The sequence below is a fragment of the Excalfactoria chinensis genome, chromosome 2 (genome assembly GCF_039878825.1).
Source record: "Excalfactoria chinensis isolate bCotChi1 chromosome 2, bCotChi1.hap2, whole genome shotgun sequence".
In the NCBI taxonomy this organism is placed as follows: Eukaryota; Metazoa; Chordata; class Aves; order Galliformes; family Phasianidae; genus Excalfactoria; species Excalfactoria chinensis.
The window spans coordinates 50564520-50635903 of NC_092826.1; the positions used below are offsets into that span (position 1 = coordinate 50564520).

General features: G+C 40.8%; 3 protein-coding genes across 5 annotated transcripts; 2 read left to right on the forward strand and 1 right to left on the reverse strand.

Annotated features, from left to right (window-relative positions):
* Positions 1-7201: 7201 nt before the first annotated feature.
* FAM210A (family with sequence similarity 210 member A) lies at positions 7202-22510 on the reverse strand. 2 transcript variants are annotated; one of them, XM_072327764.1, is made up of 5 exons: positions 22387-22510; positions 14063-14176; positions 12700-13163; positions 10444-10555; positions 7202-9199 (listed from the first exon to the last, which is right to left on the reverse strand). In XM_072327764.1, exons 3-5 carry the CDS (start codon positions 13137-13139, stop codon positions 8867-8869), a joined length of 885 nt encoding a protein of 294 aa, XP_072183865.1. In that variant the 5' UTR covers positions 13140-13163; positions 14063-14176; positions 22387-22510; the 3' UTR covers positions 7202-8866. The 2 variants fall into 2 exon arrangements, with proteins under 2 accessions (XP_072183865.1, XP_072183864.1); XM_072327763.1 differs by having other exon boundaries at positions 22238-22410.
* Positions 22484-41970, forward strand: RNMT (RNA guanine-7 methyltransferase). Its single transcript, XM_072327762.1, has 11 exons — positions 22484-22599; positions 23539-23818; positions 25269-25401; positions 26462-26584; positions 27660-27775; positions 28927-29108; positions 29691-29855; positions 30822-30939; positions 33048-33149; positions 34205-34238; positions 36108-41970. Exons 2-11 carry the CDS (start codon positions 23582-23584, stop codon positions 36143-36145), a joined length of 1248 nt encoding a protein of 415 aa, XP_072183863.1. The 5' UTR covers positions 22484-22599; positions 23539-23581; the 3' UTR covers positions 36146-41970.
* Positions 41971-58026: 16056 nt separating this feature from the next.
* MC5R (melanocortin 5 receptor) lies at positions 58027-62469 on the forward strand. Of its 2 annotated transcripts, none has more exons than XM_072328603.1 (2): positions 58027-58227; positions 59063-62469. In XM_072328603.1, exons 1-2 carry the CDS (start codon positions 58139-58141, stop codon positions 60120-60122), a joined length of 1149 nt encoding a protein of 382 aa, XP_072184704.1. In that variant the 5' UTR covers positions 58027-58138; the 3' UTR covers positions 60123-62469. The 2 variants fall into 2 exon arrangements, with proteins under 2 accessions (XP_072184704.1, XP_072184705.1); XM_072328604.1 differs by having other exon boundaries at positions 58117-58235.
* Positions 62470-71384: the final 8915 nt, after the last annotated feature.

Consider the following 71384-nt stretch of genomic DNA (forward strand, 5'->3'; position numbering starts at 1 on the left):
CATGAAGCTGAAGAAACTGATTGTAAAGGAAACATACAGGGTATGGTTCATGCAGGGGAAAAGCACGTATCCTTGGTAATAGAAGGTAAATCCCAACTGTCCACAGGTGGTTCCTCTCGCTTTGCTATTGGAAAGCTTAACAACACAAGAAGCGAGCAGTTAATTTCTATTTATGTTGAAGTATGAAGTGATGCTTCACGTAGCACTATTATTAACGTAATCCTTGTCTTGTGCTTTATACCCGTATCTGTGCTCACAGATCCTTCGTGGGGAGTGATGATTTGAGGGAGGTGGTGCTGCACACCGGGGCCTCTCTGGCAGTGTGTGTGGAGAAGAGGCTGCTGAAGGGGCCGCACACCCCCAGCCCACTTCTGACACCCTCCTCCAGGAGCAGCCCTCGGGCTGCCTTCGGACAGGAGCCCTTTCTGCTGTTCTCTTCAAACAGCTCCCTTCTTTAAGTGCTGCAGCACCTTTTGTTGCCTCCCCTTGACAGTGTAGCAATTCTCTTTTCCTATAACCGCCCAGAGTTAGCATCTCCCCCTCTACAGCATCTTAATTCTTCCTTGGTGCTTAGAAAGTAGCTGAGGCCTCGGTGCTTAGAAGCGCTCCAGACCTCTGAGCGTCTGCTCCTCCTCTGCTGTCTGAACCCCGAACTCCCTGGAAACTGCTTTTCTGAGACTGCTTTGATCTTTTACTTAAGCTGGTTTTAATTGTATTTATATTTGTTTTATAATATGCCATTCTGTTTGATTGTGTTTTAATATCTTTGCCAATGGTTGCAGCTCAGAACTCGGCTATAAATGGGATGTCTCATCTCAGTAGGGTTACTTTTCCTGTTTAAAGATTAATACAGTGGCTGCTGCAGTCCTGTGAAACCTTTCGGTCTGGCTTCCAGGCTCCCCACAGTATTGCCTCTCATTACAAACACCCTGCTTGTACCACTCCAAACCTTTTTCTTCCCCAGGACCGCTCTATAATGAGGCTTGGTCGCTTAGACAAAAATTAATTAGGCTTCTCTCATTATCACTGTTTTGATCGGTCGTGCTTTAAATGAGTTCTAATTAAAATGCACATTTTAAAAACCTCACTGCTGAATCCTGTTCTCATCGCTCGCTTCTGCTGCAGCGATGCCCGGCTTTTGTTCCACGTGCATTGTGCCACTTCTACACAACTCCAGCTCCGGGTAAGAATAAAAACTTGGAGGATTTCTTTCTTTTTTGGCTTGTTTTCTACATGTTTTTTTCCAGACCGAGTGTGAAATGATTACTCCTGAGAGCAGAGGTTAGAGCTGAACTAGCCCATTCTTTTCCACGTGGTCAAAGCGATGAGTTACGTTTCTCAGTACCCCATACAGTTCACAACATTAATTACTCCCAGGATATTCCTCAGCGTTTGAGAAATCACCTGCTGTACGTAGTGCTGGTTAACTGCCTGCTTCTGCTTACCTTGGGTGCTACAGATCACCCTTAGATATTAATTAAGTTGGAAGGATTCTGGGATGCGCAGCAGTGCTGGACACACATTGAGCTGAAGGCAACTTGCTGGATGCTGGCGGATTTACGGACTGCAAGTGGAGCTGGCCATGCTGAATGCTCACTGTCCTTTGTAACACATGCAGAGCAGCAGATCCTTATTGCAAAATACTCTGTACTCAGTAATGGCTTCTGCTACAGAGCGCTTTGCACAGAGATGCATCGAGGACACAGCAGCACTCAGTGCTGAGCCACCTCCCCACCTCCACCCTCCTGCAGTCAGGCACTGTCTCCCTGCGCCTTCCATCTGTGTGCTTCTGCCTTGTACAGAGCTATCATCTCTCTGGGTTTCACTGGTAGTTTCAGGGTTTTTAAAAAGCCATCGGAATGCAGCCACCCCTCGCCTGGAGAGAGAAGGCAATTTTTCTACGGAGGCCAAAATGTCACCCTTGAGCCCAAGAAGCTCTCTTCAATGCCAATGCCAGATCGCTCCAGATTAATTTAACATTTGCAGACATTACAGTGATTGACAGTGGAGTTGAGTGGAAAATTCCAATTTAATCCCACTCTGTGTGCCACAGACATGGCTCAGACAGCTTGACCTACATTTAACCCTAGACAGCAAGAAACTCTCAGAGGAGGAAAAAAAAAACAACAACTAGTTTTGTCCTCAAAGCCCTGGGAATGTTACAGCTTATCGCATGTCCCCGTGCACTCGCATACACGTGTAATTATATTACCAGCCTCTGAGTCTTTCATATGCTGAGCCAAGCTTGCCCTAGTTGGCTTTACTTGGTGAAGAAGCCATATGAGCCAAATCAAAGGCATTAACATGTTTGCATACCCTTTCAGCAGGGTTTATGGCAACAGCTCAATGTATAGGAGCTGTTTATTTTCTTATAACTGGGTTAGGATTGTAATGAAGCGCTTTCCAGTTTGCTTCCAGCTGCAAACTTGACGGCTCTCCAAAAAAGCCGATCAGCTGGTATCTTTCTCTCTGGAGAAACCTGACAGGTGGGGCTCAGCTGGCCGCTGCAGAACCGCTCTTCTGGCCACTTTGTCCCCCTTTGGCTTTGCAGTCCAGCTGTGTGTGTTTCAGAGGGTCAGTGGTGCAGCATCGGATGCTGCAGCTTCTCAGTGAGAGGTGCACTGGTGCATGTTGAAAGCCGTATGGCTGAGTGATCGCATCAGCCGCTCCGAGCAAGCCCTCTCACCTTTTCAAGTTATACTGTATGTTCTACCACTACTATGCTTGTAGATAAGAAAACATGCACACAGCTCTAGCCCCATGCTAGGGGAAATGGACACTTTCATCCCAATTAAAATCATACTCCATCGGGAAAATGGTACTGAGAACACTAAAACCACCATCTGACCATAACACTGATGAAGTAAAGTCTAGGCTAAAACTCTTCTCATGGCAATTGCCACACAGCTTGTAAGTTACTCCGGACTGGGAAGTGGGAGACTGTGGGAACATTTCTTTTCCCATATAGAATCACAGAATCACCAAGGTTGGAAAAGACCTAAAAGATCATCCAGTCCAACTGTTCACCTGTTACCAATAGCTCCCACTAACTTCAACATAACATCCAATCATTCTTTGAACATCCCCAGGGTCAGTGACTCCACCACCTCCCTGGGCAGTCCATCCCACTGCCTGACCACCCTGTCTGAGAAGTAATATTTCCTAATGTCCAGCCTGAATCTCCCCTGCTGCAGCTGATAGGTCTGCTCTTTATGAAAATGAAAAGATTCAGGTCTTCACCTTTAGGAATGGATGCTGGCACAACCACCATTGCCCCCAGTTACACAAGGTAGGCCACTTGGTTGGTCAAAGCAGCATATTTCATACAATCATGTAATCATTAAGGTTGGAAAAGACCTGTAATATCATCTAGTCAACCACCCACTTTCCACCAATACTGTCCACTAACCGTGTGCCACACATTCCTTGAACACCTCCAGAGACGGCGACTTCACCACCTCCCTGGGCAGCCTGTGCCAGTACTTCACCTTGCCTTCTAAGCAGAAACTCTTCCTAGTATCCAACATGAACCTTCCCCTCCTTCATTTCTTTATGAAACTTTATGCAGTTGTATTTAGTTTGCTTTTATCTTGTTGTTGTTGTTTTTTTTCCTTCCTCTTTCTTTTACTACCAAACAAGACTGCGTATCCTCCCCTTTGTTCCCTCCTCCGTCGTTGTCCAATCAATTGCTTAAACTCAAATCCAAACTTAATGCTACATGTTGCCCTGTGGCCTTATGAAATCAAGATGCATTCTTTCTACTTAGAAGATCATCTTCATCAAAATAGCCAGATAATTGCCAGGGGATAATTACAGCTCTCTAATTATTATTGTTGCTGACGGTAAGTGATGAATAAGGACAAATGCAGCTCAGTGCTCCAAGCTGACACCCAAAGGGAACACAATCAGAAATGTGTTTTGACGAGGATGGTCACATGAGGACAGAAGTGACCCTGGAGATGATGTGGCAAGTGCCCTGCTGGGCTGCAGTGAACTGCTAGGGCACAAGGGCTTTCTCTGCTGCCACTGCGTGCCCCTCCAGCAGCTCCAGCCCTGCCCTCCAAGGCAAGGGAGGGAAAATCTCTTATTTTCTCTAATGGCTACAGCCCCGCTGGGTCCTGGGTGTTCTGGTTGATGGCAAGGTGGATGAGTCAGCAGTGCGCTCTGGCAGCCCCACGGTTGCATCAGGCCCAGCACTGCCACCGGGGAAGTCGGAGGGATTCATAGGATCACAGAATCACCAAGGTTGGAAAAGACCTCCAAGATCATGCAGTCCAAGCATCCATCATCCACCAATACTTCCCAGTAAAACATGTCTCTCAGTACCACATCTAAATGTGCATGGAGCTGTCAGGGGAGGGGCAGCTGGGGGTTGGGGACAGGTGCTGCACCAGAAGGTGGTGGGCGTGGAATGGGCTGCATAAGGCTGTGGGTATGGCTCCAAGCTGTAGCATTTGGATGCTAGGTTTGAGTTTTGAGTGGTCTGTATGGAGCCAAGGGCTGGACTTGATGATCCTTGCAGGTCCTTTTCAACTCAGGATATCTTAGGATTTTAGGATTCTCAGGCCATTGGAGAGTTTCTCAGTGGCTGTGGCACCGGTGCTTCCCCATCTAGTCCATATGCTGTGGTTGAAGGGTATGGATCCACTTATTTATAGTCAGGACAACCAGAAGGATCCATGAGAAGCCAGAAGGTACCTGTGAGGACTGTGTGGTGAATTCTCCTCGGGTCTGACTCACAGCTCAGCCCAGGATTGGGATATGGGTTTGCTTGATCCATGCCAGTGGGAAATCCCATCCCAAGTGGTGTGTGGGTATCAGCTCCTCTTCAAGCTCCAGCCTCTGTCTGGGCTCTGACTTTTTCTCTCACCCCATCTGGGGCTGCAAATTTTACTGCAGCCCAATCTCAGACCGCTTCTTTAGCTTAATTCCCTCCTTGGGTCATAACTTTGCAGCAAGCTCTATTTTCAGCTGTCATGTCAGCCCATGTCATGGGCTACAGCTGTGACTCCCATTTCGGGCTGCAACTCTGGCGCAGCTGTGGGTCATGATTTAGGCTCCTGGTCTGCTTGGCTTTCACTTCAGTGCTGTCTTAGTTTCAGGTTCAGCCCTGTCTTGTATTATGATTTGGCTTCAGCTCCATCTGGGGCTGTAAATTCAATACTGGTGCTACCTTGGGCCACTACTTTTGCTTCAGTCAGCTATCAGGCCATCAGGTTTACCCCAGTCCCTGCTAATGGCTAATGTAGCTTTAGCTCCTGTTTTAGCAGTGACTTTGGCTCTTCCTCTGTATTGGATTGTGACATTGGCTTCACCCTCTGTAGCGACTCTCATGTCTATTTTGGCCCTTGCTTGGTCTTCCTTGACTTCTGCCCTAGTGTCATGGATTGTGGCTTCAGGACCTGCCCCACTCTGGTCTTGTTTGACTAATTTGGCTCCAGTCCTCTATTCAGCTGTGACTTCACCTTCTAGCACTGCTTGGGGCACAGCTTGAACCCCTCCTGTTTTTGGCTCTGTCCCATCTGGGCTGTTACAGTGCCTCCAGTCCCATCTTAGGCAGCTGCTTCACTTATAGCCTGCTATTGGGCTGCAACTTCTGCCTGGGAGGCTGCTGCATCTCTGGCCCATATTTTGGCTGCTTCTTCCCATCCAGCCCCATACCTGGCTATGGCTTTGGCTCTGCACCCATCTCAACCTGCATCTTTATCTCTGGTCTGATATTGGGCTGCAAATTTTGCTCCAGCCCCCTTGGTCCATGACTGCAGCTTTTTCTCTAGCTTGATATCAGTCTGTGACTTCAGTTCTGACCTTTTCTTGGGTAAGGAATTAAACTCTATTTTCGCTTCTGACTATTACTTTGATACCACCTACTTCCTGAGCCATGATTTTAGTTCTGGCCTCTGCTTGGACCTCTACTTTGTCACTGACCTAGAACCAGATTGTGATTTAAGCACTAGCTATCTCGGTGCAAGACTTAGATCTGACCCCATCTCTGTCTGTAACTTCAGCCCCATCCCCAGTTGTATGTCATGATTTAAGCTCCAGCCACCATCTTGGACCTCCGTCTCTCAGGTCTAATCTGACATGGGGTTGCTACTTTAGCAACCAGCTCGCTGTGCAACTTTGGCTAGGCCTGATAGCAACTTGTGACTTTGGCCCCACATCTACAGCTTCATTTCCAGCTTTGACTTTGGCCCTGACCCAGTAGGGGGGGCTGTGGCTTCAGCTTGCTGTTCCATCTTTGGACTTTGGCTTTAGCCTTGGCTTTGGCTCTGGTCCGTGCTTGGCTCACATCTTCAGGTCTGACACCATCTTGAGCTATGACTTCCCTGAATCCCACACAGGCTGCTGATTCTGCTCAGGTGCATTTGGGATATGAGTTCACCCATACCTCTTGCTCAGGCTATTTCAGTTCTGGAAACACCTCAGGCTACGACTATGGCTTGAACTTGCCTTGAGCCCTTACTTGGGCATTGCCTTCAGTCCTACCAAGGGCCACTAGTTCTGCTCTGGCTGCTTTTTGGGCTGCCACTCTGGCTCTGGCACCAACCTGGGATCTAACTCTGGCTCCCACCTCATCCAAGGCTTTAACTTCAGATCCATGTCTTCCTTGTTTGTTGCTTTGGATGCTGCTTGAGAGATACATTCATTTCCAACTCTTTCTCCAGCAGCCACTCAAAACCATCACATTCTGCTGTATACGAGGGGGAAAGAAGGCAGAAATTGAGTAAGTCACTAAAGCAGCAGTTTCTCTGCTGCCTGTATGGCAGCAAATGCCTTCACCCTGGTCCCATCAGATCTCTGATGGCTCTGGAAAGAGGCAAGGACAACACCTCTCCCTTCCAGGGGATGAGTCACAAAACCCTTCTCTTTCCCAACCCATAGCACCTGTATCTCTTTCTTCTGTGCTACCAAACGCACCTTCTGAGGCTGCTTCATGCTGAGGAACATTGCCATTACGTGTTCCAACTGTGGACAGCATAGTGACCCTGTGCAGCTCCTGCCCAGTGCAGGAAAGTTGAATCACAAGAGCCACACGTAGCTGTCCCAGCCTCTAGCCCCAGAACACGCCATGCAAAGTGCAACACTGCCTTTTTTGTTTCCCTGGTTTTCAGTTTTTACAGGTTAGGTCGGAAAAACGTGTTCAAGGAGAGTAAGGAAAAGCACACTAATAAAAGAGGAAGAGGAAAAGTATCTCAAATCCAATTCTGAAGTAGCGCTCACCTCTCAAGAGCTTGCAGTTAGAGAGAATTACTTTTTAATAGTATTTGTCAGAATTGTGGCACTTCACATCTTCAGGACACTGAATATACAATGATTATTCCTCACAACAGCCCTGTGAGGTAGGCGTTAGATTGCAGTTACTACTTCGACACATGGACAGAGGCAGAGAAGTAAGCAATCAGTCCTGCACAATTGAGTTAATGAAGTTCAATGGACTCAAACACAGACCGGTTCTTAGTGACTTCACTGAAAAAGTAGAAGAGTGGGGCAGAAGTGATGCTTTATCAGTTATTTTGTCTTATCTTAGTTGGTTATAATGCTTAGGGTCCAACTCTGCTGCTTTACTTATCCATCTCCCTGCAAAAAAAAAAAAGAACAAACAAACCCACAAAAAACCCAACACCTTTGTTAAGCAAAATACGCATGCAGAGATTTACTAGGAAGTGAGGTCTGGTACAGAAATAGTAAATAAAGCCCACTCAACTCAGCCTAAAATTGGAGTAGAACTAAGAGAGAAGCTTGCCAGTCTAGTCAAACACAGCAGTTTCAACTTCAAACCTTTCAGCATTTCAGGTACAAGCAAGTATTTGCTCCACGTAAGAAAACCCAGAGTGAAATTCTGCTAGACTGTGATCACTGTCTCCGGAAAGCTAAACTGTTCTACAGACATCCAAGGGACTCTTGGATAGGAAGAGAAACTTTGGGATTTAACTCTAACTTGACAAGTACTTAAAAAGTTCCATTAGTATACCTACTATATGAGTAAACCTCTCTTCTGGATTTTTGTTGTTGTTGTTATAGGGTTACCATGAAGTAACAGAACAGTTTTGTAAACTTCAACGTAATAAAAGATCCTAGCTTTTAATATACAATTATTGATTCATTTTAATAACTTTCTACTAAAAATCAACTTCAGAAAAAGACAGCATAGTTGACAGCATGGCTGTTGTGATTAACTCATCTTCCTATAGTTTGAAGGTGAGATTTCTGAAAAGATGCACTTTCCAAGAAAGGTTTGTATCAGTCCCAACCTATAAACTGTCACAGATCAGCTCAAATCCACGTAGCTATTATGAATTCATTCACACTGAGGAACTGATCCGTTCTTTGCTTCATGTGCAGTACCAGTGACAACGGTCTGTCTCCAAGTCAAGAGATGATCACGATTAAAAAGGTCTGAGTCCACATACCTGGAAATACAAAGTAAGTTTTCTTCCCCAGCAGAGACATCTTCATTCTCACTTATCGGAAGATTCAGTCTGATGGAATAATGGCTGTGCACTAAGATGGAGGAGTAAAGTAGTGGCTTTAACATGAACTCTTCATTTTGACCAAAAAAAGGGGGGGGAGGGGAAAGGGTGTAGAAGTAACTGTTAACACTGTTACCACTGGAGATGAATTTCTCATCTGAAACTTATTTTTGCTTCTGTTCACTGAAATGTTGTCACAATTTATCTCTCCCAGGAAACTTCAGCCTTCAAGAATTAGACGTAATTTTATATCCACAGTGAAACTGTAGTCTGCAGACAAAAAACCAAAACAACAACAAAAAACCCAAGAAAGCTCAGAAGTGCACTTTGTATCTCCTGCCTCAAAAAAGGTTAAAGTGCTAAGTTAGGGATCTCCAAAAATTAAGCATCTCTTAGTCCTTTATTTTTTTAAACGAAACTTTATCTTTGGTTTCTTGTATCTTCTCCGTGATTTTATCCTTTGTTTCCCCCATTTTCTCCGTGATTTTATCCTTTGTTTCCCCCATTTTCTCCGTGATTTTATCCTTTGTTTCCCCCATTTTCTCCGTGATTTTATCCTTTGTTTCCTCCATTTTCTCTGTGATTTTATCCTTTGTTTCCTCCATTCTATCTTGTAGATACTCCTTTACTGGTGGTGGTGTGGACATGTAGCCGTGCTTGCGCAGATATTTAACAGTGATGGATGTTCCTCCCAGAGTCACGGTGTATCTGGCAGGAGTTGCAATCTTAAAGAAATAAAACAGGCCAGTATTATCAAGCAGAATGTATTTTTAATATTAACAACGTGCACTGGCCAGTGACAGGTACTAAAAGAATCTTCTGTTTGTTAAGAAATAAAACTGTTTGCAGTACATGCTGCAGAAATGCATGCTTCCTACTTAAGCATCCTTTTGACAAACCAGCACAGGCATCAGAGCTGTGTGTTAAGAAACCTCCCTGTGCAGTTTGTAGAAAGAGGATTAACTCTCCTCAGAACGTGGATTGGAACAGGGAGCACACGAGCACTGAGCTATGTAAACAAAGAAGAAATACTAACACAAAGGTATACTTTGAATTCTAAAGTCCACAAGAGCATAGGTATCTAACTTAAGTCTAAAATTAGGACCTACTTATAGAAAGCCAAAGCTAAGAGAGACTTAGTCAGCTAACCCAACATACAATGACCAGGTTTGTTATCCTAGAAAGTTTAAACAAACTTGTTCTTTCAGAACTTCAAAGATTGATGCATCACCTTCCCTTTGCAATTTATTCTAGTGCTTTCATGTCTGCCAAATCTCACATCTATAATAAAACCTTCGTATTTAACTGCGCTTCTTTATCGATCTCTTTCAGGCACAGGAGCATTTGGCAGAGTAGTGCTTTCACATTTAGTTGGGGGGGTGGGGCGGGGTGCCTTAAAAGAACAGAGAAGCAGCACATCACGTCTGGAAAGGAAACTGATGAGTGGCATTCGAAGCAAATACGTGACTTCATTTTTGCACTGTCTGACATATTTCTGGCTCCCTAAACACAGACTTAACACATACAACAATTAAACAAGACCTAAATCTAAGTTATTAATTCAAGTGGACTGTGGAAGCACTTGACAGCAATGGAAGAAGACAAACCAATTCACCCTCCAGGATTAAAATAAATAAGTAAATAAATCCACCTACGCTCATCAGAAATCATAAAGCATTTGAAATTTACTTCTTTATCCCTGTTAATTATTTCAGGGATACAGAGGACTAGCTTAATTGCAATTAAATCTCTGAGGGAAGACAGTCATCCTGCAGCAAGAAAGTTATTTTAGCAGTACAGCCCGTACTAACTTGCATGTGACTAATCTTATTACAGAAATGAATGCTGAAATATGTGTAACAATCAAAGAGAGAAAACAGCAGAAATTTTTCCTGATTTAAACAAATAAATACTATTTATTTAACTAGGCAAGATACAGAGCTTGTTTACAAGCCATTCAAATACTTACTTTGTACAATGCATATGCAGTCAGTGCATTTCCACTCTGGGAATTTTTCAGGACGTCTACTATACTATCTGGTAAGCCGATCAACTCTAGGAACGGAACAACATTCACTCCACTGCCAAAGAGAAAATATAATTGAAAATGAACAGGATGGCACGTAAAACCTCAACAGTGATTTAGAGCATCATTTCCATTTTTAATCACACAGATTTTTGTTATTTGATAGTGAGATGCTTTCATACAAACAACACACTTATGTTTTTGAACGTGTCGGTAAATTAACATGTTGCTTTGTTTCCCCCCAAGCATTCCCCCAGGAGGCAGCCCATTTACATTACCCCTGCTGAGCTGAGCATCTGCAAACCTAACCTGCATCCCAGCCTACTACGTTTGGAGGTGTGTAGATACAGTGGGTTCTACGGCAGCTGCTCAGATTGCACTTGTACAAGCTCCATTGAACCCAAAATATATTTTTCACCCCCTTCTGACAGTTCAGACTCATCTACTGCATGCTCACAAGCAGAGGATCCAGATTTCAGTGTCCTCCCTTCACTTTTAAATGAAACAAATGGAACGTGGCAAAAGGATGCAAACGTTATATGCACAAGAGTGCGAGGCTTTTGTGTCCATCTGTTCTATCTGGTGGCGGGATGGGTGGAGTGAGCTCTTACTATAATTTCTTTCTACATGAAAACCAGAGAAATTATATCAGCACAGAAGAGAGGGGCAAAAAAAGGCAGTCCTCCTTTACCTTGTAATAGAAAGCTACATGCAGTTATAGATCTGATACCTCACTTCTCCAAATTTAGAAATGTTGTACTATTAGCATCATTGTCAATTTCTATCCGCTATTTCCAGCATTTTTAGTGTTGTTCTGTGCATGTGATCACTTCAGCAACAGGATCAGGAACAGCATCAGACAAGAATTTTCTAACAGTTACTAGAATCAACAAGCCGAAGGCCTAATTCCGGAGAAGAAAAGTGAGATCTATTAAGACCGAAAAGATAGTGTTGATCAGTGTTGTTAAATAAACCATGATGGTTTAGCCAAGTGCCATGACCAGTCATTCTGAAAGTTATTTTTCCACTTCAAGAGAGTGCTGCTCCTGTAGCACGACAAATCAGAGCTTTGTTATGATTAGTTTTTTAGATAAATATTTCAATTGCTTTTCTCTGCTAACTACGTATTTTAGCAGCTAACTTAAGAACTTCAAGAAAACGAATTTGGAAAGCCTGGATGTGAGCATCAACTTGGATTCATCCAAAGCAAAATATTTTTAATAGCTCTAGACCTTTATTCTTCCAACATGGGCTAAATTTAGAATGACATTTAGATCTATAGCTCCTAGAAAGGGCAACGATGCCAGCTGGTTAGAGTAACTAAAACAAACACTTGTGTGGTAGGGCATTCTGTTGTTAAAGCCCCATCCTTGCCACCACAAAATGTCATTGTTTCATATGTTCTGTTATTAAATATGCAACACTAGCAATCCCGAGATAAACATTTACTTATATTTAGCAAACCATTTTTGCATAGACAGTGCTCTTTCATCTGAACTAATAGTTGCTAGCTGATGTAGTTCTTTGTAATAAATGCCATTTTCCAAAACACTACCTGTCCCACACTAAAGAAATCTAAATTAAAAATACGTGAGGCTTTTTTTTTTTCTGGCCACACAATACTTAATTTTCCAATTAAAAGTCTGTGCTACAGGAGTAATTTGTTTCAGTAAAAAGAGGGAAAGACAGGAAGCAGAAATACAAAAGGAAAGATGTATATTTTGTGAGGAGCTCAGTGTGAGGTAAAAGATTAAAAATCCAATGACAGAAAACTGTGGATGAAGGGAGATGGAAGTGGTGAAATATCCTTCAAATCCAAAGGCAAAGAACAGGTCGATGAAAATTTTAACAACTCAATTGGGATTCCAGATCTCTATTTATATGTGGTGAAAGGTTACTAATCACTTCAATGCTGTTTATATCCATGCATATTTGGGGGGGAGTGACATTATTGCAAATACTCTATTTCCAAATGCAACAAATGCACAACTGGTATACAGCAACAAGCTCGTGAGCCCTACATGCCTTCAGTATTAATCTTATGCTTCAGGTAAAAACGTGGCCTCATCTTCTCATTTTCCTATCGTGTACAGATGCGTTTTTTTTTAAACACAGATTAATAACTTACATCCTTTCACTTGTGAAAGTCCAGGTCAATTAAACAGCAGCATTGCATACTGCAACAAAATATCAACTTACTTCATGGCTGCATAGTAAAAGGATCCAAACCACACAGTGGAAGTCACAAGATGAACGGGAATCATGACTTTTCCATACTGTTTAAAAGTTTTCTTGAATCTTTGAACGAGACTAATTGATTTGTCTTGTAACGGATCAACATCTGACTCTACAGGGCTCTGCTTGGGTACTTCAGTTGCTGAAGTCAAAGGTTCTCTCTCTTCTGGTGCTTTCCTAGGAGTGTCTGCTGGCCGTGATAAAACAGCATTGCTCTTTGAGGCAAAGAATGCTGCACCTGCGTGAAGACACCGTTTAGGAGGGTCCAGTGCCAAAATCACTTTGCATCCAACATTAGATGACACCGATGGTCCTTTTAAGCCATGAAAGGCACCAGTGCGAGGAAACAACAAACATATCCCATGGGCTAGCTGAGAAGCAGTATGTAATACACTCCTTTGCATCTTGATGAAATGGGGCTGAGGTTTCTGTAGAGAAGAAACAAAAGGGAAATTGTAAACAAATTTCATTTCTATTAACTGATCTGCAATTGCTCCAGTGTTACTTAATTTTAGTTTCATTTTTTTCTATTCCTCTACTTCAGTAGGTTTTCCCGTCTTCTTCACCTCTGAAATAAAATATCCCCTTTGTGCCCCTTGCAGCTAAAATGCTCATTCTGCTGTCCAAAACAGTTCTCAGGATGTTTAGTGATACCACTGCTTCATCTGCTCAACATGGCACAGATGTTGAAATATTAACATTGAAACTTCATTTTTAGGAACAGCTGATAGTTCAGGTGATACCTCTAACCTGGACAGATGTAGTAAGACCTTACCAAAGTGCTTTGGTGATGGTGGGATGTTCCTCAAGAGATCCCACACACAACATAATTAAAATTAATTATGCTATTGAACTAAGAGAAAAAAATCATAATTTGGAACAACAAAAAAATCCCTGTAATCTCAAATATTACAATTCAAATAGCATTTTAAAACTGCAGATCATCCTCTTAGCCTTATGATTTATTAGTTATTCGTGGAAGTTCAAAAGAACCACCGTCAGATTCTGCATAAAACAAGACAAGAATATTGTTTGGTATGAATAGTAACAGCAAACGACTGAACAACTAACTTTCCTTCCACCAAAGAAAGATGGCTCCAATTGATTTTATATAACTAAAGCCAGCTAAGTCACAACATGCAAATCTTAGTTATCAAAATAACTACCTTAATAAATCTTTATGCGAACTAGAAATCATTCAAGTTTAATTTAAAATCCACTGTCATCTTTGCGTCTCCTTCACCTACTGTAGCCTTTATGTATATTTTAATCAGTTTTCTTCATAGTTAAATCATCTAGGTTGTTGAAAATGATAAATAATACATACCCTTTATTGCTTTTCAAATACACAACAAAAAGGATAAGATTTTTATCTTCAAAAGCTGCTATTCTTCAACTAGTTCCCTCCTTTCATAGAAGTGTCTTGAACATACTGACAACTCTGCCAAAGTAGAAAAAAAAGATGTGTTTAGAGAAATACAAACAACAGCCAACAGATGCTAATTATATCTCTGGTCAGTCTGACACCTTGCTTACAGCGTGGTTTCCATTTTGGACACTGACATCCTAATGGTAGGCTTTTTTTCCTGCATAATTTGAAAGTTCCTGAGCTGTGAGTTAGTGTTTCATTCCAGGTTCAAGGACTTAAAAAAAAGTTGAAATTCCCCTCAATAAGAGGAAGCAATGGGGGTCACCACAGCGAGTTCAACACTCATCGGTCAGTGGTTCATCGTGAACAGTAAGTAAGTTGCAAGAACTTTGCTGATGGAATTAAGTGCGCTACATCTCAGAACTCAACAACAGTTATAAAGACACCACTTGCTGAAAGCAGAGCTAAAAAGAAAAGGACCGCTGCCAAGACTTGTGCCATTTTTGTTGTTCCTTCATCCTCGGATGGACTTGGAGCTCACCAACTACAGGGCTTTTCTCCAGGATGCAAGACTTGCCTGAGCAAATGGAAGTTCTCTGGGGTAGATCCCAAAGAGGTCCTGAGCCTTGTAGGCACATATGACACTATACTCCAGCTAACATTCTGAGAACCATCTTACTTTCTTCTTCTGCGCTTCAGAAGTCTTTTGTTAGATACTTTACGTATAAGGAAAGGTTTCAATACAATAGGGCTTACAGAGAGAATCAAACAGGTATTTCAAAACAAAGTTGGAAATTTCCAAGAGATCCTATTGTTTTATAGGAACTTGCTTTCTTTTACATATCTGACCACAGAAGAGACCTCTGAAGTGTAAATTGAGGATGATGCTAATGTAGTAGCACTGCAAGCCTAGAAGAGGAAAGCACTGTATCTGCAATTGATAGAGCAGTACGTAAGAAAGGCAAATTAATAAAATGATAGCATACACCTTACAAATTGACTTTAATAAATGAATACTGTTAAAGGTGTGATGGGTACAGCTGCTCAGTTGTAGTATTTTAACTACTTTGTTCAGCACTGCAGACAACTCTTAAACGGGACAGACAGCCCAAAACATACAACAGAGGTGTCTGGATATGGAACTGTAGTTGTTTCATCCTTCCAAAAGACAATAAGCATACAGAGCAATCTATCCTTTAGGATGTGGCTAATGAGAGGAAGTTCCCAGGGTCCTGGACATGCAACATGCAGCAGGAAAAAAAGTGTCAGCCTATGGATTTGAGGCATTATTTTATTCTCTAAGTACAATGTTTTCATCAAGAAAATAATTAGTTACATGAGTTACAAGAACAAATAAACATGGAGACATCTAATGACAAATGCTGCTGTTCTCTGCTGTAAGAACCTCATGCAGACAGTAACTGAATAGATGCTAGTAGGGACAAACTATGAAGTTAACACTTCTGGGATAAGGTCTCTTCTGCACGGTCATGTTCTGTTAGCTATTTGGTGGTATCTCCAGCTGGCAGTAAACTGAGCTGAAAGGATCTTGGCTGCTCAGAACACACTCCTGGTTGAGATTCTTGGACATCTGTTTCATTTCTGAAGCCTGTCTCATGATAAGTAATCAACAAGCCCTCTGACATAAAGGGAGTGACTCCCATGGCCTCTTGAGCATAGCTCAGCTCCTCCATACAGTGCCAGAGAGTTTGCTTAGGCAGTTTCTTTACTTTTGTAATTTAGATCAGCTTTAGCACAAAACTGATGTACTGCAGAAGCAACCCATCTCTACTTGCACTGTGAAATCATTGCCTTACAGTGGTTACTACATTCCAGAGATTAGACTTACTTTTGCTTTTGAGGACAGCAGAAATTCAGGATGTTACAGAGATGACTTTGGATATGTACTAACACATTAAGCAAACCAAACCAAGCCCCAGCAAACAGGGATCTCAGGAGAACGCACAAGCAACAAGCCAGAGATATAGAGATACAGCAAAGAGTGCTGTGGATATCTGCTTCTGGGAAGAGAAATCATGCCAGAGATAAGGTCAGATACTGTAGCTCATGCTCAGACTGAGTACTGTTTTTGGTACCTGAGCGAGGTCAAGATAGTAGAATCAACCCTCAGACAGAGTTGCCCCTATTAACATGACAATCTCTACTACTACAGCCTTCTGAGTATTGGCAAGCACAACCAAAAGCTGCTTTAGGTAGAAGTTCCTGCAGAGCTTTGGAACTCTGAGCGTTGGATTCAGTCATTAAATAAAGCAGGAGAACCTAATGCAATGAATGTGATGAATTATAGACCTGGAATACTAAACAGAAGTCTTAACAGCTGATCTGCATCCAGTCAATGTGACAGCAGTATCCCCTTGCTCCTGTATATGGAAAGGCATTACATCTCAAATTTGCACACAATTGAGCATATACAAAGTGTGAATGTTCTATCCATCTTCTAAAAGAATATTCAGCTGTCTGTAGTGCTTTCTGCTCCAGACTGTTTAACGTCTGGCATTATTCTACGTTTTAACCCTGAACTCCATTCAGCTTTGCAGTGCTGAACATCTATGCTGGGCTCCTTCATTCTGAAGTTTCACTCTGCCCTCTACTGATTTTTTACGTAAGTACATCTCTCGCACCAATACAAAAGGTTTCTACCCTTTTTATTTCAGAGTAAAGAGAAACCTTCCCAAGCAACCCCAAATAACCTCTTTCATCCTCGAATCTTACTATATATCAATAGTTCACCTCTCTCAAAACACGGATGTTTTTATATCAGGAGAGTTCAACCAAAGGGCCATCAACATGTGAGCATGTGGGGTGGGTGTGGGCAGGTCTGCCCAGCAAGAGAAAGTTTCCAAGTCACTCAAAGGCTCTTCAAAAGACAATGCACATAAGCAGGCCTCATCTAGAACATCTTGCATGTCTTTGAAATCCCTAAGCAAAAAAAAAATGGCAAAAGTGAACCGCAGCTTGCTCAAGACCTTCTGCTATTCCTAATTTGGATTCCAGTAGTCAAGCTCATTTCCACATTCATAATCTTCCTAATTACTCAGGACTTGATTGACATAAAATTTAGATCATTTTTAAAATAAACAGCTCTTGGAGTTGGAAACAAATATTTGTTCTTATTTTGAAAGGTGTAATAAGGCAAATGGAAACACACGGCAGATACCGTCACCTCCATTAGAACAACTGCTGCTAAACCAAATAAAGCTCAGCCTCTTTGAACAGGCAATATCAAAAGCGTGTAGGTACTCATACACTTTCCTTTAACTAATTGCAAAAGGCATATATTAAGAATATGCTTAAACTTGGATCTTAGCATCAACTTTGTACAACCTTCTTCCTCATCTTGCATCGAGGCTGCCAAAACTGTTTCCTTTCTGGCTGTGATAAATGCCATTTTTGCCACCTCATGCCTTTGCAGGTCTCATCTCATCGTACCTTGTCCCTTCTTGTACTATCCCAACCATAGCCAACAGTACCAGCTGTGATGAAATTGTTACCTAACAAAATCTGCATTAAACCAAACCCAACCCTCTGTCTCCCAGCCAAACAACTTCAACAGGAACAGAATCCTCGTTGGAAGCAACAAGTTCAAGACTTTCATTCTTTCAAACCGCACTTTTTCACATTTTCAAACACTGAAGAGCTGTTATTTGCTCCCAGCAAAAAACCAAACAAACAAGCAAAAAACCAAAACAACAACAACAAAAAACCACCCATACAGAATGATGATCTCTCAGCAGAATTACTGTTGGCAGACATTCACTTCCACTGCAAATCTTTTCTAAATATTCAGAGTTAAGTGTTGAAATCTCCGTTGTGAATTCAAAGTTGTCCATATGGGGAAATATGCGTAGTATCAATCAGAAAACCTTCAAAAATTATGTGTGAAGAGGCTGATCATAACATTTACAGAACACACACATGCTCAAAACCACATTCATCACCATAATTTTTAGTAAACGCATCAAGTAAGACTCACATCTCCACATACAAATGCAACCTGTTCATATGACAGAAAGTATTGCTTTTGTTAAGGTTTGGATAGCTAAACTGATAAACTTTCTTTGCTCACTCCTCAATTTAGGCAGTGTGTTTTGCTTAGAGGCCATGACTGATCATGCAACCAACACAGGGACAACATCTGCAAGTATCTGAAAGAGCATCACTCACAGAGCAGAGGCTTCACACCAGAAGGAACTCTGATGAGACTTCAGCTATAGGACCATAACAACAATCTTGGGCGCAGACTGAAGTAGCAAATTGGGCATATTCAGAAGATAACCTCTAGCACGAGGTTCCATCCAATTTACAAAAGGGCACCACAACAGGATTCAGATGGTCCCCTGGATACTAGGAGGAGTCTTTCAGTCAGCCAGACTCTTCATAGCATTCTGACTTCTCCCTTGGCCTTCCCAATACCATCTACCCAAACCACCTCATTTCCACAATCAAGAGCTGCTTAAGACATCTCAAAGTCATGGCAGGATTCTGACAGTGTACAGAGCCTACCAGTAGAGTGTGACCCATCAGACACCTCCCTAAGTGCTGGGTGGTTATTAAAAATACAGTGTTGAGCTCAGTGGATTCACAAATACTTCATTGATGCAACAAACAGCCTACTGTTGCTTAGCAAAGAAAACACAGTTGAAAGATCTTCCAGTCAGAAAATGCTGTACCTAAACCACATATTTTTAGCAGTACAGTACATACCAACTTAGTGTCCTTCTAGGAGATGCAGCAACACTTGGAGGCAAGAAACAAAGAACAAGGGTATGCAGTCTTGTTTTACTCCCTCCTACTAAGTGCAAGAATTCGCAAGCCACAGATTTGAGGAAAACTGACTTCCTATGGAATGGTGTCACAAGGCTGAGTTTGCTGGTGTCCAAAAAACAAGGAAATTCAACTGAGGCTCCTTCTGCACTTAGGGCATTCAATATATCTCTCTCATGCATATTCTTCTGTTTCCTAAGATTGAATTTAGATTGCAGCTATTTTTCAAAAGCATCAAGTAAGACCTTCGTCATGCGTCCGCATGTATCTGAAAATTTGTTGTGTTTTGGAATTTAGAATCATAGAATCTTTAGAGTTAGAAAAGTCCTCTGAAGGCCATCTAGTCCAACTGCCCTGCAACGAGCAGGGACACCACAGCTACATCAGGTTGCCCAGGGCCTGATTCAGCCTCACCTTGAAAGTCTCTAAGGTCGGGACACTCACCGCCTCCCAGGGCAACCTGTTCCAGTTCCTCATTACACTCACTGTAAAAGACTTTTTCTTTATAACCAATTTAAATCTACTCTGAGCTTGAAACCATTTCCCCTTGTTCTATCATCAGAGACCCTGCTGAAGAGTCTGTCCCCTTCTTTCCTGTAGCTCCCATTTAGATACTGAAAGGCAGCTATCAGGTCACCTCCCAGTCTTCTCTTCCATAGGCTGAACAGCCCCCCCAGCTCTCCCAGCCTGTCCTCATAGGAGAGGTGTTCCATTCTGTGGAATTCGCTCATTAGTATTTGACAGTATAACCCTCATTCTCTTCCCTCATTCTGTTTTGCAAGGATACGTTGCTTAAGTTCTGAAGAACTGCAGAGGATCTCCTGCTACAACACTGCACACAGCCACAGCCACCCAACGTTGTGTTTTGTTTATATGACTGTTGCACATGACCAAGGTCAGTTTTTGGACACGATCAAATAACAGATCCCTGGGACTACAGTTTACAGCTCAGCTAACTGATATTTTCTTTTTCTGATAGGTACGAATGGAATGAGACCTAGTTTTACTATTCAGGTATCTTTGTTTAGAAAGAGCAACATTATGTCTGGAAAAACAAAAATAAAGCCTTCTTTTTCGATGAATCATACATCATATAGCTAGTTTGAAGATAACAGGACGTTAAGAAGAACTGAATAATGAAGGCTACTAGCGTAGAAAGGATTCGAGTGGCTCAAAGTAAACGCAAGCCCTTGAGAACTGAGATCACTACCATGTGCACTTCAGAAAAGTCTTGACAGCAAGCAAGGTTACTGTCATAGATCACAGAATCATAGAATCAAAAGGTTGGAAAGGACCTAAAAGACCATCCAGTCCAACCATCCTCCCATTACCACTGCTACCACAAGCTACTAAACCATATCTTGTAGCTCCTCATCCAGATGCCATTAAGCATTCTTACCTTCCAAGAGGATTTCAGTCATATTTGGCAGACCTCAGCTCTTTGTGGTTCTATTCAATTCTTACACTGGAAACATTGCTGATGTTGGATTTACTTTAGTTTCTAATTCTCAAAAAACATTCAGCTTCAACAGTCTGAGCTTATAGCGTATCAACGTCAACAGTTACACTGCTACTCCCAATCTGTAAAACTAACTGAATGCAAAGACTGTTAGAGATTCAACTACCAGTTCTAGAGACATTTGAAAAATCACTACTTTCTCTGATTTTGCTGTTGCACCACCTGTCTGCTTATCTCCAAGATCAACATGGAAATCAGAATGCCATACCGATCCAGAAACATGCTGAGATGCAAAATGAGGCCTGTGATCTGAGATAACAGGACAATGAGAACTCTCTGTCTTCCAAAAGCAGACTTCATTGTCTCAATGATGTCTATAAGCACACACAGAGAACTAGGTTAGTTTACATGGAAAAGAGATCATCTACAATGGAATTACATGGAGCCTTTAAAAGGCTAGTTACTAGATCAGATCTTTTCTTATCAGGCTCTACAGCCTATGAAGCAGATGCATGGAAAGTTACACCAGACAAACCTTTTTTTAACTTACATTTGTTACATACTCTTAACAGAGTCTCAGTCTGCCTACTCTGTTTTTGCCATGTGCAAGTCATCTGATAACCACCCACCCAATGCATCCAATGATTTCCTTTTCTCCTTGATTGGAGCAGTGATTGCAATTCCACAGTGCTGCCACAGAGGACAGTCACATCCCTCTCAACTCAAGCAGATCTTGGACAGTGAAAGGAGATAAACACCTGTCATGCTCCATAGGAGGAGAGAGACACGGGGACACATTACCCTCTGCACAAGCAACTTCCCATACAGAAGCAGCTATAAATCAAATTACAGAGGGGCACACGCATCAAGGTATGCCCCAAACTAAGAGCCTGTTCCCTGTCGCTCCCTAAAGTAGCATAACTTCAAGGAAACTTCTTAAGTTTACATTTGCAACGGTAAAAAAGCTCTTTGGGTTTAGGTAATTTGAGGAATGCTGTTAGTTGAGGTTTGCTTAAGATACATTTTAGTGTGGACTCCGAGGTATTTGACATGCTGCTGCCCAAATTCATGCTTCCTCAGCTTTAGAAGGCACTAAATAAATGAGGTCAGAAGCACAATCTGTAATACCTGACAGAGAATTGCGTTTGATTTAAAAGTAAAAATGACCCCTCTGATCTAACATTCTTAGCAAAAAGCCTTCTGACTTCTCATACTTGAGCCTCAGGAAAATACTCGTTGTTAAGAAGCAGGCTACCAATGAGATCCATAACTGTATACAAGTTTGTCAAAAGGGTTATGAGACTTCCAAAGCTAGACCAGACAGGAAGTACGAGAAGAAAGGCTGACAGTCCAAGAGGAGCACAGAAACATCATTTTACCTCACACAGCTCAGAGGAGCACAAACTGGACTTCTCAACTTTGAGACTCCCCTGCGGGTACAAGCAGTCTTTAGGGTTTATTTGCCACACGCTGCGAGCGATTGACCAAGTAGCACCCAGCACACTTAGCGCAACCTTTGCGCTGCCGCTTGCTCTATCCTAAAAGGACTCCCACCCGAAGCCACCGAGCAGCGCTGCTCCCTAATAGTGTCACACGGCGGCGGCCGACATGTTCCGCACAAGGAAAGGCGGCCGCGGGGCATGCGGGGCGTGAGGGGCAGCGGGCGGCCCGGAGCCACAGCTTTCAGCCTCTCCCCGCCCGCAGCTGTTCCCCTGAGACTGCGACTGCAACACCGGGGCCGCGGGCACAGCGCACACCTGCCCGACGGCCCCAGGTCTGAGGGCTTCCAACCGACGGCCCGCGCCGTGCGGCCGCACGGGGTACTCCGGGAGCCCCTCTCCCTCCCGCTCCCAGGGCCGATCCCACCCCCTCCCCCAGCTCCTCGGTACCTTGCGGCCGAGCCACCGCTCCTCCTCGCGGGCCTGGGACCCCGGGCAGGCGCCAGGCGGCGGTTAACCGACCGCTCCCCCCAACCCCCCCCCCCCCAGCTCCCGCGCGCGTCAGGGAAACGTGCAGCGCCGCCCGTCCCCACCATCACCTTGGGGCACGGCGGAGCCCCACTGCGCACGCGCGGCACTCCCGCCCCCCCTTGCGGCCTTCTGGGACTCGTAGTCCTCCCGAGGAACGAGTCCGAGCTCGCACCGCGCGCGTGCGCAGCGTCGCCTTCGCCCCCCCCCCCCCCATCCCGGATGTGGCGTCTACGATGTAGAGGCGTCATTTCCGCAAACAGGATGGCGGCGGGCCGTGCTGGGTGAGTAGCGCGCGTCTTTCTTCACGGCCTGGCGTTGGCGCCGGTAGGTAGCAGGGGAGGGAGACGGGCGGCTGGTGGGCCGTGGGCTCGCTGAGGGTGCTGTGAGGAGGGCTGGAGCGTCGGTGAGCCCTGTGGTAGGGATGTGCTGCGCTGAGCGTGGGGTTATGGGAGTACAGATGCAGCTGAAGGCGTCTGGTGTTAATGAATGTATCTCTTGGCAAAGGTCAGAATCCGCAGCTGATGTTGGAAGTTCCTTTCTGTAAAAAGTCCTGATTTCTGCGGTTAATTCCCTTGGTTTGTGTTCTAAATATAAAATGGCTTGTAGGTTACGTTTTGGAGGGAAGAGGGGTGGTTACGGTCTCAAACCCAGTGAAACTTAGCAAATTAAGCAAGCAAAATAGCAGTGGAAGACTCAAGCATGAAGGGTAAAGCTTTACCTACACTTGATCTTACTATAATTTGAATACGTTTGAATATGGGCTGATAATAGCAGGACAAGGGGAAATGGTTTTAAGTTAAAAGAGGGAAGATTTAGGTTGGATGTTAGGGGGAAGTTCTTTACTAGGAGAGTGGTTAGGTCCTGGAACAGGCTGCCCAGGGAGGTTGTGGATGCCCCGTCCTTGGAGGTGTTCAAGACCAGGTTGGACAGGGCTCTGGGCAACCTGATCTAGTAAAGGCGTATGTTTGGTGGCCCTGCTAGGCAGGGGGGTTGGAACTACATGATCCTTGAGGTCCCTTCCAACCCGGGTCATTCTGTGATTCTGTGATACGTTGGAACTCTGTGTATTTTATTACAGCTATGCAAATTCGAAGTCTGTGTTGTGTGTTGTTTATGACAAAAACACGTGTTAGTTTTATAATGGTAGTAGTACAATGGAAAATCGTTACCGTAGTTGAGAGTATGTTCAGTGCTAACAGTAGGCTTTTTTTTCTCTGTAGTTTTTTATTTTGATCAACAGGTAGGGAGTTTAACGTGTCAAAAATGGCTGACTTAACCAAGACTGAAGAAAAGGAGGGAGAGAAGAGTTTGGATGAAGAAGTGGAGAGAACATCTCACGCTTCAGAGGCTGATTCAGGTATCAATTTGGAAGGCAATAGCTCAACTTCAGGTACAGCTCACTCCACCGAAAATGAGAAGAAACTTGCTGGTGGTGATCAGGGCAGCGGCCTGAAAAGGAACATAGCAGATGTTGAAGATGAACCTCCTAAGAAAGTTCTGGTGAGTGTCGTTCAGTTTTACAGGATGTCAGCATGAACTTGTTGGTAGCTTTGTTGCAGCATAGGGGGTGCTGAAGTTATATTGGACTTAAAGAAGATAAAGAGGATCAATGGAAGTCAGTGTGTTTTGTATGCTGAGGTATCCTGTGTGTTATTCTTGTTATCTGTGCGTGAGAGGTTTATTCCTAAGATAATTTGTCCTTTAATTTCCTGAACAAAATATTGGAAATCTTAGAAAACTCTAGAAAGTGCATCCTCTTGAGTCTGGTTTGTTAACAAACTGAAAGGTTTGGAGATGCTTTCTCTTGTTTCTTTTGTGTATGTCCCTTTTCTGTTTTAGACTAGCAGAAAATATTTGCCTTTCTAACTGAAGGGTGAAAAGGAGAAGCAGTCTTTTATATGAGTCTATCTCTTATTATTGTATGGGTTTGTAGACAGTAATGCTGTGTTCTCATCTACTCTAATTTTAACCTCTGGAAGTGTTTAAATGCAACTTTAAAATGTTTTCAACCTTATGCTTTGTTTCTCTGTAATTTTTACTGCATTTTAATTTAAGCAGTCTGGGAAAGTAACCCACCCTTTCTCGTGGTAGAAGCACCCTTTCATCTTTTTAATAAAGTAAGTTTGGAATCAGGTTTAGATGGACAAATAATACATTGCTTTTGTGTAGCCTAAGGGTATAGATAAGTGATTACACTGAAAGCAGCTGCCAACAATCTGGTTGTTACTGTAGTTTTCTACTTGTTACAGCAGCTGAGAAGCCCGGATTATATCTATGTGTCTCACATACTTGTTAAAGTCGCCTTCGGCAGCTATTCAGCAGGCCAGCTGTGTTTTTCCTAAGAAAGACTAGAAAGGGATAAAATATTTGTTAGTCATGGTCAGCTAAATGAGGTAATAAATAGATGATGAGGTTATGCTGTTCCAGACAAGAAAGCCTGTGTACGTACTTAGACTTCTAAAATGTTATGAAACGCTGAAGAACTAATGCAGCCTGTGAAACCTTCTTTTCCCTTAAGCAATTATTAGGCCAATGATAAGGTATTAGGGTGTTGACTTCTGTTGTGAATTACGGTTGGGAGGGCTTTCCATTGCATTGTAAACTCATAGTGGCTACAATTCTGTGGCACGTTTGTGAGTTTTGACTGAGAATTCTTCAATTTGTCTGTCCCGTTAGATGCTTTTGTGCTTCACAGAATTTCTGTTGGTTCTCAGTGTTCTGTTATTTTATTTATAATTTGTTTTTTTTCACGTGCTGTGTATACAACTGATGATTGTTTTTAAGGTGAAGAGTTGTTTGGAGCTGTAGATAGAGCTTGACAGCTATAATATGTAGTTATAGAATGCTCATAATGGTAAAGCTAAACCAGAGATATTTCTATAGCTAGATGAATACTAAATGGGATACTCTTATCATTTATTCTCTTTCATACTGTTCCTTCTCTCTACAGAGTGAGGCAGGCCATGGGCAAGCTGTAGCTGCACATTACAATGAGCTTCAAGAAGTTGGGTTGGAAAAACGCAGCCAGAGTCGCATATTCTACCTCCGAAACTTTAATAACTGGACAAAAAGTGTCCTCATTGGTAAGTTTTCTCACCTAATTGCTTAGACTTCAGTGAAATGTTTTATTTTTCATAGTATTATTTCCATACTGTTTTAAAAGAGGAAGGGACAGCTCTGAATCTTAAATAATCTGTTCTTGTTAGATTGAGCTTTTATTGCTATTTGAATCTATCTCAATCAGTTTCTAAACTGTATTCTCAAAACAGTCTGTCCTTAGGTCTTGAACACGCAAAGTAAATATTTTTTGTGTTATCAAAGTCAGCGGTTTAAAAAGATGGAAAACTAGAGAATTTGATTCTTAAAGAAACAGCTACTTTTTACATAAAGCAGTATCTGTTGTCCACAGATTGGTTTCCTCACTCTGGAATTAAACCTGTGTTCAAGCCTTTCGGTTACAGTCTATTTCATTAGTATGGTGTTACAATTGTAGTCTCAAAACATATTTTGTGTCCCTTGCTGTGAAGTTGCTAGCGTGTCAAGATGTTTTCCTAGTACACCAGCATTAGCACAGAGAGTCTAGACAGAGCAGAGGTCGAAAAGAGAATGAAAATAGTACATGTTGAGTAAAAAGACAGTGAGCAAGTGGCTAGTGTTATTGCAAGGCCTGGGAAAGACCAAGTGGGGAACATTATGCAAGTTTGTTAATGTGACTGCAAGAGAAGGTTCTGGCTGACACGTTTAATTAGCTTTAAGTCTTTTAGCTTTCACCCACTTAAAAATAACAAAGAAAAGGAACTCTGTTCTCTCCTTATACATGGAGCTATTGTTTAGTGATGTACAGTTTTACATTTGTTTGCAAGGAATTAGTTCAGTGCTCCAATCACACTACAGGCAATGTATAGAATGTACAGAAAATATTTGTTATCTTGTTCATAGTCTTAACAGTTTGTGGTTGTTGCTTTCATCTTTAGTATCTACTGGTAAAAGGAGTTTAAGTCTGCAGTGTTAAGATGACTTAAGGGCAAAGTAAGCTCTTAGATGGTTTGAAATCCTTCAACCCCTTTGATCTTCTATGGATCTCTGTAAAACAGAAATAAGTCAAGGAGACCTGTATAAGCATCCTGCCTTTTATTTTCCTAGGGGAATTTATAGACCGCGTACGACAGAAGAAGAGTGATATTACTGTTTTGGATCTGGGATGTGGCAAAGGTGGAGACTTACTGAAATGGAGGAAAGGCAGAATTAAAAAACTTGTCTGTACGGGTAAGAAGACACAATGACTTTCTGGGGAAAGTTCACTGGTGTTATGGGAAAAATAGGCACCTCTCCAGTCATTAATTGTTTCCCTTTTTATGGTAGGTCCCAGAGTGCATACACCTGTTGTCAAAAAGGCTTCTTTTGTATATTAGCTTGAAGACATTTATTTGATTGCCAGCACACACATAGAATATGAATGGTTCTTATAATTACAAAATTCCAGTTCAACTTTTAAGTAAAAACTAGTAAGGAAACACGTTGATATCACAGATTGTCTTAGGTGAAATGTAATATGGGAGAAAAGGCTGGCTTTTTGTATCTTGAGTTTTCTCCCATATTTAGCATTCTGTACTATTTTTGTACTGTTCTGAAGTAATGCATGTAAGACTTGCATTTAAAAAACAAACAAACCCTACAATGTTGTGACAAAAACTGGTCTTGGATATTGTAGTCGGACTCAAAAAGGGGAAGAGCTGAAAGTTGATGAAATAATTTTTCAATAGTTTGCCCACGTATTGGAAAGTTGCTATCTTCCCTTCTCTGAAAAAGCATTCCAGGTATAATCAGTCAGAGGAAGCAATGCTTAGTTTCAAATTTAACATGTACCAAAATTTCATACAGTTCCTTTCTTGAGAATCTGATCCAGCCTCACCTTGAAAGTCTACAGGGATAGGGCATCAACCGCATCTCTGTGCAGCCTGTTCCGGTGCCTCACCACTCTCACTGCGAAAGACTTTTTCCTTAATATATAAGGAACCTAAATCTACCCACTTTGAGCTTGGATCCGTTTCCCCTTGTTCTGTTGCCACAGACCCTGCTAATGAGTCTGTCCCCTTTTAAAATGTTCTGCCTACGACTTCTGTCAGCATTGAAGACAGAAAATGAACAGAAGTTGTAATCTCAAATGCTGCCTGCAAATGAAATTTTCTCTACAGGCTGGGGATACCACATCAGAGTATAACTGGAGATCAGCTCTATTTTGTGGCTTTGACTGCAGTGTTCTAGGTTTCTATTTATTATTCATTTATTATTTATTTATTATTTAACACATCTATTTATTTATTTTTAACAATCTCTGCAGATATTGCTGATATTTCTGTGCAGCAGTGCAAACAGCGATACGAAGACATGAAAGCTCGATGTCGCTATAACGAACGTATTTTTGATGCAGAATTTATACAAGCAGATAGTACCAAGGTACAGATATGGATTACAATACATAGGAGATTTAACATTCTTTTGTTCAGCCAGCATAGAAAGTGATGGTAGTGCTGTAGTGCCCGGGTGTTACTTATATTTTTTAAATCAGATTGTTGTACTACTGGGAGAATCAACTATACAGATTATTGTAATGTTGCATAAAACTTCGTTAAATGTATTTGCTGTACAGCGCAATGTTCTTGAAGCTTGATTGTCTCTTTCAGGTAATAAACCTGTTGCTTTTGGTTTCTTTCATTTCATGTGGGAAGGGGATGAGTATTTGTTTCTGGAGCAGTTTTTTCTAATAGCATTTGAACTATTGTAATAATTGTTTTCCCTGAGTGAGGAAGTGAATGAGAAGTCTGACAGGGAAGAAAAACTGAGCTAGAACTGCTAAGTATGAAATATTAGGTGCGGAATGGGTATCATGGACCCTGGAGAGACTTTTCTTGCTGCTGTGTTATTTGTGATTGCTGCTAGTATTGCAGCCTGAAAAGAGAAGCTGGAAAACTGCTGGAGTACATGGCCAAACTGTACACATTTCAAGAGCTCCATGTTCTCCAGAGTTACTGGTTACTTAGATTAAAGAAGGAGGGGTATGTAATTATATATGTATGTATGTATTCAAAAATACAAACAAATGCAAATTGGTTGGCATGAAAATTGCTATATTTAATAGAACTCTTCCTCCAATAATATATCTAATGGGTATTTTCCTAGCAAAAGGAATGTAAGTTGTCATTACAGAGAAATAGTAAAACGAAGGCATGTTTTATTATGATGATTGTTTCTGTCCAAATGAATGGTGAATGGTTGTGAAACCCTGAGCAGTAAATTATGGCTGGAAATTTCTAGGGAACTGTGGCTTTTCAGATGTAGTGATGTAGTTACTTGATGACATGAGGAGAATTTTAGTATGTAATTCTTTTATCATGTTAACAAGTTTTGTGTTATCAGTGAGATTTTTCTTCCTCATACCTTTTTTTATCTTGTTTTGGTTGAACTTGTGAGTGAGTAGATATTAAGTGACTTGAAAGAATTATGGGAGTAGTATGTTTTGCTAGAAGAGTTAAATGAATCATGCTTGTTTGTGTAGCTTTTGTCACAAGTGTTGGTTGTTTTTTTTTTTTCCTTCTTTTTAATTTCAGGATCTTCTGTCTTCCAAATACAGTGATCCAGATACACGCTTTGACATTTGCAGCTGTCAGTTTGTTTACCATTACTCATTTGAGACATATGAGCAGGCTGATATGATGCTTAAAAATGCCTGTGGGAACCTCTCTCCTGGAGGTTATTTCATTGGCACAACTCCAAATAGCTTTGAGCTTGTGTAAGTGCTATATTTTTTTTAGCCTATTAATCTTGCAAAAGTCTGTGAAGTATTGTCAAGTCATAGTTGTTCTTACATTGCTCTGATACACTTGTGCAAACAAAACTGAAGCGTTTGTGACCGTTTTGGATTCTAGTCAGGAAAATCTCTCTGGTTAACTTAAACAGATAAACTGATTCTCGTCTCTGTTACCCATGGCTTTTCTGGAGGCAGTATGGATCTTCATACACAAACCTTTGGTAGCGACATAAATAATGACAAAATAACTACAGCCTGGACAGTAGCTGTCAGGTTTTACTGTACTAATACCAATAAACATGCTTTGAGCCTGTAGACTGTACCTGGGCTAAAGATTTTTCTGTATGGTCCTTGGTATACTGCAGAGGAATGATAACCTTTTAGAATATAGCACACCTCTTCATTTCATTGAATTTTCATTGCTTTATTGAATTCTGGATATGGGAAAGTACAGAAAATACTGAACAAGGCGATACTGGGGAAAAACACATTTGGAGGTCTCTTGTGCATTGTTTTCTCCATAAAATTAAAAACAAGTCTGTTACTGTTTATCTCATTTTATAGAAAACGACTTGAAGCTTCAGAAACAAATTCATTTGGGAATGATGTATACAATGTAAAATTCGAGAAGAAGGGAGAATATCCTTTGTTTGGCTGCAAATACGATTTCCACTTAGAAGAAGTTGTTGATGTCCCCGAGTTCTTGGTTTATTTTCCGTTACTGGAGGAGTAAGTTGAATTTTGAATTCATTATCTAATGAAAGCAGCAAAACAAAGTACGAATTTATATAGCTTGCGTATTTCTGCAAATTGCTGCAGAGAATCTTATTTTGTCTTTCTTATGTTTTTCAGTTCTTTGTTTTTTTGTCGTCACTCTAAATGAAGAGTTTTCTTGGATTTCTGTCCTAGACTGTAATCTAACATCTGTCCGTTGCTCTCAACTGACGGTGCTCTGGTCAATGGCTGCAAAGACTTATCCTAGGTCTTATATAGGGATTTCTGTACTTGATGTGTCTGATCTTGCTTGCCTTTTCCAACCTTTGTTTGAATGATGGTGTATTTTTTCCTTCTTCTAAGTCTTTTTCTGTGAGCATGCATTTTGCTGCTACCACTGCATGAGTTCAGATTGGCCTTTGCTGGTCTTTCTTTTTCTGAGATACTGACAAATAATTCCGCATTGGCTTTTTATTTTCTCTGCCATTCAAACTCAGTATGAACATAAAGCAATGTTGAGCTTTCTCTTCAAATCTGTATGTTTTCACACACTTTATTTGCAGTTCTCTGTGAAGGGTATTAGTATTAGTTGCTAATGCCTGTAGCTTCAGTGTTGTATAACAACACTGTAAAACATATGATTGAGATGTAAGGCACTAAATATAGTAGAAAGAGGATTCCTTAATACGCACATAATAGTTGATGTGGCAGATGTTGATTACTGACTTGAGTCCCGGAGATGTTTTTCTGTTGTAATATTTGTGATGACTTCTGTATAGATTTTTGTTTAATTAAAAGAGAAAAAAAGTACACTTTATGATGACAGTGCAGATATTTTCATCCAAACGAATTTACTAAATGATGAGTTCTAGAAAGACTGTGATCCCAGTGAATACCATGAGATGTCACCGTGGCTTAAAATGATTCCTTTGAAAATAAAGCTACAATAAATTTATTATTATATTACAATTATTTTGACAGAATGGCAAAGAAGCATGGTATGAAACTTGTTTACAAAATGACATTTCGGGAATTTTATGAAGAAAAAATCAAGAACGAGGAGCATAAGATGCTGCTAAGAAGAATGCAGGCCTTGGAGGTAAATATGGAGTTAATATCTTCTTTTGTTTTCCAAATAGTATTTTACATCCTGTTAATTATTTGTGAAATAAGTGAAATTCCTGTTGCGAACATTATGCAGTCTAAGTAAGGACCACCAATGAAAGTACTGAACTCCTGTGGCTGAAAAGGGTGATTATGGTGAGTTAATCTTGGCTGGCTGACAGATGCCCTCCCAGCTGATTTCTCATTTCCCTTCTTAACAGGACCATGATGGAGTTTTAAAAAACAAAAGAAAAAAGTGGATGGTTTGAGATAAGGACTCAAAGTGTGAACCTTTTTGTCTGAAAGATTGCTTACCAATTGTCATCACTTGTAATTCAGGCTCAACTTAGAGAAGATTAATTTACTGAAAATGTGAAAAGAAAAAGTGTGGTGGGAAATGAAGATACACCACATCAGCCCTTTCTTCTCTGGCTCAACTTCACTCTTTCATTCATGACTCCTCCCTTTGAAAGGGTGGTTTGGGATGAGCGCTGTGGTCATTCCATAACAACTCTGCTCTGCTGCTCCTTCCTCCTTACACTTTTCCCTTGCTTCACTGTGGGTCCTTCTTATAGGCTGCAGTTTTAAAGAACTGTTCCAGCACAGGTCCATCTGATGGGTTGAAATGCTTTAGGAGTACTTTGAAACCTAAAACTTCTCCAGCATAGGCACCTCTCCTACATGAACTGCAGCTTCCTTCATGGATTATCCACCTTTTGTGGTGTGGAATCCTACACCATCTGCAGCATGGATACCTGCTCCTGTGCCTGCAGCAAAGGGTGATTTAGTTCTCAGTGGTCTTCCGGGGAGCATCCTGCTTCACCTTGGTCTTCTCTATGGGCTGCAGGGGAATGTGCCTCCAATGCTCCTGCCTTCTTCTCAGACCTTTGTGTCTACAGCTGATATAGCAGTTCAGTTTTGTAGGTGAAATTTTAACTTTGAAGCAAATTTTCGTTTTTATTAAGTAATAAGGAGAAGCACGTGGTTACTAGTGCTACTTGACCAGGCATGCTGGTTTCTGTAATTTTGCACAAAACCACAAGGTTCGTGCCTGTTATCACACCGTAGGAACTGTAATCCATATCTTCAACAGCAAAGCTGAAAGTTATGCCTTTGTGCAAGAAGTACTGATTGAAAATCAGAAACCAATCTTCATAGGAAGAAAAGGAAGGCTGTGTTTATAGAGAGAAAAATGAAGGAAACTTAACTGTAAATGAGTTTATATTTTCGTCCAGTGTCCTTGCTTTTTATCCTCAAATTGTTATACTGGATGAGGGTAGCAGTTTATGAGGAACTTTTTAATGTCGTTTATGCAGCTTTGGCCTTAGTCATGGTTCCCTGTGCTTTCCCTCTTCCCATCAAACGTCAACATTTTTCAGCATAAAGCTATCTAGTTGAGTATGTGGTAACATATTAAGCTTAGTCGTGTGGGCTGTAAGTAGATTTCACTGCCTTTGTTGACTCTAAAGCAGATGGTGTTCATACTGCCAGTAACGTGACAACAGACCATCTTATATATCAGCATCTTACTTAAAAAAGTAAGAATTGTCTTCAATTAGTGGCTATGTCCAACTGAAGACAACACTGTTAATTATAGGCTGCTTTGCAGTAATAGGTATCCCTAATAAGTATATCCTAGTTTTGCAGAAACAGGTGTATAATTGTGGTTATAGCTCCTGTGTTTTATTCTGGCACTTAAAGTATTCCGCTTGAAGTCTTATAGTTACTTTGTTTTCAGTAGTTCTACTTCGGTTCAGTTGTCTGATCAAGATTGTCAACTCCATCAGTTCCTGTTTGGAAGGAGTATATATCTAGTGTGTGTTCATAATGGGTGTAAGTTTTATTGCTTATTCTGCCTACACTTTTTCAGACATGCAGTAGATAAAAGTTAATTTATAAATCCTGAGTGTTAGATTTTCTGGGAAAACAGGCAAGTATTGGACCTGATCAGACAGGTGTCTTAATGGAAAGATGTAAATGTAAGATATTATAGTAATTAATGACCTCCATTTTGGGCCATATTGTTGTAAACCCTTGCCTGATATGAACAGTGTATCATATACCAAATTAATATATTTTTTCTTGTTTTTCTGTTTTCTGCAGCCATATTCTACATTTGGTGATTCCAGACTTGCCTCTGATAAACCTGATGATTATGAGCATGCAAAAGAGTTTATTAAAGATGGCAAGGCAAAGTTACCATTGGTAAATACTCTCTCACCTGGTGTCTAAGTCAAGGCTGTAACCTTGTAGATGTTTGGTACCTTCTTTGTTTCAACTGCCATGAAATTGGTGTGACTCTTCTACTCATGTTCTGAATATGTACTTCTTTTACTGTATATATAAAAATCCCATACTGAGAGGGAGAAGAAGCCCTCTCTCAGCATTTGAAGTCCAAAAATTACGAAAAGAAAGTTGCCACTTGTAAGAAACAAAGCTTATGAGCATGAGAATAGCTGAGTCAGACCAAAGATCTCTATTGCCTGATACTCTTTTAACAGCTTGCCAGTAGCTATTGACTGGGGATAAGTGTAAGAAGAAAGAGTGTATGTGCTATGTTACCTGAACAACTCTTTTTTTTTTAATAATGATTTTTAGAAGATGAATTGTTTGATCAGCATTGGTTGGTAGGTAGTGTATTGATTAAATAATGCCCCAAATGAAGGCAAAAAAAGATCTTGTTCCTTCTTCCCTCATACTTCTTAATTGGTAGGGTTAATGGTATCAGATTTTTACTTGTTTCCTCCTTTGCCATGCTTTTATCTGAAAGACAAGTCTGAAATCTGAAAGAGAAGTCTGCCTGGCAGAGTTTTTGTTTTGTACAACACATGAACTTTCTTGGGAGTTGGTCTGCAAATAGTGCTTTTGTGGTGCGGAGGGAGGTGGATGCTGTCAATATTCCTGGGGAATGTGGTAGTCCTTTGTTGTAAGACCTCTCCTTGGCTTCTGTGTGAGTGCTGGGCAACTTCAACCAGCAAGCAGTTTGGTCATACTGCATTGTAGAGGCACTGAGGTGTCCCTTTCTGCTATACCTGTGTTATATGAGTGTTTTCCATTATCTGGGCTATCATTCATCATCATCATCCTAGTTAGTGGAGTTGTATTTATCTGTAATCTACAGTAATGCTCATCTAGTGCCTGAAAAGCCACCTAATGTGAGTGGTTAGAAGTTGGTCTGTGAAAGATTGATTACTCTGAGTTAAATACGGTGTTTAATTGTTTCCTCATATTTTTGGGTTTTTATTTTTATTCTCTTCTAGGGAACACTCAGTAAATCTGAATGGGAAGCAACAAGTAAGTATTGTTTTGAGAACTTGATGTTAACTGAGTGACTACTGTGGAAAGCAAATCAAATAGACAGTCAGTTATGGAAGAAAATGCAAATTTTAAGTGGAACAGGATTTTGTTTTGTTATTTAAATGCCTGTATATAAATTAGGTAGTGCAGACCTCTCAAGAAATTGGTTGAGGGGAATGCATTAAATAGATTGAAATTTTGCTTTACGTATGTAACTTCTAGCGTGCGAACTGGGCTGTTGGGCCAAAAAACACCTTGGGGAAGCTTTTCTTAGTGTATGAAAAGAGAAAGCTAGTGTAAAACTTTCATTCCCAGCAAAATAATTCTTCAGATTGACACTTATGTGTACTTGGATGTTATACCATTACCAGACAACTGGAAAATAAACTGGAAAACCTTTGGAACAACTTGGGTTTGGGAAGACTGACTTGAACTTTACATTTAGCCTGTAGTGGTTTATATGCTTCAGAAAGAAGTAATTAAAACATGGATAGTGAAGCATGGATAGTTTGGATGTTTTATAAAGGGAGAAGTCAGTTTCTAAGGCAAAAAAGGATACAATAGTACTAATTTTAATTATTTATAAATAGTTATTAATAAAATTATTAATAAATAATCATTAATATTATATGCTTCAAGATATGTAAAGATGTTTCAAAGAAAACATTTGCTGTGGACTTTTGTCAACATGGAAATATTGAAAAAGATGATGAAATATTTACATATAATAGCAATTTCTAATTTCTGTTATTAACTGATGTATAACTGTAGCCAACCAATAATTGCATTTTTGCAGACCATTGTATTTGTTGTATTAGTGATTTAAAAAATAAACAAACAAGCAAATCAATTAATGAGTGGAAAAAATCTTAAGGTGTTTGCTTTTAAAAATTACCAGTGGTGTGATTCATAAGGTAAACATTAATTGAAGCAGTGTAAAAATATTCTGCAATCTAGATATTTAATTGAGAGAGACCTTTTATGCCTCTAGAGGTTCAGTGATGACCGTATCTCCAGAGTTCTAGTTTATTTATTCCTCAGAGAGGTTTAGAATCATCTGAAACTCTGGTTCAGAACATAAGCACAGCTTGCTCATTATTTTTGTTTGCATTACTGCTGAGGAATACAGAATAGGCTTGTCTTGAAAGATTTCCAGTGTACCAAGATTTGGAGTTTAAATGTAAATCCATTTATTTTTGAACTCACAGTGCTATAACATATCTGTCTGGTATGAAGCATAAGGACTTCTGGAATAGCTGGCATTGATTAAGTGCCAAATAAGTACTTTCCAATTTGCTGTTGTGGACTTGTCCATTTCTGAAATTGCACTGTTCTGCAGTTGAGAAAATGCCATCTGGCATTTTAAAAATATCACGGACAACAAAATATTTACAAGAGGAAAATTGAGTTTTGTACTACGGATATATTCAACTTTTAATTGAAAGTGAGGTTGATCATTTGACCCCTAGTTGTTATTACTGTCTGTATAAAGAAATTTTAAAACTTATTTGCATGTGATGTTTTATGCACCAGGGGATGTTAATTATGTGTAAAATGGTTGAATAATGTAAGCAGCACTCACATTTCAGTAGTATCATTAACTGAAGTTGCTGTTGCATCAACAATATCAGCTGTACTTAAAATATTTGCTTCTGTGCACAGTCTAAGCTCTGACTTGAAAACATGTCTTAAATCGTGCTGGAATCGAATGGTAGAGATACCTGTTGGGACACCACAGCAGTTCTTATAGTATCAGCAGTATGTTAATAGCTTGTTTGGGCAGAATGTAAACCAGCTTCAATTTTGAACATTTACACGAGCTGGAGAAGAAAGTTAAAACTTGCAATGCTCAATTTTCTCTTCTAGGTATTTACTTGGTATTTGCCTTTGAGAAGCAGCTGTGAAACTTCACATACCGGACTCAGCAAGAAGAGATCATATCCATGTGCAAGTTGGAGCGGTCAGAAATCCATTGTGGCAACTATTTTTTTATTTTTATTTTTTAATTATCCGAAGTGTGCAGGACACTACCAAAAACGAGAGCAAGCTCACGATTCTGAGTTACATTGCCTGTCTGTGACAGATGGACTTGTGTGTGTATATATAAGAAAGATTCTGAACCAGTCTTTTTAAGCATTTGTAAGCAAACTGAACGCTCTCAAAACTTATGTTTGAACTTGACAACTTTATGTTAGAAAAAGATGTTTTGTTAGTCTTATGCTTGTGCTTATCAGCCTGATGCTGCACTTTCTGAAGCTGACGGAAAATGGTGTTAACAGTTAACTTCAGTGATGCAGAATGAGGGCCTAAATATTGTAATACAAAGTTTAGTTAGTTCATAACGTGATAGATTGAGACATATAGGGTATGTCTACATTGCATGCAGAGCTAAGTGACAGACAAAACCCAAGTCAGTTTGAGTACTTCCGTGCTGTGCTCCAGCCTGCAGTGTAAATCTACCTTAGTGGTATTCATGATGTAGTTTATGTGGTGAAGTTTAATGATGTTTTTGGTTGTTTTTATTTTTATTTTTTTGCTTGCTGATATGTAGTGTCACTTCATGGTGCTTCCAAGATTAAACAAGTTTGTTCTGTACAAAGCTGCTCTAAAAGAACTGATTTTCTGAACTTTTAAAAACCTTTCCATCGTTTTTCCAAGTATTCCAAGTATGACCATACAATAATCAATAACAGCTGCTGAGCTCAAATTACTGAACATTTTCTATTATATTAAAGTCTGTCCTGACTTTTTTGTAGCTTTAATGTCTCTTTGAAACTTACTATGGACAGATCTTAGGATGTGTCTTGCTTGTTTCATACAATTCCAAATAGGTTTGACAGAAGAATTAGCTCTTAGTGGTGATGGGGATTTCACTGCAGTCCTTAAAGCATTAAGAACGTGATCACGAACTAAAAAGGGTAACTGTATAACAGTTGAGGGTACTGGAAGTTCACTCTGGTAGGGATGGTTTCGTGTGTGCAGACACACCATTAGATAAAGGAAATAATTCCAAAATGAGAGCCAAATATTTTGTTTGGGAATATAAACTGATGCTGTTGATAGGCAGAATGATACCTAACTTCTGTCCCGCTGTCTGCCACTCTCTTGGAGCTGGGTTGGGGATTTCTGGCACTGCGTTTACTCCTCCTTCATCATGCTAGTAGCTACCCACTAGTGAGAAGATGAGGGTTACTACTTCAGTATTTTTCTCTCCTTTCTTGAGCTAAGAGATGCTTTTTGATGCTGTTGGCTATTTTAGTTTACATACAGATTAAATGATAGTTGTTGATAGTGTTGATGGTACACAAGTATTTTTGCAAACCTGTAATAAACCTAAGAAAGAAAAATGTTATCAAATATTCAGATTATTTGTATTTATAGTTGTAGAGCCTTTTCTCTGTAGTTAGGTCATACACCCTCCTCTAGCTCTTAATCTTTATTTATTTTTTAACTTTCTAGAAGATACTGTATAACCTTCACCAAATCAGTAGTATCACAGTCATGAGTTCTAGTCATTTTTTTTTAAGTGTTTTTACTAGAAATAGTACTTAAGAAACTACCTGAAATGTGCCAACACTTAAGAAGTGCTGAAATGTTTCACTGAATTTCTTGTGCATCAAAGCTGTTTTGTTAGATTTCTTATATTGAGTTTCATTTGAATGTACATAGTTATGCTGTTTTTTGGAAGAAATTAGAATAATAAAAAGGGGAGAAATACAGTGGAGTGTTTTCCTCTTTTAAGCTAATTTCATCGTGGAAAGGAAAAATTATGGAATGGTTGAGATATGGAGGAGCACCTCTGGAAGTCTCTACTAACCTTTCCCCCCTCCAAGCAGGCAACATGTGCCATTGCACGGTCACTCCCATAGTAAAGGTGTGTTTGATGTTTAGATGGCACCTCCTGTGTTTCAGTTTGTGCCATATGCCACCAGTCATACCTTACACATTAGCCACACATGCCTCAAGGGCATGCTTCTCCCTTGACTTGTGTTCGTTTGGAGTCCACCAGAACCCCTAGTTCTCTTTCTGCAAGTCTGCCTTCCAGCTGGGTGGCCCACAGCATGTACTGTTCCTGTCGTTGTTCTTTGCCCAGTAGAAGGACTTAGCACTTAACTGAATTATGTGAGGTCCCTATTAGCCCATTTCTCCAGCTTGTTGAGCTTCCCTCTGAATAGCTGCAGAACCCTGTGTTGTATTTGTCACTCCTCCCAGTTCTGTGTTATTAGCAAGCTTGCTGAGGTTGTACTCTACCCCATCTAGACCACTAATAAAGATGTTGAACAGGATTGGTCTCAGTATTCACCACTTCAGTAGACTACTAGTTACTGGCTCCCAACTAGGCTTTGCACCACTAGTTTTTTTGTCCACCTCCTTATCCTCATGACCTGACTGTATTTTGCCAGCCTTTTCTACGAGGATCTTAGGAGAGACAGTGTCAAAGGTTGTCCTGAACTCTAGGTAGGCAATATCCACTACGCTCCCCTCATCCACCAGGCCAGTCATTTCATGTTTAATTAAGTTGGTCAAGCTTCCTTTTGGTAAATTTCTACTGACCATTTTCTTATCCTTCATGTGCTGGAATTGTTTTCCAGGATTAGTTGCTCCATTACCTTTCCAGTGATTGAGGTAGGGCTGACTGGCCTTGATGGGAATGACACTGGATTTTACTAGTCTGTGGGCACTTCTAGTTAAAATGGTCATTAAAGGATTATCAAGAGTGGCCTTGCAGTGACACTGGACAGCTCCCTCAGCACTCACAGGTGCATCTCATCAGCATGTATAGACTTCATATGTCTTATTTGTTTATATATTCCCTGAGTGGATCCTTTTCTATCAGGGTACATTTTTCTTTCTTGTTCCAGTTTTACTCCTGTTCTTTGGGACCTAAGGGTTGTGAAAGGCAATCATACTCATAAACACTGAGGCAAAGGTGGCATTCAGTTTCTCAGCATTTTTCCTGTCTTCTGTCACTGCGTCCCTCATCCCATTCAGCAGTGCATTCATGTTCTCTCTACTCTTGCTTTTATGACTTAGGTACCTACAGAAACTCTTCTCAGTGTCTGATGACCTTGGCCAGATTCAATTCAGGTTGGATTTCTGGCCATTCTAAATGCGTCTCCTTATACCTGAACAGCATCTGTATACCTGCTGGTAGTCCCTGTTTCCACTATTTGTATGCATCCTTTTTGTGTTTGAGTTTTGCAAGAAACAAATTGCTCATCTATGCAGGCTGCTTGACATTTTTCCCAACTTCCTACTTGTTAGGATAGACCACTTCTGAGTGTGTGGGAAAGTGATCCTTGAATATCAAACTTGCTTTCATGGGCCCATCTTTTTTTCCAGGACCTTATCCCACAAAACTCTTCCAAGAGGTCTTTGAAGAAGCCAGAGTCTGCTCTCCTGAAATCCAGCACTGTGACCTTGCTTTTCATCTTCCTTTTTGCTCTCAGGATCCTGAACTCAGCCATCACATGAACAATGCAGCCAAGGCTGCTTTTAATCTTCATATTCCCAACCAGCCCCTCCCTGGTTCAGCAGAGCATTTCTCTTTGGTTCTTCTATCACTTGGGCCAGGAAGTTATTAGCACTCTCCAGGCATCTCCTTTAGCTTTTGCCCTGCTGTGTTCGACCCTCAGATATCAAGGTGGTTGAAGTCCCACTTGAGGACCAAGGCTTGTGAATGTGAAACTGCTTCTAGGTGCCCATAGAAAGATTTATCCACTTGTTCTTTGTTGTCAAATAGCCTCTAGCAAACACCCACGGGTATGTCCATCATACCTGTCTGCTCTTAAATCTTTACCCATAAGCTCTCAGTTGGCTCACCATCTGCCTTAAGGCAGAGCTTCATGCATTACAGCTGTGCTTTTACACAATTGACAACTTTCCTACCTCACCTCATCTTTATGGTTCATCCTTCCTCAAGGGCCTGTATTCCTCCATTGCAACACTCCAGTCATGCAATTCATGGCAGTCAAGAAATTGGAAACCTGTTGCTCAGTTTGTGTAGAAAACCAGCATTACTGAAGAATGTTTTTGCTTCCTCAGCCTTGAGAAAAACCTCTGTAAAGTGGGCATATGAAAATCCCATTTTAACTGATTACTTAGTAAGTTCAAGACTGCAGTGCTCTGTATGTACAGTGTTGTATTGACAGAAAGTCAAACATCAGCACTTTCTATTTATGAAGGATTTGATGCTCATAAAAGATGTTTGTTGAGGTAAGGATGGAAGACTTATTAAAAAATCAGGCTTCCAGTGGCTATTGGCCTGAGCTTTTTTTTCTCCTGTCTCCAGTTTTCAAAGAAGCAGTTATTTCTATGCCCTGCAGCTGTTACATGGTAATGAAGTTACTTAAGCAGTTTGAGTATAGGTTATGGTTCCTTATGGGTCTTAGGATATTCTGCAACCTTACATAAGAGTGGTGAGATGCCCATAGAAGCTGTGGTGCCCCCTTTCTGGAGGTGCTCAAGACCAGGTTGGATGGGGCCCTGAGCAGCTGAGCCGGTGGGGGGCAGCCTTGCCCACGGCATCAGATTGGGGCTGGCTGGGCTTTGAGGTCCCTTCCAACCCCAACCCATCATTTGGTGACATGATTCTGTGAAAAAAGTAATGACATTAAACACTGTATTTGTGCAGGAAGTGTATCATTCTACTGTCAATTACTGTTGTATCAACGCTGTATTTTGAGTTTGCTTTTGTGAATTACAGAGTAGTGTGACAAAAATTGCTGCAAAGCACTGAAGCATGTGCTGTGTTTTGTATGTAAGTTTTAATCAAGTGCTTAAGGTGGCTTGCTGCCTTGTGGAATCTACTTGATTGGCTTAAAAACTCTCCTTGCTGCAGATCTCACATGTACTCCTGTTACAGTGCTTGAATAGTTTAATGAACACCTCGGTCCTTTGACTAGTAGTGTTTTTCTTTTGAGTCACATTTTATTTAATAAAGCACTCTCCTAATATACATTTTTATTAAAAAGAGTAATTATGTGCTGTCTTCTGATTGCTAAACTGTTTGTAAAGACTTTGAAAACCGTTAATGTGGGAAACACTAAGCTAGGTAGCAATACATTTAGAACATCTGCAGAGTAATCTGCTTTTGCAAGCCACTTATTGCTATCATAATAATGCTTCCACGGGGAGAAATGGCTTGTCTAAAATTAAGCAGGTTTACTAGTTGTCTTGCAATGTCAGTCCCCACTGTTTGCTGTCTGCTACAGATGGGAGCCTCTGCCTGTAAGAAAGTGAGGAAATATCTGCATTGTTACACATAAATGCAAATAAGTGTCCTGATTTTTCAGAAATACACAAAAATCAGGTCATTTAGGTGCCAAAGACATGGAGGCAGCAGTTAAAGTTTTTGAACAAGAATCCTCAGTTGAGATTTAAAGAAAAATATCTGAAATCTGAATCCTAGCGCTGATGACATTATAAATACCTTGTGCTGAACTAAATACTGTTAAAATAGGGTTTTTTTTTGCAGCTTCAGTGTGTAGAATTTATCATAGATGTGCTGGTGAAATGGCTTTCCCTTAGCCTTTCTTACAAGATACCATCACTGTCATAGATTTATGTACTGCCTTGGATGTTTTTGTTATTTAGAAAGCAGGTGTAAGACAGAACAAAGCTAACTTGATAAATAAGTTTTTGTTAGGATATAGGTTTTCTGATGGTGCATAAATGCCATTGAGATGGAAGATGTTGCCTTTTCTTTATTTTATTAAAGCTGGTTCTCAAAACTGTTGCCTTACTATTTGCTTTGATGTGTCTCCCAGCAACCGAAATTTGCTTTCAGAACAGGGTTTGAATATGTAATGTCTGACTGATTTGTGCTGTTAATAATTGAAGCTCAAGGAAAGGATAATCTTTTAGTTCATAGGCAATGAGGTTTCAATAGACAGCTGTTTTAGAACTGTGCACTTTGTTGTCTGCATTCACAGAAGTGTTTCTGATGTACTCTGATAGAAAGCTGTGCTTTTGCTCACCTTTACTTAATTACATACTAATGTCAGTTAAACTGGAAACTGACTGCACATACTTAGTAGCAGAATGAACATCTCTACAGGCTTCAAAGTAATGATATTCACATTTTCTGGAGTGATAGTTTGACTTGCATGTGGATATCCCATCCCTGGAGGCATTCAAGGCCAGGCTGGACAGAGCCCTGGGCAGTTTGACTAGTGGATACCATCCAGCTCAGGGTAGGATGTTGGACCTCGATAATGTTTAAGATCCCTTCTAACTTAAGCTATTCTATGATTTTTTTGCTCCTCTTAATTTTTCAGTCTTTTTCATAGTCTTTGAGTAAGACTAACCAGCTGATTGGCTGGCTCCCAGCCATATCAGGTTCCTTCTCAGTTTGTACTTAGCCTAATTTGATGGTGATAGAACTGTTCTCCCTTTAAGCACAAGAACAGCTTTTTTTTTGCTGGCTTAGAACTTTCCACACCAAATAATCAACACAAAGTCCTGTTTTATATATAAAACACAGATTTGAAACCACTGTTTTTCATACACCAAAGGAGCAGTATTCTGATTTTCAGCTTGGCTAGTAGTCCTGTTGATTTTCACTTTAAAAATGGCTTGTACAAGGTAGAACAGTACACCTTGTGATGAGAAAATGGTCAATTTTTTATTATTATTTTTTTAATTTCACTTATTTTCCTTTTCCTCTGTTGTTCTCTACTCTGCTATCAAATGCTGCACTGAGAGAGAAAGTGCTTTTTGTGTTTCCTGTAGGAATTATCAGTTGAATTGTTGTAATTGAGATTTATATGGAATAGTATGGTGTATGGGAAATTGTTAATCACAGCCTGAACCTCTGATTAATCAGCTGAGGCAAGTGTTGGGTCAGCTGTGGGAGCACAGGTGAGAGTAATTTAGCTGTGCTCCCAGAAGGGGTGGAGCTTGACTCCACCTCCTCTAGACCTCATTTAAGGGCTGACCACCACTAAGGCAGCTTCTCTTGGAGATCACTCCCTGGTGGAGGTTGCCTCAGCATTTCCCAGTGAAGGCATCCATATCGGTGAGTTTCCCTTATAAATAACCTTTTGAATATTTTTCATCATCTTTGTTACCATCTTCGTATCATTACACCTTACAGATGGGTAGAAGAATACCGATTAGTTGAACTCAACATTGCACAATCTTCACCTCCGTTCCTTCATATTATAGTCTAGAATAATCACGGCCCATTTATTTTGCTTTAAATGAATCTCAATAAGTGATGGTCACTGCTTTAAATAAGCAGTTCCTGTTAACTGTATGAAACATTTCAATTTCATGTATGAAAAGGCCACGAGCCCCCAAGTACAAATAAGTTTTTACCAGATATGTGCATTACAAATTAATGTAAAGGTTCTCAGTCTGGTAGCAGAGGAGTTTTCCATAAACTGTCCATAGAAGAGAAAATGTATCACTTTACAAATAGTCTGAGGAACAAAGAACATGACCTCATTTTGCTTTTCTTAGCAATTTTTACTTAACAGCTTAAATCAGGTGAATATTTATATTCATCCTTTCTTGAAGGTGTGCTTATCTCCAGACAATGTATATAATTATCATATTTCCTCCTCACAGCTGCTCTTTCCAGCTACAATCCAGTGTTATAAACCAAGGTAAAAACAAAAACAAATTGTTCACAGATGTAGTACTTCTCAGTCATTAAGTGTGAAGAACCTTCCATGTGGGCACAAAACTAAATTCTGATGGATTTAGGGTATTAATATTGCCCACTTCACCAGTGCATGATGACTGTTCAGCATGACACAGAGAAGCTAATTAATACTCAGGATTTCTGTTTGAGTTGTGAAGCTAATAGCATTTCTCCTTAGCTAAGTAGAAAATAGCTTCTGCATGTATTATGTGAAGTTTTTCCAGCCTATACCAACCACCAGTAGTTGATAGATCCACATTGGCCTTCTCATCTTACCATCCTATTCCAGTGTGTTCATACACAATACCGATGAGATGCTTTGTCTATAAAATTTCATGTTGCTCTTAACTAGAATGACTTCATCTCAGATCCAGTAATCCAAGAAATAGAATTAAAGGTTTGCCTTTGCTCTCACATTCCTAGGGCCATAGGTTTATGGCTTAGTGCAATGGACAGTCTTATAGAGAATCAGACCAAGAAAGTCCCTCTTTTGCACAGCTGTTACAGCCTTTGACCAGAACCTTGCTTGAAATATTTTATGTCTCAAATCTATATTAAATGAAGCTCAGAAACCGTGATCTGTATAGACTGTCAGAAACAGGAGCGCAGTAGGGGAGGGAAATTTATGCCACCAAGGATTTCATTCATTCTTGCATTTTGCATTTGTACCACCAGAGTCCAAGACAGAGCCTGCATGCTCCTGAGACACATTACTTCTCTGTAAGCTGACCGCCAATAACCCAGGTGATGTAGACCACTAACAACAGCCTTTTCCAAGACTCAAGATTACTCATTAGGCAGGGGTTGAGAAAAAATGCTCGCAGACCTATATATCACCTTTCCAGATGGTTAACTCCTGTCCTAGCAAGAAAAGTAGAAATTGAGTTTCTACCATAGGATGTTTGTGCCATACTTCAGTGTAATTTTTGCCCAAAGTTAGAAAACATCAGCGCTCTGAGTGTTTGAACAAGCCTAGATGGGATAGTGTGTGAACATTATTCAGCATAGCCATTCCATTTGTCCTGCTTCACTGCAAATCCCAAACATCACTTGATGAATTTCTTTGCCTGCATCTGGTTTTAAAGGTCTAAAATAGAAAGCAAATTAATTTCAGAATAAATGTGACCCATCTGTTAACGAGAGCCTACAGCAGTTCAGCCCTGCCAGAACAAGTGATGCAGTAGTGTTCATGTCTAGCAGTTGTTTTGCTTAACCATGCCTATATCCAGACCTGTTTATTGCCACATAATGTTTTGTTGAGACAAGCCTTCTCGTCTTTCCTTGGTGGCTTTCCTTTGCAGAGTTGTCTGTAGCTAATACCACCTGTGAGAAACATCGCTCACCACACCTAAAAGGCAACACTTTCCATGGAGAAGATAGAACAGGAGACAAGTCCAGTAGTCCAGAAGCCTAAGATGGTTTTCTCAGTTGAGAAAACTCCTTTTTCTCCTACTGATGCACCACAACAGTTTCATGTGTCTGGCAGGACTTTGTATCATACTTATGAAAAATATCAATCCTAAGAAAAGTAAAAGTAGAAAAAAATAAAGCAATTTACTCGTGAGCTTATGATCGTGACTGCTTGTGGAACAAGGAGTTATGGTTGGTAGTTTTGGTGTTGGCCCTTTGGACCAATTAATCCCAGTACAGAACTGAAAATATTCTGCAGGTTTGAACACTATGGGACTTTTACATATGGAGGTAAATATCATACATTGTAGTGAATGCTTACATTTTCATCTGCTGTTTTGTGTAGTTCCATCAAAATCAGACCTGCATGGGACAGCTATTGAAGTAATAACGAGTGACTGAGATTGGCTGCTGTCAGTCACATTTTGGGCCATTAAAACCTCTCTACTACTTGTTACTGCCCAGGAAATCTCTTGCTTCAGTTAGTGCGGTATGATTATATACCAGCTGTGGTGGATTTTTTTTTCCTGCAAGGAGCAGAGGCTTTGCAACATATATTACAGCTTTTGTCAAATAGAATGAAGAAACATTATTAACTACACAAGTCAAAGGCAAATTGCTCTTGTTCTCTTACTGAAGAAAGGCAAAAAATAGTTCATAATTACTGACAAATTTTACAATCTTTATCCCAGGGGGTGAGCATGTAGGCTGTTACATTAATGAGAGAATGTATGTAAAGCAAAAGGTGCTATTCACTGTGCTTGGAAGATTCGGTTATAAACAGACAAAACCTCTGTTAGGCAAGTTGTACAGTATGAAGGCCACCTATGGTTTTGAGTATTTTTCATATCAAATACCCTCAGACACCTCACAAAGTCTGGAAAAGTTTTACCAGGAAACACAAATTGCTGAAGGGTTTAGGGTGGCAGCCAGCCACACAAGCATGTGAGGAAATTACATGTAAAGACATGTGGAAACTGTACAAAACTTACTGTCACTCTTTCACTTAGAATGAATCATCATGGGTATTTCAGAGAGCTGGGATTTTCTTGGTGTTCATTACTTCCCTGGTAAGACTGTGTCATTCTCATGGAAGAGGTTGGTTACCCCAGCCTTATGAAGAAAGCCATGATGTCTCATAGGCCCTTTATGTCTCTCAAAGGGTGAGAGACAAGTTAATTGGCCTCCGTTTTTACCTTCAGATTAAGTCCACAATTATACCATGCAGAGGTACAGCTAGCACTGCAAACAAATAGTTGAAGCCATCATCTGGATCTTTGGTGATTATATAGGAAATTGATTTTTCCTTGTAAAAAGATTCAGTACATTAACGGGATGTCAGCCTGAGTTTTTGATAAGTACGCTGGTGACCAAATCAGTGAAGGGCAATCCAGATTATAGCTCTTTATATTTGTCCAGTTCAGAGGAAGAAACAACTCTTACAAGTTCTGCACTTCCAGAATCCTTACACTGAATAAGTCCTGTTATTCACCAACAAGGTTGAGAATATTATTTCTATAGCAAGAGTAGTAGTAATCACATATAGAATGCTTCTTTCAGTCATAAACATCTTCCAAGCCAGTACTCTAATAGAAAGATATTTTTTTCCTGCTCCTTCTCAGGTATTTTTGTGTATCTGATTGTCCCCTCTGTTCTGCCTCAGAGCAGACATGGAACCACAATCCATGTCTGTACATCATCACAGCCAAACTCTCTGTGAACAGAGTCTGGATTTTTGACAGAGCACTTTTGAATGATCTCTTATTTAATCTAACAGAAAAGCAGCTCTTCTGAGGCAATGCCCACCCACCAAGAGATTTCTTTCAAGCATTGCATAGAAATTCTGTAAACCTATCACTACACTTACTCAGTTGCAGGAAAAATATTTGAAAACTATCAGGTACAAAGCCTCCATAAAATATATAAATTAGTGTCATGCAAAACCATGACAGTTAGCGTGTGATTAAGTTTAATCATTATTTTCTTAAATGTGGAAATTCATTGTATGATACTACAGCCTAACTGTACAACCAGACTATAGAATCACAGAATCACAAGGTTGGAAGGGACCTACGTGATCATCTAGTCCAACCACCCTCCCTTTACCATACCTATAGAAAACCATTAAACCATATCTACTAGCTCCTAGAATATTATATATTCTAGACTTGCATCAAGGTATTTCCAAGTACAGTGCTATCATGTGATAAGTGTTCCAAACAGTTTTGTTCTGATTTCTCCATATCCTGAATGTTGAGGATATCAGCCAACTAGTCATTAGAAGAGAGTTGCTTCATTGCCTAGGAGGCTTACAGTCAGCATATATGTCAAAAATCAAAAGCAGAGAGCACAGATATTAATTAGAAAAGACAGTACTGTCAAAGAAAGTCACTCTACTCACAAAGAAACAAAATTGCTTCTGATAGGTTCTTGGCAATACCAGGCAAATATTTAGCTTGGAGAAGAGGAGGCTCTGGGCAGGTGTCATTGTGGTCTTCAAATACTTGAAGGGAGCATATAAACAGGGGGGGAACCGCTCTTTATGAGGGTGGATAGTGATAAAACAAGGGGAAATGGTTTTAAACTAAGACAGGGAAGATTTAGGTTAAAAATTAAAAGTTCTTCACTCAGAGGGTGGTGACATGTTGGAATAGGTTGCCCAAGGAGGCTGTGCCTTGGAGACATTCAAGGCCAGGCTGGATGTAGCTCTGTGCAGCCTGGTCTGGTCAAGGGGGTTGAAACTAGATGATCATCGTGGACCTTTTCACCCCAAACCATTCTATGATTCCATGATTCTCTGATTTGCAGCTAGGCCAGTAATCACATACAAAAAGAAGACTGGAACTCACCCCTCTAGTGAAGGGATTTGCTGTCCATACAGCGTTCTTCCTCCATAAGCAGCCTAGATCCAAGAGATGATCTCTTTTCAGTAGCTACCCTCGTATTAGCCCAACATAGTTCCACCTCGGGTGCACCTCTCCAGCACACGTGGAGAGCAAAGGCACAGACAATCTACCTGTGCTCCCTGGGCCAGCCACACCCCTTCACCATCACCAGCTCAAGCCCTGACCTAAAAGTTCCACTACACAAGCCTACAGGAGTATGAGAGAAATCATTACAGTGCCCTACTTTGTCACAAATAAGCAGCATCATTTTCTGCTTTCTTGAGATCCAACTAAATACTTGCACTGAATATTAAAGATTCTACTTATCACTACTTTGCTGTAAGTTTCAAAATTTGATGGCCGTGCCATTAGCATAACTAAGTGACAGGGGTAGAATGCAGCATGATTATGTCCCTGTGCAGGCAGTTAACAGTGGATGAGGAAGGCACTAATTGCAATTGACCCATTTTATTGTCTTTGCTAAATTGGATTAGCATAGATAGTCCATAAAGAAGAGCCTACACAGTTTTTTTTGGTGACTTGATAGTGTGAGTTCAATACTGGCTTCAGCAGAGTAGGCAGATTTGTAGCAAGTCCATCCTCAGTATGTAGATATTGTACAATCAATACATAAACAGAGTTTTAAATAGATGTTTCATTAAGAAAGATTATTGTGGTGAAAAGATAATCTATAATAAATGGAAATACTCACCAATGTTGATGACTCACAGTAAACCCCACAAAAGAGCAATCTCCAAAGAAAAAGATCCCATGAGCTGTGGTAGTCAGCCCTTGAATGGGATCTAGGAGAGGCTCCACCCTTTCCAGTAGCACAGCTGAATTACCTTCACCTGTGCTCCCGCAGCTGACTCATTACTTGCCTCAGGTGGTCAGTCAAAGGTTCAGGCTGTGATCAACAGTTTCCCACATGCAGTAGTACTTTACTCATTGTTCCTGAGAGAGTCCATTTACTCATTTAGTAAGAAATGCTATGCAGAAAATTTTTGTTATGAATTATAGAATCTGAAAAGATGAGGAAGAAAATCTGTGTTGCCACTGTAATATAGTGAACATAGTCACCTGCTATGGAAGAGAATATCTGATTTGCACTTACATGCTGCAGTAGTAGTGGCCAAGGATATCAGATCTTAAAAAATCCAGAAAGCATGAGTAACTTTTTACAACTGGTGGTCAAGGTAACTTTAAGTAACTTCAGTGGGGAAAACAGAGTTGTAGTGACCTATATTTGTAGCAAAGGAAAGGGGAATAGCAGAGGGGCGAATTTTTGGATAATGCTTCCCTCGTACCTGAAAATCACACCAGCCTGTTCAGTATGACATTCAGCTCCCATCAATGTTAGTCTATTCCCCGAATCTTTCCAAATTTCCTAATCTGTGGTCAAAATGCCCTTGAAGAGGTCATATGAGAAATCAGATTGTTTTGAACTGCTTGTGGCCAAATTTATCAGTATATACTTAGAAGATTAGGCAGGGACCTCTTGTTGAGTGCTGGTGGCTGGTATTTTTCGTTCATATTCTTTCATTAAAGCTTTTTCTGAAATCAGTCAGTATTTCAGTGTGTGAGGATAGGTCACTGTGCCTTCTCTGCCACAAACAGTTGAACTAGATACTTTATTAAGTCATAATTCAAGGTAAACGCAGTCAGAAAAATATGTCTATCTTACACTGCTCATCAAAGTTTCTCCGACAGTCTTCTAAAATATTTGACTTAACTTTAACGGTAAAATCCCTACATGACTTTTACAATATTAAAAGAAAACACATTACTTTAATCTTGTATCTCTCCTGACCGAAAATAAAGGGCAAAGTTTTGTCTAATGGGAAGCTTGAAATTAACAAAATGCTATCAGTGTGTCAACCTCATACCTAAGAAAAAAACCCACTCATCCCATGGATCAAGCAGAGGGCACTGGGAACAAAGATTATCCAATGCATCCTTTTCAAAGGTGTGCAGGGGAAGTATATGAGGCAGAGAACACAAAATCAACATTCATGAATGCATGGACAGTTCTTTACTGTTAATAGTAATATTTGCTTCTTATTTTTATTATTTTCTCCCGTAGAGAAGTCAAGTGCAGGTAGTACTGATAGAAAAATTACAGTTGATTGATTTCTGGTGAAAATGCTGGAGTGTCCCTTTTCTAAAATTGAAAAGGGGTGGGGTATTTTAATCAAGATTTCAGCCTTGAACATAAAAGGTTTCTGTACCCTTTAACAAGGGCAGAAAGTCCTGGCTTTTTTTTTCAGGCTGCAAATATGTAGATCACTCTGAAGGTAGTACCTCCCATTCATTTCCATGGAAACTACAACAAATACAAAAAGCACAATAACACTATTTGATAGAGCAAATTCTCAGCTACAAAACATTATTTTTCCACATAGTCACCACCATTAGCTATGCATTTTCACCAGCAGTGGACAAGAGCCTGCATATGAGGGGAGGTAGAATTAAAGAATCACAGAATCACCAAGGTTGGAAAAGACCTCTAAGATCATCCAGTCCAACTATCCACCTATTACCAGTATTTCCCACTAAACCACGTTTTTCAGTACCATGTCTAAACACTTCTGGAACATCTCCAGGGACAGTGGCTCCACCAGCTCCTTGGACAGCCCATTCCAGCACCTCACCACTCTCTTGGAGAACATGTACTTCCTAATGTCCAAACTGAATCTCCCCTGGCGCAACTTGAGACCATTCCCTCTATTCCTATTGCTGGTTATGTGGGAGAAGAGGCTGTCCCCACCTCACCACAACCTTCTTTCAAGTCTTTATAGAGAGTGATAAGGTCTCCCCTGAGCCTCTTTTCATCCAGTCTGAACAATCCCAACTCCCTCAGTCACTCCCCATAAGACTCCTCCTCCAGACTCCTCACAACCTTGTTGCCCTTCTCTGGACATGCTCCAGGGCCTCAGTGTCTTTGTTGCGGTGGTGGGCCCAAAACTGGACACAGCAATTGAGATGTGGCCTTACTAGGACTGAGTACAAAAGGATGATTACTTCCCTGCTCCTGCTGGCAGCACTATTTCTGATACAAGCCAGGATGCCATTGGTTTCTTGGCCAACTGGGCACACTGCTGGCTCATGTTCAGCTGAGTATCAACCCATATATACCCCCAGATTCATTTCCTCTACGCAGTCTTCCAGCCACATTGCCCCAAGCCTGTAGCATTGCCTGGGGTTGTTGTGGCCAAACTGCAGGACTCAGCACTTGGTCTTGTTGAATCTCATCTCACTGGCCTCAGCCCAGCAATCCAGCCTGTCCACATCCCTCTGTAGATGACACCAGTCACCACCTCATTGTGCTAACAAATGCTCAATAGAGAAGGCAAGTGTTTTACATGCAAACATTTCTAGCCACGCAACTGCAACAAGGTGTGCCAGGCAAAATGTAAAGATATCACACCTCTAACTGACATTTCTTTTCTAAACAAGGTGAAAAAAAAATAAAAAATTGGAGTTTGGACTTTCTGCCACAAATGTGTGCATTTTCAGACTTCAGAAACAGAGCTGTAAAAGGATAATGCTATGACACATGAGTATATTGTTTACAGCTTGCTGGTCTCACTGCCATCCCTCTCACTTTGAGGGATGTATTGTGTCCTGTTATGGGAGAGGAAGAGAGAGCTTGTCTTTTTAACTACTGCATCCTGTCTGACATATTTCTTATTGCAGTTGTACTGAGCTGGGGATTGCTCTAGGTGAAACAGGACATCAGACTATAAAAATCAGCATCAAACTCATAAATATGGACTTTGCTGATGTGTTGAAGGAGATGCCTACTGCTTACTGAATAACCTTGGGGCCCAAACACTCAAGGCAGCCCATTTCAGGCCCACTGGGAGGCAGGGGCTGAAGCTCCCCAATTCCTCCCCAGATAACCTTGCTTTGTCCAACTACAGGACTTCCATTAATGACGCTCTTTTGCAGCAGAAGCTTTACCAAAGGCAGCTCTCCAGAGCTGGAAAAGAAGCAAACAAGTAGAAGCCATGGTTTCTTAATAGTAGCAGCTGACTTAGTATCCTCATCTGAGAGAGGAGGAACTGTTCTTGACCTCATTCTCTGGGCAAACTGTTTCATCTTTGTTAGATTAGAAAAATCAATAAACCTCAGAGAACACAAGAATTTTTCCTCTTGAATGAATATACAGTTGTTCAGGAAGCAAAAGTTTGTAAGTAAGTCTGGACCAGAAAAGAAGGAACAGATGGGTGTCATTACTGTCCTTCTGCTGAGGAAGGCCACCTCACTCCCTTTATCACCTTGCTGACACATTCAGAGTTAGCTCACATTCTTGCCAACTGTGCTGTGCTTCCCTAAATGAATGCATCTGTATTCCTGTTGAGAGACAAAGTGTGTTAGTAGCCACACATCAACAGGTGAGGTATTTATTTTATTTATGTGTAAAAAATGTGTAAGATAGCAGAATACTTTTGGTTTCTAAGGCTGTAGTTTAGTTTCAGTTTTCCTTCGCGGCCCTCCTGGCTGCTACAGTTGTGTTCTCCCATTGGCCATGGGATTGTATTACACAGGTCTCTATGTAGATACACAGACCAGAGCCCAGACAGAGCAGGAAAAGAGACATCCTTTTAAGATATTACTTGTTCAAAACTCAGAATTGCTGTGTGATTCAGTTTGTCACATGGCTTCCAAGTGTTAGTACTGGTATTGCTAATGCAGAGAGGGCAGACTGAGAAGTGAGGGGTGCTTCTTTAGTGGAAGTAAATGGGATTCCAGCCATGCCATACTGCATGCATACTTGTTTCATGGTTGTATTTTCCAGTGTTCAACTGCAAATGATGATTTCCAGATAACTTCAGGTAACCAAACCCCAAACCAATCAACAACAACAACAAAATAACCTCCAGATCCCAACCCTCCAACACATGCTCATGACTTCAGGCTGGAAAACACATAGGGAAAGGTTTTTTAGAATGTGTGCTTGGTGTTAGCCTTTACAATTGATATTTAATAGCCTCCCAAAATCTCCTGAATTGCAAAAGTAATGATCACTCTTCTGTTAATGAAAATCTTTTCTGGAATGCCTTTTGGGGGGCAAAAAAAGCAAGTTAATGATTGCTGAGGACAACCTCAATAAACACAAATAATAAAATAAGAACAAGAATAAAATAAAAAGAGGGCTGAAATACTAGGAAGACAACTTTTTAGATAGGGCTAAAATATTAAGGTACAGTACATCTCTGTTGTATTGACTGCCTGTGTAACAGTCACACGCTTACATGGAAAACACTCTCCTTGCAACTACGAGTAACTGAGATGTTACTTTGCAATATTAAACTGGCAAGGACCCCATCTGTAACTACCACTGAATCAGCTGTCCTGAGCTTCTTTTCACAGCACCATTTAACTCAAAGGAGTGGGTCTTCACAAGAAATTCCCATGGCCTTCCTGGTGTTTTCAGACACTTTTTGAGCTCACTAAGTTAACCTCAAAACAAGAAGAGAAAAAGGATCATCTGGGTACTGGGAAATTCAGTGTCTTTCAGTTCAGAAGACTCCCAGAGAAGGCTGAATTCTGAATATGAAGATGGGATATTATCCATCAGGATTCACTGAACTGGCCGTGACCATTCCATAAAATATAATTGCTCAAACAACAAATTCCCACTGAGGAGCTAAATTATTCAACAAATTAGCAGCATTTTATATGTTGTATGATTCTGATGTACAAGTATTTTAAGAAACACAAATAATATACTTTAAAAATTTCCCTTTACCATACTCAAACAAAATGAGACAAGGGATATCTCATAATGTGTAATTAAAACATCATTTTAACAACTTTTGATTGGTATTCAAACAAGAACATGGTAAGTTGTTTTTTTTTTCTCTTCCCTCCTCGCCCCCCCCCCTCCTCTCCCCCTTCAGTTTGTTCATTATTAAACTACCAAACTACCTCTCCTTTCCTTCAGAAAGTTTCTGCAGTCTGGCACCGGTCATCTGTCCTTCTCCGAGTCTGGTGCTGGCACTCCTACATGATTCAGCAGGTCTGTACTGCTGACCTGTGCTCTAACAAAACGTTAGGGGATGATTCATTGCTGGAATTGGCTCCCATTAGAAAGCAAATAAAAACGATGATTACCAAACCTCTTATTTCCCTTTTACAGTTCAAGGAGCTAGTTACGACATCATCCAGTTAAGATTACTAAAATACATCTTTCTAGAGTATCTTTTATACCCTATTGAACCTTTCTCAGCTTTCTCCTCTAGCATGAGAAGCAGCACTGACAGAGACTGAGAGTTGCCAGATGATCTGAAAGTTGGGTGGTCCTACTATCACCTACAGCTAGATGTCTCTTTCAGTCTTGCTTTTCTGTGATTCTTCCTGCAAATAGCATTTGAAAAGTAGGACCATGATATATATAAAGAATATGTTTGCTATAATACTGCTTACTACAAAGCATTCCTTTTTGGCTTTTAGTTGTCCCCTACATAGGGGAGAGGACTGAACTACAAAGGGTCTATCACCATTTCATCCACTGCTTTTTATTTCAAGGCAAGAAGGATTGATGCCTTTTATTTTCGGTCAGGATTAATTGCCTGTCTTTATTAAATGCTGTGGAGCTGCTCTGAAAATACTGAGGAGATAACAGAGGGGACCTTGATGGGGCTCAGCCAATGCTGCTCAGAGCAGAGGTCAAGAGAAACAGTTGTCTGAGTCTGAGCAGCTAGAGAACATTTGTTGTGTTATAACATCTTCAAAGGCTGTGATCTTCACTTTTGCCCTGGATCCATGGCTTATTTTTGTGAGCAGAGTGCAGTCTGAGAGGATACTCCGTGGCTGTGAAATTCTGTGCTGATGACAGTACAGGCAAAGAGCAGACAGAGGACAGACTTTGTAAACAATCCAAGAGTACTGATCCACAGCTATGTTATGAAGGACAGATATATTTTCATTGTACAGATGAAAAAAGCAATAGAAGGACACTGGCATTAAATCACCTCAATGTATTAGCACGGACAAGCTGGGAAGGCTTGTGCTGCTCTCAGTAAAACTGTACTCTGAACCCATTAGGATTATTAGATTAATAGCAGAATTCATCTAAGTGTGATAAGCTCTTCTTACAGAAAATCCTTTGGGGGACACGTGTTGTTGGCCTCCTTTTTGCATTCACTGACAATATCAGTGCCTTGCTGTCATGAAGACAGCGTGCAGTGTCACTCTTGCCCTTTGCAGAAACACATTCAAACAGCATAGAGGAAGGGTCAGCCCAAATATGGGGGCAAGTATGTGAATTTGGTGAGAAAACATAAAGACAGGTGCTCTTGTTGCAGATGTTTCAAAGAGAAGCGCTCCCAAGTCCTGCTCTCTCTGAGCTCATGTCTGAAATCACTGGGCCAGGCTCACCAGCCAGCTTCACCTCTCTTCCTGCACACTGGCCCAAGGAACACTGCTGCAGGCTTCCCCAGCACTGCATGACTGCGGGCCTCCAACTGAGTGTGCTGCTGCTCCTGCCTCTTTCCATCTGTGGAAGGAAAACGCTGCTTTGCAGGCAGGAGTCAGACTTAAGTGTTCTTTGGTGTGTGCTCATGGGATCAGGCTGGACATAGTCTTTTTGACCTTGGAAAATGCTGAGTGCTGACCTGTCTGCAAAGACAGAGAATTTAATGAACAGAATGAGATAAACATCAAGCTCACAAAGCACCTGCAAGACTTACCTGTCAGTCAGGAGCCCTCCAGTTGGGAGGCTGGAAGCTTACATCTCCTTCCTGAGAAAATCTATGTAGAACCTGAAGATCTGTCCCTGTGCCCTTACAATCCTCAGAACTTGTCTAATCACTGGCCAGTAATTGGGTGCCCCTTTGGCTACTTACTTGTCCAGCTGTTACTCTCATAGCTGTTTGCTGCAGAAATGCTACCATTAAACTCTCTCTCTCTTTTAAGTATTTCTTTATTTCATCTTCTAAAGCAAACAAACTATATCTATACCACTGACCCAGTTTCCAGGTAGATCATATTTTTTTTTCCTGCAAACTATGTAAGTGAGTTTCTCAGTTCTGCATTGCCACTTATATCAAGGGTCTGGGCTGTGGCAGAAGAGTACAAAGGCTGCTTCACAGTTCTCATCTGAGATCTGACGCTGCACTAAGGAATAGCAGCTGACCCATCTCGTCTGCTGTGTGACTTCATTCTAGCAATCGGGTGGTCTGCCCGGAGTACTGTAAGGTGCAGAGAGAACTACAGTGAAGGCAGCTAAGATGATCAGTAAGAATTTTGTTAAACTGAATGACTGGATGCACAGAAGGATTTGTAAATGGGGAGAGGAACCAAATTTAAGGGGAAAGAGTGTATAATAAACAAAAACTTAGGGTACTAGAGAGGAAATAATTAAAAGTGGAAAGAGCACATCTGCACAGAGATTGGTAGATATGAGAAGTGAGTAAGAAGAAAAATGCTATGTGTTAGGTGTATGATTTCCAGGATCTGCAATGGGAAAATCAGAAACCATGCAAACAATAACTAATGATAATTAAGATAACTAAAGATAATGTAGAAGAACCAAAACATCCTTTACACTGAAGAGCAGAAAGAGAACTGGAGATGGGCATCCTATATTTTCTTTCGAGCACAGCAAGGAGCTCTGAGCTCAGATTCTGTTTACTTGCTGTTCAGGTGCTGTTTACCTGCTGGCATTATCTGCTCAGATCTAACAGCTGCACTTGAGCATAGTTTTCTGCTTCTATTTTGCAGTAATCTATATTCTCTTCCCTTTAGCAGGGAGAAGGGGTATGCAAAGGTGAACTTTCACCTCCAAACTGTTACTGTGTAGTTATGAAGAAGCCTTTTTATGCATATGAATCAGAGCATTTTTCTCTATCTCCTCCGGTGCAGGGACTATTCATACATAAGAACCTTTCACACAGTGGTTCAGGTCTTTGAGGGTTTCTGAAGTGAAGCTTGCAGTAAGAACAAAGGGAGCTTCTGTGAAGTATAACAATCAGAAACTCAGATTTAGCTGTATTCTATCAATAACATCTATCTGAGTAGACAGTGAAAATGACATACGGTACAGTCCTGTCATTTGTGCTTTCTAGTGGTGATTCTTTAAGAAAAAAATTAATAATGCTGTATGTTAAAAATAAGCACTTGGAGTTATTGTATACCACAGAAAAGTCCCAATCCTCTGATTTGTGGAAAGGTGGCAATATGGAGAAACAAAGAGTTTCATCTCTGGCTCCCAGCACAGTGTTCTGTATGCTCCTCCTTAAATGCATGGAAATCTCTACTCCAGACAAAGGGAGACAAGATGTAATCATTTATTTCTTCTATGTTGTTTTTCACATAAGTGGCTTTGCTTATCTCTTCTATTAGTGGTGTGATAGGCTTGATGGTATGTTCTCTTATGTTGTGTGATGGTGTGCTTCCTGTTCTCACAAACCTGTAACTGTGGATGAAAGATAAATGTTTTTAAGAATGATAAAATGAGCCTCCCACTGTAATAATGATTTTCAGCTCTTACCACTTCTGGAACATGAGGTTATTGGTAGCCAGTGTTTGCAAATGCAGAGAAAACAGAAAAACCAACCCATAGGGGATGTACTTAGCAAGGAGCATTCCTAATGTGTTTTCTCCTTTAACGTAGTTTTCAATAAAGGTATAGCAAGAGCAAGACTTTTAAAAGCTCATGATGAATTTTAGATCTGAATCACTGTCCAGATGAAGACAGGCATAGACCACTAGATGGTGGTAAAGACCGGAGCCTTTGCTAACTGTATCAGTGAAAAGCGAAGTTCAGAGGGGCAAAGGGGAGGAGGAGCCACAGTTTGAGTACTGAAGTCATTATTGCTTGGAGGCTATAAAAGGGCAGTTGCACAATAAGTAATTTATGCGTGGTCAGCCTCGACTCTATGGATTTACTCATTCATTTTCCTCTATAATGTCATCCATCCCCACCAAGGAGTCCCCAGCCCCAGATGTCGGGTGAGGAGGGGCTGAAACTTCTGCTCTCTGGAGGAAAGGTTGCAGGAGATGAAGAGGAAGAACAGCTGAAGGAGCAGCTCGGGTAAATAGGTACAGTTAATTCTTGATTGAAAATGAAAGGTTATGTTTACAAACTGAAAATGGTTTTGCCTGAGGAGCTTTGAATTTTACTTGCAACAAGTAATTGACAATCAGCTGTAAGAGTTCCATGTGTTAAGAATCTGACGGCTTACAGCTTGCTCTGAATATTCTCATTACCAAAAGAAAAAAAAAGTACTCATAGTCTCGAATAGAAAACGTAGTGCCGTGCCAGAATTCCCTGCTACCGATTCTGTAATCTCATGGTATCCCCAGATGTATGCATTTGCCTTGGTTAGTGGTTTAATACTATGCTCTTAAAATGAGCTTGTTAGCATTGCACAGACAGATTGTTTATAACACATATTGTGCAAACTTAAGAAGCACAAAGTTCAGAAAGCATGTAAATTTTTCAGTGAAAATGTTCAGTTTTTATTCGTGGCTGTGCTTCTGTATAGTGTATTCCAGCGATGTGGTTCTATGCAAGGTTGTACTTTTCTCCTGCATTTCTGGGCTCTGAGAGCTGAAACTCTGCAAACTGTCTATTTGTGTTCGGCAGAATTTCCAGGACACTGTGATTGCTTCTGGGATGAATAGGACTGAATAGGATAAACTGAAGTACAAAAGAAGAGTGTATGATCTCTTCATTTGTCTGTGGTTTTAATTTCACAGTATGGATGAACAGAAAAACTCTGAGCCAAGTGGAATTCAATTTAGAATGAGTAGAGGAATATTGTGTAGAAGAGGCAGGATGTGTACAAGCCAAATTAAATAGAAATTGTAGATATTTGTTTTGTCAACTTCTGCCTGTTTTTGTCATGCTGTATTTTTTTTGGCAGGGTCTTTTGCCTTTTGGAAAATGCATTTACCACACTCCTTGGCAAGTCCCTCAGAGAGAACAGAAAGTGTTTACTTCCAGACATGAACACATCCTCGCAACTGTATGTTTCTGAACTAAACCTGAGTGCCTTTGGCAGCAACTTTACTGTGCCTACTGTCAAGAGCAAGTCATCACCATGTGAGCAAGTGGTCATTGCAGCTGAGGTGTTTCTAACCCTGGGCATTGTAAGCCTCCTTGAAAATATCTTAGTGATATGTGCAATAGTTAAGAACAAGAACTTGCATTCACCCATGTATTTTTTTGTTTGCAGTTTAGCAGTGGCTGACATGCTGGTTAGCGTGTCTAATGCTTGGGAGACCATAACAATATACTTAATAAACAATAGGCACATAATTATGGAAGATGCTTTCGTCCGTCACATAGACAATGTCTTTGATTCACTGATCTGCATATCTGTGGTGGCTTCCATGTGCAGTTTGCTGGCAATAGCAGTAGACAGATATATCACTATCTTCTATGCCCTGCGTTACCACAACATCATGACAGTGAAAAGATCGGGGCTTATCATTGCATGCATTTGGACCTTTTGCACAGGCTGTGGCATTATCTTTATTCTTTATTATGAATCAACTTATGTTATAATTTGTCTCATCACTATGTTTTTTACCATGCTGTTCCTCATGGTTTCACTGTACATCCATATGTTTCTCCTGGCTCGTACTCACGTGAAGAAAATAGCTGCTTTGCCTGGGTACAACTCTGTCCATCAAAGAACCAGCATGAAGGGAGCCATCACTCTGACTATGCTTCTCGGCATCTTTATTGTTTGCTGGGCTCCATTCTTCCTCCATCTCATCCTGATGATCTCCTGCCCTCAAAACCTCTACTGCGTTTGCTTCATGTCTCACTTCAACATGTACCTCATTCTCATTATGTGCAACTCCGTGATCGATCCCCTGATCTATGCCTTTCGTAGCCAGGAAATGAGGAAGACTTTCAAAGAGATAATTTGTTGCTATAGCATGAGAATGGTCTGTGGGTTATCCAACAAATATTAGGAAAACAAAACAAGGGAAGAGAATTGAAATGCAGCATCTTGCATCACTGTTTTACTCTGCTGAGAGGCTTATGGAACTTCTTTCTCCAGTCGGCTGTCAAGATCTTTGTGGCAATCAGAGACTGTTATTTTCTTTCCCTCCATGCACGACCCTCGCACTGATGGTAGGAGCTACTCTGTGCATCTACACTGAGGGGAGAACGAATATCTTGCATCTCATTTACCCTACTGAAGAGTCTGGATCTTACAAGAGGACCGCACAGGGAAAGCCTTATTTCCCTTTTCTGCCAAATGCGACAAGTGTGACTGGCTATGTAAATAAGCCCATCAGCATCCTAATACGTATTTCCCTTGATATTCACTGTAGATACAGCATGGCTCATTTTGATGCCTAGAATTATTTTTTTTTTCTGCTTTCTTCCAAAGTGATAAGGTCAGAAAAGTAGCTCCAATTATCAGGGTTCACATACCTCGCTCAACAAAGTTATGATCAATATGTATGCACAGATCAGCTGTCTTGTATTCTGGTTGTGACTGTTACTGTCAAAAAATGTGTGGTATCTAAGCAGAAAGCATTGTGACAAATTTCCTAGGTTGGACACAGTAGGTTGTCATCTCCAACTGTATGTGTTCTTATAATGGTGTTTGTGGGGAGATTTTAAGTCTGAGTACAAAGACTGAGCTAATTTTAGTTCGTTTTCCTCATTCCTAGGGCTAGGGAAGTAAAGGTCATGTGGCCTCTAGCTCGTGCTGTAATGTTTTGTTGGGAAGGAAAGATCGGCTGAGTGACTGCGTTTATACAGGAGCTAGAAAAGTGTTTTAGCTAGCAGCAGCATTTATTGGAGGAAGCCATGCTGTAGATTGCATTTTTCAAGCTGTGAGAGACAAAACGGGTTTGACAATCAGGAGGGACAGCAGGCATTGGCAAAACAGGGATCTCAAACTCAGGCACTTGCAGCTATAATATGGAGTACTAGCTTTGCTCCCCAAACTGTTTTTATCTTTGCTGAAAGGGTTCTGAGGTGAAACCCTCATGCATTTTATGTGAGCAATTTGCACCTACTCGTGCTCTTATAAGCATGCTGTTCTGCAACAGCTGTAGAATGTGCAAAATATTGAATTTGTCACAGCTAAGAAAGTGCAACTGTGGCATTGATTTCCTGATGCCAGTGGATACGTACAAGCTAGGTAAATATTTCAAGCAGTGGTACCCTACTGACTAGATGTCAGAAAATAATTTGGAAAAATGAATCCTTCCAAAAAGCCTAAAGAATAATGCTTGTTATACTTGGTCTAGAGGTAGTCTGATGATGTTGTTGTCAATAGAAAGGTTATAATTGACTTAATGAACCTTAGATTGTCCTTCTAATGTGGAAGGTTCTCGTTGGGTGTTATGAGCATTTTTTATTTTTATTTTTTTTACTGTAAAAGTGGTCAAACATGGCAACAGGTGCACAGTATTTTCGTACTTGGGGATATTCAGAACATAATTGGATGCAGCTCTGAGCAACCTGTTCTACATTTAAAGCTGACCCTAACCTTGAAGCTGGCCATGCTCTGAATGATTTGGAATAGAAGACCTTCACAGGTCCATTCCAATCTGAGCTATTTTGTGATTCTATGAAACCTCTTGTATATTATGATGAAATGTTTATCTTTTTCCCCCTCCCAGCTTAAGCTCTGTGTAAGAACTGTAAAATATTCTCCATACACATTTAAAAGGATAACATGCTTTGAATCTTCATTTGCTTTGGAGGTTTCCAGCAAGATAAGTACCACCTGAGTTATACGTTCTATCTATCTGTTGCAGCTTGAAATCTATACTGCCTCCAGCTTGCACGTTCTTCTCCCAGGCATGAGTGGGAATGCTATTCTCAGTGGAAGCACCTTACAATATTGACTGTCAATATAATGGCTACAGTAGTGCATTTGGTGCTGGACTCTTCCTTCAGTTTTATATAAAAATGGGATTTCAGAGGCACATTTGTGGTTGGTAGTGAGAATCTTGCCTTGTTTCAGTCCACCTCTTAGCCCTATCCATAAATGAGTTTTGGGAATGGGCTTCTGCTACAATGAATGTAAATACCAAAAATGACACAGCTCAATTGCATAGCAAAAGGCACCAGCTGACATTGTAAATAAATCACTAAATCTTCACTGCAAATAAAACAGTTTTGTATATAACTGTATATCAATGAATAGGAAGCCAACACTGTAACGGCTTTGGGTATTTTCTTCAACTGTACATTACTTTATATATATATATATTTTGGTGTGTGTGTGCATTGCAATTTTATTTGATGTAAAAGCACAAACATATGAAAAAACTATTAAACTGGATCGTTGGAAAACCCAGTATTTTTGGTTATTTGTTTTAATGTGTGCTACGCTTATCACTGATCTACACCTTGTAGATTATTTACAGAAGGAATATTATGTTCTAGGCTTTCAGTTCTCAATAGAAACAAATGCCTTGCTAAAAACATTCTGAATGAGTTTCAGGCTTGCACACGTGGTTATACTCGCAGCTATATTCCTGTTGGTGTGAGATTCACATCCCCATTGTAGGCTTTACAGGTGAGAACTAAGTCAGCTTAAGGGGGAAATGAAAGCATTTTCAAGAACAGACCAGACCAGTCCATGGAAAAAAAAAGTTTATATTTATGCCGTAGGATTGCATATCGAACACATGTAAGCACATAACATATTTTACTCTGTTTCTTTCTCCTGCTTTACTAGAGAAATGAAAGGAACATTTAGCATACTTTCCCTTCTTGGAAAGCATTCTGACAGATTGGGACAGACAAGCACAGTCAAAGCATAAAATTTGCTGTCAAAGGACAGCCGTGCAAAAATTAGCTGCTAGGCAGTTGTTGCATCATGTCCCTGCAGCTAATGGTACTGCTCTTGCATATACTGCTAGACATTTAGGGTTGGTGTCAGTCATTGAAAAGAAGTAAGCTTAAATCACATTATTTCTATTCCAGAGCTTCAAAACCGACTTTATTTTCCCACTGCTGCTTTGGTGACCAATGCTGCTTTCAACTTATGTGTCAGGATTTTTATTTTTAGTAACGAATGACTCCAAATCTGTTTTAGATGGATTCAACTTCTATAAACTCACAGAAGATGATGAAATTACAGATGCATTTTAAGCAGTTTAGTAGGAGCTGGCAGAATATTAGAAATAAAACAGAACAAAAAAGCCCCACCATCATTTCTAGCTGCACCAGAACTTCATCTCATGAAGCTTAATACTAGTTTCTTTGTTCCATAATAATACAGCGTGGGGGGTGATGGTGCACAAATGACTCTGTCTCCAGATTTACGACACCAAATAGGGAGGGAGTGTTAATCTGCTAGAGGAGAGAAAGGCACTACAGAGGGATCTGGATAGACTGAATTGATGGTCATAGTAAACTGCATGAGTTTCAGTAGGGCCAAGAGTTGGTCCTGTATTTTGGTCACAACAATCCCAGGCAACTCTACAGGACTGGGGAGGAGGAGCTGGAAAACTGCCTGAAGGAAAGGAACCTTGGTGTGCTGATGGACAGTCAGCTGAATATGAGCCAGCAGTGTGCCCAGGTGGCCAAGAAGGCCAATGGCATCCTGGCTTGTATAAGGAATGGTGTGGTGAGCAGGACGAAGAAAGTCATCCTACCCCTGTACTCAGCATTGGTGAGGCCTCACCTCGAGTACTGTGTTCAGTTTTGGGCACCTCAGTACTGAAAGGTCATTGAGGCGCTGGAGCAGGTCCAGAAAAGGGCAACAAGGCTTGTGAAGGGCTTGTAGAATGTGTTCTACAAGGAGAGACTGAAGGAACTGGGGCTGTTTAGCCTGAGGAAGAGGAGGCTGAAGATCTTATTGCTCTCTTCAAATATCTGAAAGGTACTTCCAGCAAGAGTGAGGTTGGTCTCTTCTCACTGGTGACAGGTGACAGGACGAGGGGAAATGGCCTCAAGTTGTGCCATGGTATGTTTAGTTTGGATATCAGGAAATTATTCTTTACAGAAATTGTTGTCAAGCACTGGAATAGGCTTTCAAGGGAGGTGGTTGAATCACCATTCCTGGTTGTGTTTAAAAACAATTTGGATGTGGTGCTCAGGGACATGATTTAGTGGAGGGTTGTTAGTAAGGGTAATATGGTTAGGTTGTTGTCAGACTTGATGATCATTAAGTTATTTTCCAACTTGAGCAATTCTAAGATTCTGTGATTCTATGATTATACTGAGGTGATTCTGATGTTTGCTTGCTTCAGTAGACTGAAGCAGATGGCTGGCTTTTCCCAAAGATGGAATTGACACAATAATCACATACCCCTTCATGTTCCTACATCAGCATTAGGGAAACCTAATGCTCACCCAAGGCCATATTAAGGTATGTGGAAAGGTTAGTTTTCCGAGGGCTTTAACATCTCCCGTAACATGATGCTGTCTTAGCTGAGTGGTGTAAAGAGGTCCTTCTGCTTAGGATCTCAAAACCTGGGCCAGCCCAACTTCCCAAATGTGCACAAGTCTGTCAGCAAGGGCTCTAACTACTGAGTGCTGCCGCCTCTGTTTCTGGGCTGAGTGCAAGGATTATTTTCAGCTCTGTGATGCATCCACCTGTGCTATTTGTTCAAGGAGTGTTCATTTCCATTTTGGGCCTGGATTGTACATTCTTGCTTCTAATGCTTTTTCTGTTAGAATCATCTGAGTCTCTGAGTGGCTTTCTGGAGACTTTGGTTGCATTCTTCAGGAATCCTGTGCAAAAGAACGAAGAAGAAATTTCCTACACATAGAAACTTTAAGAAGACAAATATCATTTATGAATCTTTGGGAAAACAGCCAACCCCGTCCCACAGTTGAGTCTCTATAACCTCAAAGGATTCTGCTTTATTTCCAGAACCTTGGTTGGGATTCTCCTGCTCTCTTTCAGTAAATCCTTCTTTTCCTGCTGGTCAGCTTTAAGAACAGACCAGATCATGGTGGTCACTGCTGTGTACAGGGTTTCCAATGGACAATCCCAGTCTTCATTCACACTGGTCTGCATGCACAGTGTCCTTCTTGTCAGGCAAGGTGGATGAATAATATGTGAGAGTTGGGATGTGAAAATGAGGATCAGGGACAGAGAGTCATGCAGACAGGGACTGAAGAGCCTGCACAAGTTTCTTTGCTAGGTTATCCAGAATCCTGAAATGTAAATTTCTGCCAGGTTATTGCAACCCTGCCCATGGCAAGGTGGTTTGAGCTCAATGATCTTTAAGGACCCTTCCAACCTAAGCCATTCTATGATTCTGTGATCTCAAGGTGGAGCACAAGCCTTATGAAGAGTGGCTGAGGGAACTGAGATTATTCAGTCTGGAGAAGAGGAGGCTCAGGTGAGACCTTATCACCCTCTACAACTACCTGAAGAGAGGCTGCAGTGAGGTGGAGGTTTTCCTTTTCTCTCATGTAACTGTGTTATGACTAGTGGGAACTGTCTCAAATTGTGCCAGGAGAGATTTAGGATGGATGTTAGGAAAAGGAACTTCTCAAAAAGAGTAGTCAAGCCCTGGGATGGACTACCCAGGGAGGTGGTGGAGTCACTGTCCCTGGAGGTGTTCAAGAAAAATTTAGATGCTGTTCTGAGGGACATGGCTTCATGGGAAATAGGTGGATGGCTGGACTGGATGATCTTAGAGGTCTTTTCCAATCTTGATGATTCTATGAAATACTTTTCTCCTTACCTATTCTTATCATTTCCAGCATCCTTAGCTATGAGCATCTTGGATCCAGCTGCTTCTTCAAGCAGAATGGAAAAGGAGAATTGTGTCTGTTCTGACATAATGCCTACATAGGTATAAGGCCTTCCTGCTAAATATAGAGTAAAATAAAAAATAATATCAAGAAATGAAGTATATGTAAGCATGTATAATATTTATTTTTCTCCCCAACCTTTCTGCTCTCTCTCATTCAGTTATTTTATACACTGTTTTCCAATTTGCATCTTGTCTCTTGAGTATTTCCTCCAGCTGTGAACAAACAAGCAGAATTCTACATCTGAAGTCAAAAAATGTATGTGCCTTTTGCATGCTGGGATTTTGAAAATTATGGTGAACCAATGTGACAGAAAAGAGTTCCAATAGTGCCTGTCACACCAAAGACTTGATGAAATTTAAATTCTTATGGTCCTAAGAATACCTGTAAAGCAGTTTCTTTTTTAGCTCGTCGTCTGAAAACCCCTAAGAACATGAAACTGAGCTGGGCCTCCGTCAAATCAAAAAGGAGTTGTTTTGGGGAATTTGAAGGCTGGACATGAGCGTAATAATCCTGTGGAATACCCTCAAAGCTTCCAGCGAGCTCCACTTTAGAGATTTCTTGGGCAGGTTATATTTACAGCTTTGTGACTGGTAGGTTTCCATCAGTGCTTCTTATATGAATATATCTCACAATTTTGGATCTCTTTATACTCATCTGCAACATCTTGTGAGAGTAAATTTTATGCTTTAGATACGCTGCCTGAAAAAGTGTTTTTTTTTTTTTTTTTTTTTTTTTTTTTTTTTTTTTTCTCTTTCAAAACATCTGCTTGGGAATTTTCAGTTCCTCTGAGTTCTTATGTTGCAAGGAAGATAAATAACTGGTACCCATGTACTTTCCCTATGCCATTCATTATTCTACTCTCATATATACACCTTCAAAATCTTTCTTTTCCAGCCAAATCTACCTAATTTCTCACTATTTAGTATTTCTTTATTATTTAGTATCTTCTTGTCATTATGTTGCTCTCCCAGATCTGCTGCATTCTTTGGACTTGCAGAGGACCGGGTGATCATATGATAATTAAGATATAGGTGAACAATAGTTTTCTGAACTGCCAAATGATGCAGCATGCTTTGTTCTCTATTTTGTTTTTAACAGTATTTAAAAATATACTTTCATTTAGTGAAGCATGCCTCATAATTCAGAAAACAGCAAGATCTGTAATGAATTAACTCTCTGGATCCAAGTACGTGCCTTGGCTGTGTCCCAGCTTTGTAGCAGAACTCATCTGAGTCCCATAGCTTCCACCTGCTCACTTCTAATAGGGAAGAAGCCCAGCCACAGAGTCAGCCATGGTCTGGGTCAAGATCAGAGACCTCCTGTCCAGGTGCAAACTTAGACTGGATACCCATCACTTCTTTGCATGGGGTTGTATGAATGTCATTTGCACAGCCACCACCTAATGGGAATTTGTCACTCGTCTCCTTTCAATTAGGCAAGTTTTACCGCGGATTAAAGAATGACGAGAATTAGACCTATCAGCTTTTTATGGGGGTTCCAAATGATTTTCAAAGGCATCTAGTGAGCTGCTTTGATGACCTGCTGCATGAATGCCTTAGCTAGCAGCAACAGAATAAGACAAAAGCATACAAAAAAGTGGATTATTTTTTCTCTCCGATTTGCCACATTTGGCAGGGAATAGTTACTTTTGGCAAGCAATAAATGTTGTTGCATGTAAGCTGGCTTTTTCACTGGCATTTATGTCTTGCACAGAAAATCAGTGCCTACTTCGCCCATCCTGAAATGGTGACCCTTGGACTACCTGCTATCTTTGAATTATGCTTTAATTTATGCTTTGCTCTGAGCTGTTGTGAGGAAAGCTTTGTGTGGGTCTAAATAAGAACCCAAATACCTGAATTTCTATACAGTTCATAGTGAGCACACTATTATTTCTGCTTCACAGGCTCATTGTGTCATTTAAAGTTAATGGAATGAGTCCAGGATATTTTACCTTTTGAAGGGAAATGTAACTATTTCCCAAAATTTTTCCCCAGAGGGCATGAAGAGCTCTGACTTTGGCAAAGAGACATTTCCTGTTCTCTGCTTATACAGTGGTAGAAAAGTGGTGCAGCTTGAGGATTCAAGAGTTTTTAATCTATGTTCAAGTTCACCTTACAGAGGATGAGGATGAACTGCATTTTCTGCTGTGCTAAAGAATGTCTTGGAAGAACTACAGCCAATTTCAATCTTAGAGGAAGAAAGTCAGCAAGCACTGGAAACCAGACTGAAACTCTCTGTACGAGATTAGGTGTAACAGGGTCCATTCTACTGAAGTCTCTTGTAAGATATTTTCTTGTTGCTGAGATATGTATCAGGAATGCCATATGTGGCAGCTCTCTAGTTCCTTCTTCCTTAGGAAAAAAACCAATATTTTAACCATTGGTAGAAAACCTTTGTCTGAAAAAGTACATTTATTTCTATGTGATGGCTGGATTTGCTTGCATGGATTCATGGGCTTGGGTCCAAACTTCTGCCATTAAATGTACTGCTGCTTAATTTGCTCATTATTAAGGACCAGGCTATCTCCTTCATTTAACCAGGGTGCGTGATTACTTTGCCCACATGAATGTGGGCTCCACGACACTGACCAAGTTCAGATGTTTTTGCTGTTATTGCACATTCATTCCCATTTGCAGGCAAAAGTTCTGAGACTGCATCTCTGATTTTGTGTCAGGTCTTTAAAAGGGGACCCTGGAATCCAGTGCTCTGAGCAGAGGAGTCTCAGTAAAGACACTTAGTACTGAAAACTAAACTCTTGGAACAGGCAGGTTAAATTTTTGACCTCTCCTGAGTACTCTGCTTGGTAATCACAGTTTGTAATGCAGGCGTTTAAAAATCCCTTTCAAATGACAGAAGAAAGAGATGGATCATTCAAATTTCAAGTGCCATTCCAATGACAGTCCATGTCCCTGGATAAAGTGCATTAAAAATGAAGAAGCAGGAGATAAGTCCTTGAACGAAGTCCAGGTGTTTCATCTCACAGCGAAGCTGCAAAATATTCAGGTTTTCACTACAAAAGGGGACACTGGCACAGCCAGTGAATCTGAATTTGGAAGAAACTTTTTGAAGGAAAACTTTGTGAAGAAAAATTGCAATTTGGTGTATAGCGTGCAGTTCTAGTTATACTCTGGGAAAATCTGTTAATCTCAGTCCCTCTGGTGAAAGAGAGAAGTATCTTTTTGGTGAATTTTGATTGAATTTATTTTTAAGATTGGATCTGTAGTATACAGCCTGTAGATGTATTCATGTAAAGCGCAGCCATTCAGCTTCCAGGAAGGAAGGATTCTCAGGTGGTGGAAAGATTTTACACTCAACAAGAGGCAGGTGCCTTTAGGCTCCTAGCTCCTCATTCAACCCCTTGATTTTGTTGTCCGCACGCCTGGTGCTTCTGTCATGTGTGATTGGTAACTGAGCTGGACCATGGCATTTTAAGCAATATACTCCTCTGTATTTGGAGAAGGGGCTATTGAAAACATGTCCAGCTTAATTAGAAAGGAATGGAAAAGAGGAGAGACACCCCAGAGCTACCTCGTGGGAGGGAGCGCTGGCAGGCAGATGAGCGGGGGATCAAAGGCCTATTGCACAATGCAACGAGTAAATAGATGACATGTAGAACATGAGCTCTAGTGGACCTTTAGGAGGGAAGGCAGGCAATGCAAGCAACACTGTGTGTATTTCAGATGACCTTTCACTGAAAATGTCAGTTAGAAATTTGTTCTGAATTTATAAAGAGAGTAATAAATAACTGGATGGAATAATGAAAAAGGTTTAAAGCTCGGGAGAGAACCAGAACTGAGGAGGCTGGACACCTGGCATTACAATTCCTTTAAAACTCTGCTGAATTAATAATGGACAGCCAAACGCTAGGAATCAGTGCTGTTAGTGCTGTGACAAAACATTCACTGATGAGAATATGGCTAATGATAGTGAAGGAAATCCACAGTCACCAGAGTTGATATAGATGGCGGAACCTGAAGCACAAGAGAGGGCAGACTGTTGATTTTCCCTCTTGAGTGACTGATTTTATTAAAATAAGGTGAAGAATAGCAGTTACTGCTCACCATCACCCCCAAAGTCCCTGTGGGTGGGTGAGGGGCAGCAGCTGGCTGTGTCTTCAAGGGCCAAATATTTCCAAGGTACAGGGCTTGGCACAGCCCCAGGATGGTGTGTCAGGGCTGCAATGATAGGGATGTGACACAGATGCCTGAACAGCTCATCCATGTGGGAGAAGAGGCCCCATGAGATCTCCAGAGCTCAGCCCAGGCCACCACTGCCCCAAGAACAGCAGGAGGCTGTCCATAAGATCAGGATAGTCATGGAGATGTAGTGAACTCTCCTCATAGAGAAATGAGGAGGTAGTTAACCATCTCCAAATTGATTTTTGCTTTGTTTTCTTCTGTGGCTTGCCATTCTATGATATTTCTGAACTTTCAGCTTGGCTGGGTGGAATAACTTCTGAACAGAGCTAATTGAACAGTTATTTAGAATTCAGTAGCATCTCTCCTCTGAGAATCACAAAGTATTTTGCAAACACTAATGAGTGAAATCTCAATCCACTGCTGTGAGACTACTTGCAGAAGCATACCATCACCTCCCTCCCTGGAGTCAGGGGATACAAAATACTGAACTCGCCACTTTAGGATCCGGGAGCACTTCTCTAAGGTCACCACACAGTCTGAACTGAGCTTCAAGGCACAAAAAAGAGTTCTGCAGTGTCACATACGATAACCCTGAGCTTAGTTTTCTCCTGTGGTAGAGGTGAGAAAAAGCATTATGCCCTGCGCTGTAGTAGTGGCCTTGACTCTGGAGGACATTTCCTGCTCCCATCTGCCTGCAGGCAGTTCAGAAAGCAGCTCTCCAACTTGGGCCCTTCCTTCTCTCCCCTAACAGCCAGCTCAGGAGGAAGCTCGAAAGGAAGCATCACAGACCAGTGTTTGCTGCTGAGGTTGTTATCTCAGTAAAGACAATTGAGTGTATTCTCTTTATTTTCCCTGGTTACAGAGCTGTGGCTGATGGCCTGAGTGGCAGTAACAGATCCTGAATCTCCCTGTAACATAAAAAAAACCCCTGAATGTTGAAGCTGCAGCTGTGATGACTAGACTGGATGGAACTTGAATAAATAAATACAATTGCTAGAGTATGGATTGAGAAGAGGGAGTGTGACACAGTGACTTGCAGGATGTGAAAGCGTGTGGAAGATTTTTCAAACTGTTTAAGAGCACTTTGCATATTTCACCTTACTTTTAAGCCTGAGGTACCCAAGTTCTCTGAAATTCTGGTACCACCTAGGGTTGTCTTCTGATAAGGGACCAGAAACAACTGATTTTGTTTACTGATAAATAAAGATATCGTAGGCAATAGTCTTAAGGGTTTCATATTCATTGCTTCTGGTTTGGATGGTAAGTCAGGTAAGGATTTTTTTAGACTGACTCGCTTTTCTATTAAGCCAAACCTTTGGGGAAGTATACTTTAAAAGCTATGTT

Bases quoted from the DNA above. Each gene is read 5' to 3' on its own strand.
- FAM210A (XM_072327764.1), bottom strand. From the start codon at position 13,139: ATGCAAAGGAGTGTATTACATACTGCTTCTCAGCTAGCCCATGGGATA. The intron at 10,556-12,699 runs GTAAGTTGATAT...TCTCTTTGGCAG, and splicing joins TTTTACTATGCAGCCATGAA to TGGAGTGAATGTTGTTCCGT. The intron at 9,200-10,443 runs GTAAGTATTTGA...TATTTCTTTAAG, and splicing joins CTGCATATGCATTGTACAAA to ATTGCAACTCCTGCCAGATA.
- RNMT (XM_072327762.1), top strand. From the start codon at position 23,582: ATGGCTGACTTAACCAAGACTGAAGAAAAGGAGGGAGAGAAGAGTTTG. The intron at 23,819-25,268 runs GTGAGTGTCGTT...TTCTCTCTACAG, and splicing joins AACCTCCTAAGAAAGTTCTG to AGTGAGGCAGGCCATGGGCA. The intron at 27,776-28,926 runs GTACAGATATGG...TTTTAATTTCAG, and splicing joins TACAAGCAGATAGTACCAAG to GATCTTCTGTCTTCCAAATA.
- MC5R (XM_072328603.1), top strand. From the start codon at position 58,139: ATGTCGGGTGAGGAGGGGCTGAAACTTCTGCTCTCTGGAGGAAAGGTT. The intron at 58,228-59,062 runs GTAAATAGGTAC...TTTTTTTGGCAG, and splicing joins CAGCTGAAGGAGCAGCTCGG to GGTCTTTTGCCTTTTGGAAA.